This window comes from Mus caroli, unplaced genomic scaffold, assembly GCF_978045245.1.
Source record: "Mus caroli unplaced genomic scaffold, Mus_caroli_1 scaffold_14, whole genome shotgun sequence".
In the NCBI taxonomy this organism is placed as follows: Eukaryota; Metazoa; Chordata; class Mammalia; order Rodentia; family Muridae; genus Mus; species Mus caroli.
The window spans coordinates 69,735,773-69,807,693 of record NW_028227269.1 but is presented as its reverse complement, the minus strand read 5'-3'; the positions used below and the strand labels follow the sequence as shown (position 1 = coordinate 69,807,693).

At 44.4% G+C, this 71,921-nt stretch overlaps 1 protein-coding gene and 1 long non-coding RNA gene across 4 annotated transcripts; both read right to left on the bottom strand.

Moving 5' to 3' along the window:
* Positions 1–32,989: 32,989 nt before the first annotated feature.
* Dact1 (dishevelled binding antagonist of beta catenin 1) lies at positions 32,990–43,170 on the bottom strand. Of its 2 annotated transcripts, none has more exons than XM_021179202.3 (4): positions 42,739–43,170; positions 40,072–40,204; positions 38,949–39,104; positions 32,990–36,037 (listed from the first exon to the last, which is right to left on the bottom strand). In XM_021179202.3, exons 1-4 carry the CDS (start codon positions 43,060–43,062, stop codon positions 34,203–34,205), a joined length of 2,448 nt encoding a protein of 815 aa, XP_021034861.1. In that variant the 5' UTR covers positions 43,063–43,170; the 3' UTR covers positions 32,990–34,202. The 2 variants fall into 2 exon arrangements, with proteins under 2 accessions (XP_021034861.1, XP_021034862.1); XM_021179203.3 differs by having other exon boundaries at positions 32,990–35,926.
* Positions 43,171–57,725: 14,555 nt separating this feature from the next.
* On the bottom strand, positions 57,726–71,617 carry LOC115032808 (uncharacterized). Of its 2 annotated transcripts, none has more exons than XR_003838472.1 (2): positions 69,587–71,617; positions 57,726–59,217 (listed from the first exon to the last, which is right to left on the bottom strand). It is a non-coding gene; the product is annotated as an uncharacterized LOC115032808 (long non-coding RNA). The 2 variants fall into 2 exon arrangements; XR_003838473.1 differs by having other exon boundaries at positions 71,388–71,617.
* Between the last annotated feature and the right edge of the window lie 304 nt (positions 71,618–71,921).

Here is a 71,921-nt window from a genome sequence, read left to right as displayed (position 1 = left end):
AGCACCTGAGCCAAGGCCTTGCTGTCTGCACTCTTGCTGTCTCCATATTAACAGTCACTCAAGTGACACACTAGTGTCTGTAGTAGTTACATAAGAAAAAATGAATCAATGGATGAATACATGGTGAGTTTTCAGAACCAATTAGTAAAGCAAAGAAAGACTCTACACTGGACAGCTGAGGGAAGGAGGAACACTGAAGGGGTTGGCTTCCACTTTGAAGTGAGGCAGTTCTCCCAGGATGACATCTTCATCCATCAACAGCGATGGGGATGGTAGCCAGAGTATCCCACATAATTTGTTTATGCATTATTTTTCTAATCCTGGCTTGTCTCTGGTTCAAGTCTCTTGGACACAAGGGTGACTAGCCTCTGACAATATCATTGAAGACACAATGGAGTTGAGCTATGGCCAGTGTCCAGCAGGAGCCTGAACCTTAACTCAAGCCTGAGACTAAGTTCAGCACTGAGAGCTCCTACTCTTCAAAACAGTTGTAAGATGAGCTGAAGGTTCCAAACACCTTGAGGATGGGGCCAGTATGTTCTAGTCCAGTCGATTCTGCTGTGCACACAGAGGACCTAGTGTGGACCAGGTACTCCACCAACAGCAGGCAACGGACAGCTCATCCCACCATCTTCCCAGTGACTCCTCGTTTCTCTCCAACTCCCCATGAGATCTCAGTTGTACAAAAGAGAGAGTGGATCATGGCTCCTCCTCCCCCACAGCAGCCAGTTTGAAAAAGCAAAAGAAGAAGCTCAAGTTCATTTTCACCCAAGTGATGGATGGAACAGCGCCTCATTCTGTCGGTGTGGAAGGCAGTGTTTCCTCCCTAGAACAGGAGGGAATTAACCTGATTCAGCCTTTATCCCTGGCGCCTATGACTCCAGCTTTTTCTGTAATCCAATGACCTCACGAAGCTTCTTTCACACCGAAAAGAATGCTCAGAGCTTTCCTGTGCACCCTGCTCTGACTGCTTCATGCACTGACCAAACCGCTCAGTCAGTCAACAGGTTCTCCAGCACAGGAGTGAGGATTAAAAAGAAAAAGGACAACTAGACAACATTGTAGCATGACCCCAGTCAATTCTGAGACTGGAGGGAAATTTAATTTTCCCAATCCGCTTTTATACCATTTTAATTACATGCAAGTACTAAGGGCAAGCAGTACAATAAGGTACTAACAGGCAGTAAGCAAAGTCCTGTGATTACTCTCGGGACAGTTGTTTTTAAGGGCTTATCAGAATGACCAAAATACCTGACCCCACTTCCTTGCCCAAACCCAAAATCTTGCCTGAAGCCTACTTCTTTTGTTCTACCCTAAAATCAGATTCTTACTTCCTTGTCCTTGGCCAAAGTCAGGTCCCTGCCTGAACTTACTTCTTTGTCAAGGCCTAATGTCAGATTCCTGCCAAGCAGCACCCCAAAAGTCTCTCCACAATGCACTCAGCCCAAACCTTAAAGCAAAGTTCTCCAACTTCGGGGCTTCTCACCACGCTTGCTTCAGTCTCTCACTGGGTTCAGGTGGGAATGTTTCTTATAGTGTCTGTTTTCAAAAATCTACTAACACCACCACCCTGATCTTTATAAATATTGAGGTTGTGGAACATCAAGGGTCTCAGAAAACTTTCCAAGGAAAGCTTAGCAGTTTTAAAATCAGATGAAACAATAATCTCCGCAGACAGCAGCGTTACTAAAAATGCCTTCTTTACCAGGCAGTGGTGGTGCACACCTTTAAGCCCAGCTCTTGGGAGTTTGTAAAGGCAAGTGAATCTCTGTGAGTTCAAGACTAGCCTGGTCTACAGAGCAAGTTCTAGGAAAACCAGACTACACAGAGAAACTGTGTCTCAAAAAACGAACAAACAAGAATGCCTCCTTTCACCTCTGTCCTAAAGAGTTTTAGTTTAAAGATTTATTTATTTATTATTATATGTAAGTACACTGTAGCTGTCTTCAGACACTCCAGAAGAGGGAGTCAGATCTCGTTACGGATGGTTGTGAGCCACCATGTGGTTGCTGGGACTTGAACTCCTGACCTTCGGAAGAGCAGTCGGGTGTTCTTACCCACTGAGCCATCTCACCAGCCCTGAGTTTTAGTTTAAAAGATACTTAAATGTAAAGTATTAATCCATCTGCCTAGGCATTCGGATCATTTGACGTGGGATGATGTATCTATTCTTTATATGTCTCACAAACATTGTTACAAATAGAGACTTTTTATCTGAGTGGGAGCCAAATGCTCTGCAAATAAGGAACTATCTCTATAATTTGGGGTGTAAATAACAAACATTAGTAATTCCTTGGAGATAAACAGATCTGTGGTGGCAGAGTGCTGCCTACCCAAGCTCTTCTCCCTTTGTTCTGTGTCTTGGAATCTCTCAGACCCTTCAGGTATCTGAACACAACTCCAATCCAGCAGAATGTCATCATAGGACACAGATCAAGTCCAGCGATAGTGTTCTCCTCCCCCTTAAGGAACATTGTACCTGTCCATATTTGGAGTTATTGTGTGATACATGTACCCAGTATGCAAATAATCAGATCATAAATTAGCATGCCCACCATCTGAAAATTTCATTGTTTCATATATTGACAGCATCCAAACCTTCTCTTCTGTTCATTTCCAAACAGAAATAATGTAATGAGTTAGTACTGACTGTAGTCACCCTGCTGTGGTATAGAACTAGTACGCTAGAATTTAGTCCTCCTATCTGTCCATCGTTTTGTATGGGTTAGCTCAGCAGCCTCTGGGAGGAGCTTGGTCCATTTGTTCTACATGAATCATTGAGCAGGTGCTGAATGATGCTTCCCGTTCCCATAGAAACCGCAGGGGCTGAGCTGGGAGTCGCCCCTCAGGGTTGGGCTGTCCACTCCCAGTCTCCCCGTACTTACAGTTAGTAGAGAGGTTCTTGCCAAACCAGCTAATACATTTGAAATGTAAGGAAGGTTCTTTGGTTGTTTGGTTGTTTGAGTTGGTTTGGTTTTTGTTTTTGTTTTTTTCTTTCATAGCTACACAGCCACCAGGAATCCAGCCCTGCAGGGCCAGTGAGGTGAGCAGTTCTGACAGAGTAAAGATGTGGAAATTCTGCTGAGAGGATACATGTGAGAGGAACAAGTGATGTTTCTTGAACCTTAGCCAGGCGTGGTGGCGCACGCCTTTAATCCCAACACTTGGGAGGCAGAGGCAGGCAGATTTCTGAGTTCGAGGCCAGCCTGGTCAGCCTGAATGAGTTCCAGGACAGCCAAGACTACACAGAGAAATCCTGTCTCAGAAAAAGAAAAGAAAAAAGAAAGAAACTATCTCAAAAGTTAGGGTAGGGAATCAAGATGCTCTCTCCCACCAGCCGCAGCGCATAGCTGTTCAAGGCGTGATTTCCCCTCCTTCTCCACAAAAGACTGAAGTCCTAGGTTTGCCCCTCCTGGTGACTTTTCCTTCTGTTCACATGGTCACTTGCAATGGAATGAACCCAAAAAGGCTGCATGAGGGCCAGTCTCAGCATCTCTCCCAGACCGTGATAATGATTCTCTCACACACAAGAAAGGACACCTCTGAAAGAACTCTTCTAAAGGACAAGAAAAACAGGCTTCAAAGTCACTCTGTCTTTGCCCGAATGAGAGGCGGCTGGCAGCTTCCTCTTTATAAAGGAAGAAGGCAAAATGGTAATATTAAAATATCACCCCTTGCCAGAAACCCCTCTGAACGAACAACCCCGTGGAGCCAGGGCTGGCTATGATAATCACATCGATTCTCAGCGACCGCGCCGTTCCTTACAATGTTTTGCTGAACAATATTATTCAAGCTCTCTAGTAATGTTTACGAGAGTTTTGTGGTCCACATCTCTAAGGTCACATTTCCCTGTGCTCTTCAACAACTCGATGTAGCTCACAGCTCAGAGGTGACCATGGACCCACCACTGCTGGGCTTTGTGATTCTAGCAGACAGGAAGACCTTCGAGTTCAACAGTCACCATTCTTTCCCATTCTGTGGGTCTTCTACTGAAAGAAAACTTTGTGCCTTTTCTATCTCAAGGGATTTTCCCTCTGGAGCTCCTGAGAAGTGTTATGAAGATGCACAACTTGAAGAAGCAGAGATGGTATGCCTGCCTCTCTACCCTCACTCTCAGTTTTTAGAACTTCAGAGTAAATGGTCCCCTTTGATGGAAAATTCTTATTCCCAACGGCAATTTTTGCACGTGCAAAAGGCCAATAGAGAAAGTGAAGGCACACCGCTAACTCAGCGCTGCTTGTCCTCTTAATTGTCCTCCCTCTGTCTACAAGCTCCCCTTGGGCCACACCCTTGATGAAGCCTCTGATAGGAAACCTGCCTTTAGGCTGATTTCCCAAAGCGGGACTCACTCCTATTCCTCAGTTGCTTTCAACACAAAACCGAAAATACCTCCTGCTGCCGCTCTTCCTCCCTCAAACAATCCCATAGTGCCCCAGGGTTTTTTCCATTGTGTCAAAGGGAAGCTAAGTGGAAAGTGGGAGTAATGGTGAAAATGTTTTGTACCAGTCAGTGGCGGTTGATTCTTGAAGGGATTGGCTATGGCTTGTAAAATTCAATTATGGCTTCAGACAAATTTACGTAAACTCCTCCCAGACATCAATCTAAGTGGAGGTAATCCAATCTTTAGCAACCTTCGATTGCAGAATAGTTGTAACCCAGCTCGCTTTTGGAATAATCCTTGAAATGATACAGCAATGAGAAAAGATGAACAGATAGAGGGGAATCAGTAAAATATTGTCCTACCTAAAACACAAAGATGTATACTTGGTCAGTGATAGGAATGGGCATGAGTCCAGCACCTCTAGCACTTTCTAGAGCAAGGGAGGTACGTACATATAAGTGAATGACAAAACCAGCCTACTGCTCTGGATCTCCTGCATCAGAACCTACATGGGCAGCACACACAAGTCACAGCTCTTACGTGAGTTATCTAGCACGCTCCAGCCTCCTGCTAGTCTCTCTGCCTTCCATGCCCAATGTATATAGCACAGTGCTTAGGAAACCTTGGAGTGAAACTGACTGACTGCCTGAGTTCAAATCCCAGCTCAACTACATAGGATCTGGTATGTGCCAGGACACTGCTCTCTGTCCTGGTGCTAGACTGTAACTATGACATCGACACACATTGGAACACTTAAAAGTTCTACCACATTCAGCCACTAAAGGATTCTGTCCAGAGTGTAAAGGAATGGGCTGGAGGACATGTTCAGTGGTCAGGAGCACACACTGTCAATCCAAAGGACCCAGTTCCCAGCGTGTCTCGAACTCGAACTCCAGAGAGACCCAACTCGGGCACCGGCACTCACATGCACGTATCCACACACATGCACACTGATGATGATGATGTGATGATGGTGATGATGATGATGATGTGATGATGTGATGAAGACAAGTGTTAATGTGCAGAGGAAGGGTAGACAAGTGTGAGAGGTCTTCTCTCCCTCTTCTTCTTCTGAAAGACTTCTATGCATCAACAGAATCCCTGGCCAAAGATGACTCCATGCAAGAGGCAAGGTTCAATTGGCCTCAGAAGGAATTCTTGCATTCTGACAGCTCCGGTCTCATCCAGTGTGTGAGGATTGACTTGGCCCTAGGTCCCCGATGCCTCCTTGAGACCCACGTTTTGTAAATAATCTCCCAAATGGCCCATTGTTATGTCTCTTCTGCATTCTGCTTGGCCTCTCTGGTAAACAGTTTGAGTCTGGATGGATGGTTTGACCTCTGTCTGCCTCCTCCTCGTGTTAAGTGGAGGTAATGATAGTCATTTTCTTCCGAGACACGGGACGATTAAGTGAGTTATCCTTATGCGTAAAATACTTAGAGCACTGCCCGGCGTGTAATAAGCATAATTCTTTTGTTTTTATTTTTATCGCCATCTCCACCATCATTATCATCAGCGGCAGAGTAAACAGGGCCGGCATGGTCCTCCAGCGGCTAACCATCTGCCTTCAGCTGTAGATTGCAGAAGACTGCTTTGTAAAGTAAGCAAGGGCTGAGAGAAATCAGACAATTACTACATGAAGAAGCCCCACGGGAAAGCTGGGTGATTTAACAACTCTAGGCAGTGGAGGTAGCTGGTCGTTAGGAGAGGACCCAAAGGAGTTTGCTAGATTCGGTTGCTTTTTCTGCTTTTTCCCAAAGCATGTTTGATGTATCTTATCCTAAACTTGCAGGCAAGGTAGGGCCTGAAAGGACTCTGACTAGAAATATAACCCCTTATTTGGCACTTTATTTGGAAAGAAAAACTGATTTTATCAAAATAAACTTTTGTGTCACTTAAATATAGATCTTGTACATGAAAAAAAAAATCAGTAAGGAAAGAATGCTTAGGTCCTTTGGACTTGCTCAAAGGGCTCTCACCTAACCACTTGGAGGGGTCTGTTTTCCACTAAAGGTTCCAAAGTCTAAGAAAAAAAATAGTACTGTGTTTTCTCCCAGAGAGGGAGGGAGGGAAAGACAGACAGAGAGAGAGAGAGAGAGAGAGAGAGAGAGAGAGAGAGAGAGAGAGAGAAACAAAAGTCCCCTATCTTTCCTGCAGACTGATTTATAACGCCCACCAGGTTCAAAGGAATATTAGTTGCTATGTGTTCAAAGCATTTAACCAGTATTTATATAAAATTGCGAAAGTGTTGGCAGTAGGAGGCAGGGATGTCTCAGAAAAGAGAAGGAATTCTAGAAGATTATGTGCTTCTGCCCCGGGTCAGCAGAATCACATTTCCTCCTGAGAGTGAGCGGTGAAGCCCATCCCGTTAAGACTTGGAATCTTGAGAAACTGAAACTAAGTCTCAATGGTGAATGTTTTATTTCATCTCTCTGAGCTTCTATTTCCTGTAAAATGAGAGGGTTGAGCCAGATGGTCCCTGTGGCTCCTTCCAGGTCTTTATATCTAGAAACCAGTGAATTTTAAATTGGATATTACAGATATCAAAGCACCTCCTCCTAGCCTTGGACTCTCAGATTCTATTTCAAAGAAACAGATGAAGGTTACACCTCACTTGTGAAAGGATCAAAGTCCCTTTCTGGTGCCTTTCTTGGGTTTTTTTTTTTTTTGCGCTAGCTCTCTCTCTCTCTCTCTCTCTCTCTCTCTCTCTCTCTCTCTCTCTCTCTCTCCCATTTCTGATTGGATCTCTGAAGCCTAAGTCTAAAACTTCATTTTAAATACATTCAGTTACTTCCAAATCCCCATGAACAAGTTTACTTTAAAACAATTGATTGAAGAGTGGCAAGGCAAACGCTCCTTCACTGGTGTGGCCAATCAGCACCCACTCAGAGAGCTAGCCTGAAACAAGGCTGGAAAGACACTTCAAGGAATGTTAGAAGCCAAGCTGCTCACTGAGAGGCAGTGCTCCCATCAGAGACCCCAAACGATGCTCCAACAGCTGGAATTTATAAAAGCAGCTGTAAAGTCAGAAAAGAACGACATGCTAAGAGAGTGCCGGGCCAGAGTGTGAGTGAGCAGGGCACTGGGGAGAGATGTGCAAAGGGCTACAGGGGTGTTTGGCCTCACTGGGAGTCAAAGCATGTAAATAAAAGAACAGCAAATATCATTTATTTCATTCCTACAAAAACCCATGTATCATTGATGTGAGGGCAGAAGCAACCTCTTAGAAGATGACTTCGGATGAAGATGAAGACAGACATACTGTGACTAAGTAACTACACTTCTGGATACATAACCCGGTGGAACCCTAACATAACAGCTCAGTCAGAAAGTTTACAAGACTGTGTTTATAACAATGAAAACTGGGCATGGTCAAAATGCCTTGAGTCATGAAAGAATAAATAAGCTTGTATAATCCCACAACAGCACATGTTGTAGCACTCAAAATGAATACACTTTTCAGTTATATGAGTCTGTAAACATCTAATTACATGTATGTATAATATTACATCACTTACTTAGTATTGTAAAATACAGAAAAACACCAACCAAAACTCATTTGTTTATAAACATGTAGTTAATGTATGAAACCATGGATGGAAATGTATATAGAGTTAATACATCCCATATTAGGAGAGCAGAAACAACTGATGGGAGAAACTAACAAGTCTGAATTACTGAAGGATGCACAGAGCCAGGTGTCACAGTGCCCACCTGTCATGAACTTGGGTGGTTGAGGCAGGAGGATCATGAGCTTGTGGCCTGCTTGGGCTATATACAGAGGCTCCATCTTGAAAATGAAATTAAAGAAACAAAAAGATTCATTCACGTGGCACAAGAGAATTCTGTGGTACTGTGATAGGTAACTATGAGGGTTTAAAGAAACAGTAGGAACAGTCCAAGGCACCCTGAAGCTGAAAGACTCAAATACTAAAACTAACCAAGCAACCCAAGGATATAGGAAGCACACTACACAAGGGCTACCAATGGCCACAACTGGGACACTTTAAACACCTGGATAGTGATAGTAATATGTTATAGCTTAGGAAGCAAATTTCACAAGTCTCTATTGATATAAAGAAATAAGAGACATAACAAAAATTTAAAAAAAAAAAAAGAAAGAAAGAAACAACAACACTTCTTGGCAAACACCAAAGCTATTTCTTGAGGAGACTTTTTTTTTTTTTTTTTTTTTTGGTTATTTTGAGACAGGGTTTCTCTGTATAGCCCTGGCTGTCCTGGAACTCACTTTGTAGATAGACCAGGCTGGCCTGGAACTCAGAAAGCGGCCTGCCTCTGCCTCCCAAGTGCTGGGATTAAAGGTGTGCACCACCACCGTCCGGCTTGAGGAGACTTTTCTTTTGTTTTTGTTTGTTTGTTTGAGGCAGGGTCTCTCTACCTTTCTACAAAGACTTTTTTGTGGGGGCCAGGGAGAGGGGACAGAGTCTCCTGTATCCTGTATCCCAGACTATGTATCCTAGAATGACCTTGAATTTCTGATTGACAGGGCAATTACTATCGTGGCAGGTGTGAACCAACAATGATGCTAATAGTGGAGATACAACTATACAGCTTACAAATAGAATATCTGCATCCTGGAAAATATTTCCACATGAGCACTCCTTAACAACTACTAATGACAAACAGTAGATTAATAACTTCCTGATAGAAAAACCTGGAAATCATCTCTGTAGCCAAGGAATGAAAGTGATCCAGAATGGACCACCATCTGCCCAGTAAGGTACCAGGTCCACGCTGGGTACCTCCTGAGATGGACACTTGCACACAGAGCACCTCTGTGGTGTTGCTAAAAATGCAAGACCTGCTGGGCGTGGTGGCGCACACCTTTAATCCCAGCACTCGGGAGGCAGAGGCAGGTGGATTTCTGAGTTTGAGGCCAGCCTGGTCTACAGAGTGAGTTCCAGGACAGCCAGGGCTATACAGAGAAACCCTGTCTCAAAAAACAACAAACAAACAAACAAAAAAAACAAAGCAAGACCTGAATTTAAACAAAGAAAAACACCAGGCAAATCCAAACTGAGACACAGTTCATGAAATTAAGTCTCAGTGCTTTTCCCACAAATACCCTGTGATTAAAAATCAATGAAGATTAAGGAACTGTCCCAAAAGCAACATAGGAAGCTGGACCAGGAAAAAAAGAGGACAGTTGGTGGCATTTGTATAAGGCTACTATGTTTTTCGAGAGTATTGCTGGATGTGGTGGTAACACAGGTTCAGTCCCAGCCCTGGGGAGGCTGAGTCAGGAGAGGAATTTCAAGTTAATTTCCTGACTTTGACAGCAGTACTATGGCTATGTAAGATGTTATTATTTGGCTTTCAAGTTGTACTGGCTGGTTTTGTGTGTCAACTTGACACAAGCTGGAGTTATCACAGAGAAAGGAGCTTCAGTTGGGGAAATGCCTCCATGAGATCCAGCTGTGGGGCATTTTCTCAATTAGTGATCAAGGGGGAAAGGACCCTTGTGGGTGGGACCATCTCTGGGCTGGCAGTCTTGGGTTCTATAAGAGAGCAGGCTGAGCAAGCCAGAAGAAGCAAGCCAGTAAAGAACATCCCTCCATGGCCTCTGCATCAGTTCCTGCTTCCTGATCTACTTGAGTTCCAGTCCTGACTTCCTTTGATGATGAACAGCAGTGTGGAAATGTAAGCCGAATAAACCCTTTCCTCCCCAACTTGCTTCTTGGTCATGATGTTTGTGCAGGAATAGAAACCCTGACTAAGACACTAAGGCCTAAAGTCATTTTAGAATGAAATAGTCTACAAACAGCTAAATGTGACAGAAGCACGTGATAACGGGTCCATCATCTCATCGATAACTCTCCATGTGTCTCAAATATGTCATAGTAAGGGAAAAGAAATGAGGGATATGCAGGTTTCAAAGCAAGATCTAATGATCCCATTAAACAGTTTTAAAACAATGAGTCTTAAATCAATGATCCCACTGGTCAGGAACTTAGAAGAAAAGAAAGACACACTGCAGTTTGCCCACAAGTCCTGGTCCCCCGACCCTGCTAACCCGGATAAGCTCTCTCTTCCTGCTCTCACGTGAAGCTGGCTTTCGCCTGTGGTCCACAGTCGGTTCGCTGGGACTGATACGCGACTGTTTCTCCTGCTCTGCTTCCCACTGAGTTCCGCACTAGCCGGACCGTCTGTACTCCAGATTAGTTTTCAGCTTTGGGAGTAATTGTCAATTTCTAGGAAAATGTGAAGAGAAAATCAGATAAATAAATTAGCTGTGAGAAGACAAGTTTGACGAAGAATGCCTCATGCGGCCCGAAGGGCTTAGGGCTGAGCTTCCTGAGACGCGGGAGGGTGGGGGTAGGAAACCCAGTGAAGACGTGGAGAACAGGATCCAGGAACATGGTGACAATCCGTAGAAGATGTGAGAGTCCATGAGGACACCGAGGTTTGGGGACAGAACTTGAAAAACATTTACATCTAAGAAGCAAAATTTTAAAGAAAGAAAGAAAGAAAGAAAGAAAGAAAGAAAGAAAGAAAGAAAGAAAGAAAGAAAAGAAAAGGTGGGAGGGAGGGCTGCAGTCAGGATGTAAAGTGAATAAATAAATGAAAAAAAACAAGAAAATACATACATACATACATACATACATATGCATACATGCTAAGATATGTAAATATCCCAAATCAACTTTAGATAGTAAAACTACTGTCCACCAGTCTTTGGAAATAAATAAAATAAAATAAAAGTCTGAGGCAGGAGAGAAAAAAGGGAAAGCTGAGGAATGGAGGGGAAGGAAAGAGACCCCTTACTCTAGAATATGCTTGAAGTCTTTCACCGGCCAGAGGCAAGAATTCCAACAGACAGCTTGGGGTATAGCTCAGTTGGTAAGGTGCTGGCCTGGAATCACACAGAAGGGCCCAGGTTTGATCCCTGCCTATAATCCCAGGGCTTGGAGGTAGAGGCAGGAGGATGAAAAGTCCAAGGTCATATTCAGCCACATAACAAGTTTGGGCTAGCCTAGGCTACATGAGCCACTGCCTCAAAAACAAAAGGAGTTGACTGAAAGAATCCCTGAACAAGTAGTGACAGTTGCTGTCACAACTGGCTACGCGATACTCCTTTTATATTGAAGTAAGTTCAATAAAAATGTTAAAGTGCCAACAGACTATGCTTAAGACCTTCAAATGTGTGTTCACTCTTTCCCCAAATGTGAACTAGAATTTTCTGGGAAAGTCACAAGCAAGGCATTAAACTGTTTACAATAAAAGACGTGTGTCGGCTCCCTCCTGTTACCCCTGTGTACCCCTGCTTTTACCTTACCAGCTGTAACCCTAGTCAAGAGAACGGAGGAGCCACCATTATGTTCTTCCTTCAGACCCTTAGAAACCCTTCTCAATTTTTAAATTTATTTCATTTAATGTGTATGAGTGCTTTGCGTGGCAGATCCTGTGGAACTGAGGCTCAGATGCTTGTGAGCAACTCTGTAGGTGCTGGAATCAAACTCCCGTGCTCCACAAGAGCAACAGGTGCTGTAAAACTTCTGAGCCATCTCCCCAGCACCCCTACCCCTGAGCTACAACCTCAGAAGCCACTAACAGTGTAGACATGGTATGGTGAGGGCATCTAAGTACAAACTATCTTGAGAAGACCACACTCCGACACGGGTGCATAATGCCCCTTTCCTACGCGCCTTTCTGTTCGCCTGGTGCTTAAATCTACATTAAGATCTATTAATAAAGTCCAACTCTGTTCTAAAAGAGAAAAATCTCGAAGAATTAATACAAACGTTATTTAAAGAATGAGATCAGTCTTTTAGGGGAAAAGTAAAATAAATAAATAAATAAATAAATAAATAAATAAATAAATAATAAGTAAAAAAAGGAAACCAGGATTGTGCTTTATGAACAATAGTGGTAAATGTGACAAAGAATCCAAGAAGGAGCAGAACTGCGTCAACACCGGTGGACTTGGTTATTAGCGTGTGGCTTCCAGGCGGTAGAGTCATCAGAGTGGTGTTGGGGGATGGGACAGCAAGAAGCTAACTAGAAGGGAATGGATTTAGGGGTGGTGAGGAAGCAAGGTAGCCTTGCAAAAATAGCTGCACTTGGGAGAGACTGTTAGAAATTTGAGCCCCTGGCAGGAACTAAGAAAGATTAAAAAAAAAAAAATACAATGTACCCTAGAGAGAGGAAACAAGTCAGCGAGGAGATGCAAGTGTGTCCCTGGATGAAGCAAGGAGGCCATCTTCTCCAGGGCAGACATCTAGAGTCCCTGAGAAGCCAGGTCAAAGTCGAATGCTGAGCGGGGATTGCTAAAGGTGAAGGACCACAGAACAGTTTGGGATAAAGTGTGGCTCGTAATAAGGCCTGTGTGTTCTTCCACTAGCCTCTTTTCTCAACTAATGGTCAACCCCAGTGTTGAACAGAGCCTGTGCTTGTCTCGTTTACTAAGACATTTTCATATGCCTTTTGTAACTCCCTCCTAATAACTTCATGACATAACTGGGACAGAACTCACTGGCCTGTTCTGTAGAGGAGGGAACCAAATCTCAGCAGTTTGATGCTTACCAAGATCATACTCCCATAATGGCAAAACCAAAAACTCTTCTTTTTGGTGCATGGTATTAGGCCCTGCTGGGAAATGAAAAGCTGCAGGTTCGTACGCTGTCAACAGAACCATGCCTAATAATTGTATTCATTGAAGGAGAGTCTTCATTAAATGTTGTTACATCCTTAGGACGGGCTTGGTAGCAGATGGCAGATACTGAGTGGCTCTTTCCAGCTCAAAGCTGTTGGCGAGAGCATTTAGAAAGTACAGTGATGGATGACATAGTATTCAACTTGGGGAAGACAGTTGAGTCTAATAGGATGACCCAAGGGTCAAGCTTGGCTTTTGTCCTCCTTAATGTCCCTAATGATTCTTACAATGGCATAAAAAAAGTGCCAGGGGAATTGGGAGCTAATCATTACTGGTAGGTGAGAGCGATACCAGTGAGACAGAGGAAAGAAAGGAAAAGGAAGTCGAGGAGGTTGAGAGGGAGGGGATGGAGGGAGGAGAGACACATAAGGTTCAGAGTGGCGAGAGGCTGTTTTCATTAAAAAGAAATACACTATCGCAGGGAAGAACTCTGGCCTCCTTGGAACAGGACCAAGAGATAATCAGGAGAGAAGTGGCAAGTGCTGCTGCAGACAGGACAGAGGACTGTCAGCCAAATGATGTGGCCGAGCCACAGAGATAAATTTGCACAGGCATACTATCATTTCCCTAACAGAAAAAAGGAGAGGGGATGCACGCACGTGTTTAACATTCAGACGTCCATACATGCATACAAACATATACACTGGCTATCTCAGTAAATACAGAAGAGAATAGTCACCCCGGTTACCTCCCGAGAAATGTATCTGAAGCCCGTGAGCTGGCTCCAGCCTCCGTTACTCCGTGTGGTCACGCATCACTGCAACTTCAAGTTACCTTAGGCTGAGTATGAACCCTCCAGTTCAGCTTAATCCTTTTCAACCTCCAATTTGCCTTCTATCCAGCTGACTTCACACGTGTATGTTATCTGCCTGGCTCTTGGGAACTGAATTGGTGACATCACACATGCCTACATGCAGATGCAGCTGAAGGCAGAAGGAAATGAATATAAAGAGAGAGTCTATACCGATGACTAAGGATGTATATGGCTTGAAAGGTCACAACAAAAACCTTGGCTACATAGACACTGGGTTACTTATCAGCATACAGTCTGTTCTACCGTAAACACAGACTACATTTGTAAGATGTACTTACATCTTACTTAAATTAATATCATTGTCTTTCTCTAGGCAGGTACAACCACAGAGTTCCTGGTGAGATCTGGTAAGACAGTCTCTCTGATGAATTTTGCTTCTTTTTTTTTAATTTATTTATTTATTATATGTAAGTACACTGTAGCTGTCTTCAGACACTCCAGAAGAGGGCATCAGATTTTGTTATGGATGGTTGTGAGCCACCATGTGGTTGCTGGGATTTGAACTCTGGACCTTCGGAAGAGCAGTCGGCGCTCTTAACCACTGAGCCATCTCGCCAGCCCCGAATTTTGCTTCTTATTAATCCTGTTAATTAAGGGTGGTAAATGGTCACCTTCAACACCGGCTGAGGTTGGAAAATGGATGCAATGAGTTAATTATGCCTATTAACTAAAGAAGCAGAACCACCAGCATGGTGTGTCCTTTGCAAAAAAGAAAAAAAAATAAAATAATTAGACCAAGTGTGACAGTGCATTCCTGTAACCCCAACATTTTCCAGGCTATGGTGGGAGAAGTGCGAGTTTATATTTAATATTAGTAGGCAATATTCTAGTGAATAGTTTAAAAAATATTAATAGCCTACCACAGTCATCCTCCGAGGGAGCCAGGGTTACCAGTCTTTGTGCATTGTTTCAGAGGCAGCCCTTAGATTAAAGTAATTACAGATAGATAAACTTTGGGAAATTTTTCCCAGAGTCTGTCCATTGCTTTGTTCCTGTATATTAATAAAAATAAATTCCAAATATATATACACATGACATATATACATATATACATATTCACATACACATATATACACATACATATATATATATACACATACATATACATCATACACACACACACAATGTAAGCAGGAAGTCACTTCCGGTTTGTTGTCTGCTATGACAAGGGACACATAGGAGTCTGTCTAGTGGTGGCTGTAGATGATGAGCCGCCAACATCCCATCATTCTGCGGCCGCTGCAGGAAATGATGAGCCAAGCAACTTAAACAAACATTCCAGCCCAGCAAATCACCAGCCTCCGTGATTGTAATGACTTTCTCCTAATCTGATCATTATTATCCATTCCTGTTGCTGGCAAGGGGCCTCTGGGGAATAGCTGGTTTTAAAAGCCAGACAGGCTTGGGTATGAAAATGCACAACCTTGTGTTTTAGTGACAATTTATCTTAGTCAGAGCTAACCGAATTCAAAGCCCATCCATCATATATTCACTTCCACACCTTAAATCCTGAAAGGACTTGGTTGTGTCCGCTTCTCCCAAGTCATTTATCATTTTAAAAATGGAAAAAGAAATGATTTTGTACCTAATTAAAATTCAAGGGTGCCCTTCTGTAAACACCAGGTAACAAGAAGACCAGGGCATGATGGGACAGTGGCTCAGGTGACATCACATTCTTAAGGGATTAGGAGACCTTTTTCACCTTAATATCCGGATGTTCCCAGGAGGCTGCTGACCTCGGTGACCTGGTCCTGACCCGGCAAGGGTGGGTTTAGGAAGCAGAGTGAAGCTCTCTCCTCTCTTTCCTCCTCACTCCTTCAACCTAAGGGTGAGACTGCAGCGCTGAAAGGTGAGGCTGTCAGGCACATCTCTCCAGCAGTCTGCCAGGCGCAGAGATGTGACAGAAAAGGTCGTGACTCAAACCCAGAAAGCTCCCTCGTGCTTTCTGGCTATCCCTACTTAGAGGAGGTAAAGCTCTCTACCAGCCCTTCTCTTGGCAAAGTCCCCTGCTCCTCTCAGGAGCCCCTACTGTCAGCCACTTGGGCCTCACTTACTCAGAGCCACCCTGCAAGGTCAGGAGGAGGGTCAGTCTAGCAGCTGAGATCCCCGTGAACCCGCTTTCATTCATGGGCTTTAAACCTGGGCTGGCTGACTCATTCCTCACCCAACCACAGGAGGCCTGAAGACATCACCCCTGACTTCGGGAATAAATCCATGACCCAAAGCCATCTGACCTCATCCTGCCAACACCTCTATCTTTAGCAAATCCAAAAACAGACCTCAAGGAGAGGCAACAGCAATGCATCACCGGATTCAGGATTTTGCGAATCACCTTCACCCACCCACGCCAATACTCTTGCTCTGTGTCCTGTGGGCTCACATTCCCAGAGCTGATAAGGAACGTGAACAAAACAGATGTGGCTCAGAAGTAAGACTTGGGCAATGTGCCACCAGACAATTTGAATGAAGCATATTACCAATCCAGTGGCTGGTAACACCTGTTCCATTTTCACCATTAGAAGAAAGATAACAACTTCTACTTGTTGTTTGTTTTTTTTTTTTAATTACAAAGTAATTCATCTCTAAGTGAGTTCATCTCAAAGAACTCATCTCTAAGTGAGTTCTACTTTTAATCAATAAATGTCATCTAGAGTGTCCTGGAGCAAGCCCCTGCCTTGTGTAAGTGAACCCTAGTGCCTTCCACTCACTGAACGCTAGTGGAAAATACTAACTCTGATGGGACTCAGAGTCACACAGGATCTTATTTACAAGGACAAGACCCTAGGCACTCCAAGACGGACAAGGAAGGAGAACATCTAAGTGGGTCTCAGATTCCAGGTGACAGGCTGGATAAATACTGTAGCCTACCCCTCACACACACACACACACACACACACACACACACACACACACACACACACACCCTGCCCTGGGCTGTTAAAACACCATCGTGCTGGGGCATAGAATCTTATCATTAAAAAAAAAAAAAAAGATAAACCTAATGGTTCCCCAGCTCGGAGCCAGGAGAGTGCGCAGGAATAATCTAATAATAACCTCTATGACAGTAAACACTGGGGATAATCTAAAATACCTTTGAAGCTGTCTAATGAGGATCCCCTTTCACATAAACTTTCCATCTCTATTTTCTACCATCTCTGAAACTATGTGCAACAGAGGGCAGTAAGGCCAGAATGTCCAGGAGATGTTGAGTGAGAGGCCAGAATCTCCAACCCCTCACTCTCTCCTAAAATGGAGTTTCAGTGGGACGTAGTTCAGTCGGTCGTAGATGCTACCCACCCCCTCCCCCCAGCAAATCCTGTCTGCAGGGGGCTTCTTCTGGAACTCTTGGGATTTTCTCAGGCTTCTGACTCCATGACCCCCTCCCTTCTGTTCATCAGCTCCCGTTTGTTGCTGAAGGAACGGACTCGTGAGTGTGGGGAAGACGGCTTGCTAGTTAGTTAGAAGTTGATTGAATAAGGTGCTGTCTGTGCCTCCAAGGCATTCTGGGAGCCACCTGACACCGCTTGCCAGATGTGAGACTAAGAGCCCTACTTGTTTGGTTTTCAATCGTGTGATTGTTCAAATAAAAAAATACTGTCCATCATCCCCTGACTGCGAAAGAAGGAGGAATGAATCTTTCCTAACTGCACCAGCGTTTAATATTTGCCTTGTTTGCTGCCTGTGATTCAAGTGCTAGGAGCGGTTCAGCTCATGGTATGGGAGGGGAGAGGAGGGAGCCATTGCCATGGGGTCCTGAAAGCCAGCTTTATGTTTTTATGAGACTGGGTCCCACGTAGCCCAGGCTAGCCTCAAACTTGCTAAGAAGCTGAAGCTGGCCTTGAACTCCTGGTTTTCCTGCCTCCATCTCCCAAGTGCTGGAATTACATACGTACTTCATAGCACCAGCTTGCTTAAAATGATTTCTAAATGTGGTCTGTCTTAAATGTGTTAACGGAAAACTTTTTGGTGCAGGGAAAAAAAAAAAGAGTTCAAATGTCCTCAGGAAAATATGCTATGCCTCCATCCCAAAATACAATGAAAAAGCAGAAATATTGTTCTAGGTATTTAGGGCCCAGGGAACCATGAGAGTAGAACTCACAGCGTGGCTTTGCTAGCCCTTCCCAGGTGTGAGAGTCTGTCACTTGGAAGTCCCTCTCCATGTCCATTGTGTCCATGAGCAGCTGGAAGTATTTCTAATGCCGAATGGGACTCTTTTCTGATAAAATGAAACTGTCACAAAAAAATAAGTCCTCTGAATAAGAATATACAGTTCCTGTACTGAATAAGTACACACGAAATTTGTGTTCAGCACACATTCTGACACTAATGGACTGTTTTGCTTACAGATGGATGTCGATATGTGTTTCCCAGCAACTGCCTTCTCTCCCAGGTCACCGGCTTCCCAACCGGCTTCCTTCCTGATAGAAACTTCACACCAGATGTTATAAGAATCCCAACTGCTGTATTTAGTGATTTAGCTTTGTTTTTCTATTTTAGGTTTGGGTAAAGTATTAAGACTTTAGGCTCTGCGGTTTATTAGCCTTTCAAATAACCTGTCCTTCAGGTGAGAAATGCCTTTGGAGAGGACGTGTCACCGGATCCCACAGGCCACTAAGTCAGCAGCAGTGAATGGGTGATGGGGGTTATGAGCTGCTGGGAAGGTTAGGCCTGGTCTAGGAGCCTAGATGGGCTGTATAGAGAGTGGAGGAGGGGACAGGGTAGTATCAGGGACTTTTCTCTGAAGGTTAGGCAGACATGGGCAAGGAGCAGTCCATGCTTGGGTGTGACTTTCTGCTGATACACACCCTCGAGGTGGGGGGGGGGTCACCCATCATCCCCTAAGTAGCCACTCACCCAATCTCTGGCAGTGAACCCTCTAAGCTCAGGAGCTTCGCCAGCTAGGCTTTGGTGCAATCGGGTTTTTGGCTTCTTGTGGGGGCCTTACAGGGAGACAGTTGCTTACCTCGCCCAGGGAAGGAATTCTCACACTAGCTAGCTATAATCTCTACTATCCTGACTACCCTTATTTTTGCCAAATTCACATTTCAGCATCCCCCAAGAATCTGACTTCCTTTTTATTTAGTTAAATCGATCCTTAGCACTTTTCTAAAACATTCACTTTTTTCTGTTATTACTTGGTCCTATCAGAGGGAAATTAACTTGACCTTCTCGGCTAGTTCTGTAGCACGGAGCTTATACCTTACTACTGTATTTCAACCTGCCTCTCTGTAGTCTGCTCGCACTTGCTGGAACATCCCACCTAACCCAGCTTTCAGAAAACGGAAATATAATGCTAAGTGCTTTGCTGTCGTCCTGTTTCTTTTATAATGTCATAAAAATTTATAACACTTAAAAGCCAGCGATCCCTGAGGCCATTTATCCTCAAGAAAGAACAAGTTTGTTCTTGCAGAGCAGAATCTATATTGATGTATCTCTCACATTGTAAGATATGTGCCCTTAATGCACGCCATCGGGGCAACCTGCAAGCACCCAGCATCCGTTCCGTGCCCTGATGGTGTAAAGCCCATTAGGAGGAGGCAGGTGGGCTCTTACCATTCAGAGAGAAAGGACCAGTATTTTAGAAACTCATTTCAGCCTAGATGCCAGATGTGGTTTCATAGAGAGATAATGATCCCCTTCAAACAATGGGAAATAACTGAGAAAAGTCATTATGTCACTGTGAAAAAATGTCCTTGATTATCCTGCCCTGGCTGTTACCTAATCTCCATTTTATTTCTGAAGGCTCCTGAGTGGGGATCCTTAAGCACAGCACATACCTAGCTCGTGAAGTAACTGCTTTCCATACCCATCAGATATTGGTAGCAGAATGTGAGGCAATGCTGGGGAGGGAAGGGGTGAGGTAACCAGAATGAGGACGCAGCTAAAGAAGTTTAGAACTACACCCTGTTTGACAGAGCTCCTGCACAGATCGGAGAAAAGGCAAGCGTCCAGCAGATGCGGCTGTTTACAGAGCACCAGCTGGCCTGAGGCGACTTCTCCTGAGCCATCTGCCTCCTAAGAGGCCCTCACCTGGGCTTCCCCAGGAGCCCCTGGCTCTCGGTGACAGCAATCTCTTCTAATGTCACTGACAACCAAGTTTCCAGACAACCTCCTCAGGCGGCTACCAGTTGTCCAGGTATTAGATTTAGCCTCTCAGGCCCGGGGCAGCTGTGCAGCTGACTTCCAATGGCTCTTTCAAGCCTTCTGCTGCCTCCGAGCTCAGTGAGGTAGAAAGAGCCCCTGCATATGCTCTTACCACTAAGAGCTGAGCCTTTACTCTCCCAGTCACACACTTTGAAATGATTATCAGTCAATTATTTTTCTTGACCCAAACAAAGTTCACAAGATTACATTTAAAATACAAACCATACATGTTAATTACATAGTGTTATTAAAAAAAACATTCATTTGTCTATATTTCCAAAAAAGGCTTGAAAGACTTGAAAAGAGCTAACATAAGTGTTTGTTAGCCTTTATTTTCCAATCTTTTGAATCTATGCTGTATGTGTAATTTTCAAAGAAGCAAATCAAAAGTGAAAACAAATTCATTCTCAAAATATATGGGCCAATTTTTCACCCTTTTCTTTTTGATGAACAGGGCTCTACAGTTCCCTGATGCTGGGGGAAACCTCAAGAGGCCATAGGAGTTCCTTGAGTGCTCTGTACCTTGCAAGAGAACAGAAGAGCCTTATGTGAAAAATTGAGGCCTTAGAGAACCATTAATTAAACACAGAAGGACCTCAGAGGGGCTGGACTGGGACATCCAAGCAGTGTGGCTTCAGGGATTTGTTTAAAGGAAGAAAAGGTGCCCTTTCGAGAAAATAGATTGATTTTGAAAGTATTACCATGACCCCTTCTCAATGATCAAAAGCTCGTAGAATTTTATTTATAATATCATGGTATATTTTTGAAATTTTTACCTCCGCCTAATATAAACCATCTGTTGTCTCTGGGCAAGTCTCCCACTTCTCACCACCCTCTACTATCATGTTCTCCCATTCACAGATGACACACTGTTCTTCCTCAGTTAACCATCATTTGAGGTCCTCGGGTCTCTTCTTATTAATCTTCTGGCTTCAGTAATCCCCAGCTTTAGGGATGTCCTAAAGTCACTGGGTAAAGACACATCACCAAACTTGACCTCCTGAGTTCAGTCTGAAGGACCACACAGTAGAAACGGAGAATCAACTTCCCGAGGCTGCCCTCTGACGCGTACATGAGTCATGTGACACGCGCACACCCACGCAAAGTAAATACATCAAATAAAGGGTGTTAGATGCATGTCTGATTATGATGCTCGCTTCTTACATCTTACATCTTACTCTGTGCCAACATGTCTTTCAGTAGTCTGTTCACATTTTCTGGAATATTCCACCTAATCTCTATTATCCAAAAATGAAAATACAGTATTAAGTAGTCTACCAACACCTTGTTTTAAAAAAAATTTTTTAAAGTCTATATCTAGCTTTCTGTGTTTATTTTAATGTTGATGTTTAAAGCTTTACCTCCTAGAAGATCTAAGCTCATTACCAAGAGATCTGCTGAATATCCCCCGTGGTCCATTCTTCCTTCTCCCAGAATAATGGGACTCCTATTATCCTCCACCCACCACACCACACCACACCACACCCACCCACCCCCATAGTCACATGGTGACTTGGTGACTCATAGCAAAATCTACTTCTCTTGCCCTTCAGGCCTCAAGATGTGACAGGGTAACTAAATTCTGACCAGTGTGACCTAAGGAAAAGGATTGTGTGCAATTTCCAAGAAGTACTTTTAAAGAGAAGGAACCTGAGGCCAGTGAGGTGGCTCAGTGGATAAAGGGGCTTGCCACTAAGCCAGAGGACCTGAGTTCCATTCCTGGGAGCCACATAGAGGAAGGAGAGAACTGACTCCACAACGTTGTCCTCTAGCCTCTTCACATGTTTAGTGGTGTACGTGTGCCACATATATACGTGTACACACACACACACACACACACACACACATACACACAGCTAAATAAATAGATGTAGTTTCTAAGAAGAAAAGCAGGGCAGCATGCCTGTCATTTTTATATGGCCAATGGCCTGGAGCTCAGGCAGTGAGGCGGGTCTTGAGGTAAAGGTACGCCAAGGATAAGGGACCAATGAGACAGAAGTGAGCTGAGTGTGTGTCCCCGACGCCCCAGACTGCTTTCTCTAGCCTTCCTGTGACATAGAAAGCAAACATGTTCAGCTTAAGCTGTTGTCATTTGGGGGGTTTCACTCACTCCTCACGTGTGAAAACAGCCTTCACGCTGGTTCACTCTCCCAGTGTCTCCTGAGTCCCTCCCTTCTGCCCGGCGTTGTCCGCACCCTGTAGGAGTGACACACATGGGCGACTTCCTCTTCCCTTCCCAGAGCCAGCACCTTCCTTCAGAATCCATGCTATTCGACCCTCTGCTGCAAGGAGGTGTTTCATAAACATCCAACAAGGAGCCTCCTGCTTAGATCCTGCCGTCAACCTGGCACTGTTGCTTGTAAGTGTGAGAAGCCTTGTGCAATTAAGGCTTCACATTTTTTAAAAGAAAAAATATTTTTTTAACATTTATTCATTTTTATGCGCATTAATGTTTTTTTGACTACGTCTCTGTGAAGATGCCAGAACTGGAGAGCTGCCATGTGGGTGCTAGGAATTGAACCCAGGCCCTCTGGGAAGGGCAGCCAGTGAATGTTCTTAACCACTGAGTCATCTCTCCAGCGCCCCCCCAAAAAGTATTTCAATCAGTCTTTGCTGTTCTGATACCCTGCCCCAAATCACTGGAAAGCACATTAGCAAAGCCTACTGGTGCCTTTTAAATTACACTGGCCAGTGCTTGCAGATGCAATATATTGTATTGCTGCCCATACCCCCGTCCCTCCATTTCCTTATTCATTATGCAAATATGCACACAGCTTGTTGGGAATTAAACAAGAAATGTCTCAGAAATAGTTAATGAATGTTCGCTTTGAAAATAGACTCTCTTTAACTCAATAATTCCAATTCTGGAATTCTAGCTTAAGAAAATAATCCTAAATAGAGGTAAGCAGAGAAAGAGAAAGAGAGGGAGAGGAAGGGGGAAGGAGAGGGGGAGGGGGAGGGGGAGGGGGAGGGGGAGGGGGAGGGGGAGAGAGATTTTCTCCCAGTGTTGTTTATAATAGAAAGTAGAAATTTAGTGACCTTTCCCTGTCACCCTAATGGTGAGCTAAAGCCTCAAACTCTGGCACAAGCTAAAATGCATACATCCAGTACCATCAGGGAGGATGCAGACAGGGTTAGAAGAGTCAGAGAGCAAAGAACTGAACTAAAGTCCAAATTCTTGGCAAACAAAGCAGACACATGGAAGGGAACGTTGGGGTGGGGCAGAACAAGACAGCAAAATGAAACTTGACCTCTGGGATCACACCCATGGAGGGAAAGTTCCAGAAAAAGGAACCTGGAGCAATATTTGAGAATGAGTGGGGAAGGAAAAGAAATATGACTGACAAGCTTTTCAAGTGTGCTATTGGGAAGATGTAAAGGCTCAGGGCTACACAGGAAGACCCTGTCTCAAAAGAAAAAGAGGAAAAAAGAATGAATTCCTATGACAGACAACCTCATGGTTATCAACATGGAGTCCTAAGTTAACATATTTAGAAATGACAAATGCCTCTCAGGGAATCACTGAAGAACATCCTTAGGACGGTCTCAGGTGCGAAGGACAAGTCAAGTTTGAAGAGACCTCAACTGAAAACCTCAGCTACAAGCAATGTGTAGGCCAGAGATGCTAAATCCTGAATAAAAACAAAATTAATTTCATTTGAAAATTATTGCATACCACATAAAATATTATGTAACCACCACAAAATGACAATTGGAAAGACTGAGAAAATCTGTGTCATGGTAAGCATCTATATTTTTGCACATAAGTACATGCAGCATGCTTTATACAGATACCAATATATGTATATATGTACACAAATATACATTTACATGTACACAATAGCAAAACTTTGGTGCATGCATAGAAAAAACAGTTAAAAGAGCCAAAACCCTAGTAGTGGTTTGCTTAGAAAAGTAAAGTAATAGTAAAAATCTTTTCTACTGGTTAAATTTTATTTTATGTGAATGTTTTGGGTTACTTTTATATTTCAAGACTTGGGTACAGAGATAAAATGAGGCCTTAGCACTTTTACTCAAGTGCCATGATACTGTTCCTACCAAGATTTGTGTTTCAGGAATGAAATCTACGTCTCTGGCAGCAAGCCCTATTTTTAGCCTCCTAAATCCTTTCCTCTAAACACCTAGCCACGAGACTCCAGAGGAAGAATGTTCCTCCTGTAGACCAGTTTTCCCTCTTCAAAAATAATCTTAACTCTTACACAATGTGAACTATCATTTTAGGACAAAACTCTCTTGTAGGGTTACACATTAATGGTCAACAGATACCCTTGCTGTTTCCAAAGGTCCTAGGGGGGTGACACTTACTGGTACACTTCTGGAAAGGCACACAAAGCACAAAGCATAGGAAAGAAAGAAAGAAAGAAAGAAAGAAAGAAAGAAAGAAAGAAAGAAAGAAAGAAAGAAAGAAAGAAAGAAAGAAGGGAGGGAGGGAGGGAGGGAGGGAGGGAGGGAGGGAGGGAGGGAGGAAGGAAGGAAGGAAGGAAGGAAGGAAGGAAGGAAGGAAGGAAGGAAGGAAGGAAGGAAGGAAGGAAGGAAGGAAGGGAGAGAGAGAAAGAAAGAAAGAGAGAGAGAGAGAGAACAAGCCAGAAATAGAAGAAATGTTACATTCCTTAAATTCTAGAATTCTTATACCTATATTTTTGATTTCATAAAGCTCTTAGTCTTAATACGTTATACTTTTGTGTTTCCGGGTCCTTACAAAGTACAATGTTCGCTGGAGAGATGGCTCAGCGGTTAAGAGCACTGACTGCTCTTCCAAAGATCCTGAGTTCAAATCTGAGCAACCACATGGTAGCTCACAACCATCTGTACAGCTACATTGTACTCATATATACATAAAATAAATTAATAATTCTTTAAAACAAAAAGAACAAACAACAAAGTATAATGTTGAGAATTAAATGGCAGAATCTACTATAACGGTAGTTTCTCAATCTGTGGGTCACAACCCCTTGGAGGATTGAATGACCCGTTCACAGGGGTTGCCTAAGACCGTCTGAAAACACAGATATTTACATTACAATTCATAACAGTAGCAAGATTACAGTTACAAAGTAACTATGAAAATAATTTTTTGGCTGGGTATCACCACAACATGAGGAACTGTATGAAAGGGTCGCAGCATTAGGAAGGTTGAGAACCACTGCTCTAGAAAGTAAGAAATGTAGGGGTGACTTCTCCCTGCGAAGGGTATGTTTTTAAACATTCATGAGAAAAGGTTGTTCTTGTAAATTTTCTGCTCAAAATAAAAACCTTGAAATAGGTGTTGGAGAGATGGCTCAGTGGTTAAAAGCATTGGGTATTCTTCCACAGGACATGGGTTCAATTCCCAGCACCCACATGGCAGGTCATAATTGTCTGTAACTCTGGCAGACACCCTCACACACATATATATATGAGCAAGCAGAACACCAGTATACATAAAATAGGAAGAAATAAATAATTTTTAAAAATTAACGTTTAAAGAAAAACATAAAATTTCAACAAATAAAAATTTTAGGATGAATTACTGTCACCAAGAACATGTCTGACTATTTTTATGGTTTAGTCATTAATCACTCCTATGAAATTCCCCAGATGCTGGTAATACACATCCTTGTATCTCTTTGTACTGTTCCCTTTAAAATATAACAAGTAGGTAGCTTTGGTAGCCCTGAATTCATGGTGTGTTATAGTAAACTATGAAAGAAAGTCATCCATTTAATGTTTCATCTGTAATGATTCCAAACAGCTGTTATTTACCTGGGCAACAGTCCTCAAATTAAAATAATTCTCTAAGTCAGCTTTGGACTACATGCTGTTAGTCCTTATGTTTAACAGACAGGTTGTAACAGCTCCAAGAACCACTGTGGACCAAGAAGTAAAAAACCCTTTGAAAAGCATAATAATCTAAAGTGTATGTTATAATCAGAGACACAACCATCACATAAAATATTAAAAGTGTCAGATCTAAGACAAACAAAATAGCTTTCAATGAAACCAAGGGTACATTTTACAATGCTGCCTGGAGACTGAACATAGACATAAAACATGCTAACTAGGCAAGCACTCTCCTAACTGAACTCACTGGACAGGCCCGGCATCTGAATTCAGAGAAGAAAAGATCAAGTGAAGATTGATTGATTAAAATTATTCAACTTAAGTGGCTACTCTGGGATAGATGAGATCCTATTTCAAAAAGGAAAGAAAGAAAGAAAAAATATTATATATGTGTGTGAGTGTGTGTATGTGTGTATGTGTGTGTGTGTGTGTGTATGTGTGTCTCGCCAAGCCTCAACACTAGAAACTACAAAACTGCTAAAGAAAATTACTAGATAGTAAAATAAAAGATAAAACTTATGGATCCAGAGACTCAGTAATAAGCCAGGCACAGTGGCGCATGTCTAAATTCCTGACACAAAAGAGAAAGATTGCCACAAGTTTGAGGCCAGCCTGAACTCCATAGTGAATTTGAGGCCAGGTTGGGTTCCCTGACAAGATGTCTCAAATAAAGAAAAGAGGGGTTGGGAAAAGTTAAATAAAGGTGCTAGAGCAGCAGTTCTCAACTTGTGGGTCACAAGCCCGGGGTCAAATCCCTTTCTCAAGGATCCCATATCAGATAGCTGTATATCAAACATTTATATTACACCGGGCGTGGTGGCACACGCCTTTAATCCCAGCACTTGGGAGGCAGAGGCAGACAGATTTCTAAATTCGAGGCCAGCCTGGTCTACCAAGTGAGTTCCAGGACAGCGAAGGCTACACAGAGAAACCCTGTCTCCAAACAAAACAAAACAAACAAAACAAAACAAATTATATTACAATTCATAACGGTAGCAAAATCACAGTTACAAAGTAGCAATGAAAGAAATGTCTTGGTTAAGGGTTAGCGAATGAGGAACTTAATTAAAGAGTCACAGCATTAGGAAGGTTGGAAGCCAGTGCTCCAGACTATTAGATAGCTAGATAGGGACTAACAGCAGTCAGTGCCCGGGAGGCCATTGAGATGCACTCCCTCCCTAATGACTTTAGCCCCCACCTGCTGTTTCCGGGAAATGGCAACATCACACACCTTCTCTGTGGGGGTATAAATCCAGAAAGAAAAAATGGAGAATTGGCTGAGCCCATTAAGGGAAATATTCTCCCTTCTGGCCAAAAGAATGAAACCTGCGCTCTATCTAGCTCTGGCCCAGAGTGGAGACACAACATTCACTTTGCTCTGTAGGCTGGAGCGTTGTGAGATACTGTCTCTGGCTATAGTGTTAATCTACCTGGGGCTGTCAATCACCTAGACAGGAGACCAGTCCTCAAGAAAGCTAAGGACACAGTAGGAAAATGGAATAGTGTTATCCCTGTAATGAGGTGACATACTTGTCCTTCCCACAAGTCCTTCCCATAGTGCAATTCCTTAGCATGTTTACAGTGCAGCTCTTCTAGGCTGGCTTATTTTCCTGACTCAAAAAATTTTACCTTTCTTCCCTTTCTATCTCTTCTTTGGATTCTGTCTGTGGTGGTTTGAATATGCTTGGCCCAGGGAGTGGCACGATTAGGAGGTGTGGCCTTGTTGGAGGAAGTGTGTCACGGTGAGAAGACCCCCTCACAGTCGTCTCCTGTTTGTCTTTGGATGTAAATATAGAACTCTCAGCTCCTCCAGTCCCACATCTGCCTGGTCACTGCCATGCTTCCACCTTGATGGTAATGGGCTGAACCTCTGAACCTGTAAGCCAGCCCCAATTAAATGTTGTCCTTTATAAGAGTTGCCTTGGTCATGGTGCCTGTTCACAGCAATAAGCCCTAACTAAGATACTGTCCAAAAGCCTAAGTATGCTTGCTTTGATACTCTGGGCTTTTTCACTGTTTCTCTGAAGATGTCCTCACCCCGCCCCCACCTCTCCCCCCACCCCCACCTCTCCCCTCACCCCCACCTCTCCCCCCACCCCCACCTCTCCCCCCACCCCCACCTCTCCCCCCACCCCCACCTATACTTTCTTTACAGCTATTTGTCGACAGCTCCCTGCCTGACAGACCTGCCTGTTCATGAGCCCTAACTCATAATAGCATGATTTTCTCTGTCTCCATCTTTCATCTTACAGCAGCTGCTGAAATTCTCAATTGGCCTGCCCTGATGCTTTCGTCTCAAACTCTAATAAAGTTGTCCTTGAACTTCCTTCCGAGTGCAATTCTAAGTTATTTTATGAAAGAGACTAAAAGCCCACAAAGGAGAAGTCCAATTTCCCTGGTAGCACAGACCTTAAAGATGATATATAAAAAAGTAGCATTTACAAAGGAATTACTAGGCCCCACCAATGGTGGTGGTGCAAGCATTTATTCCCAGCACTCAGGAGGCAGAGGCAGGAAGACCTCAGGGAGTTCAAGGCCAGCCTGGTCTACAGAGCAAGTTCCAGAACAGCCAGGGCTACACAGAGAAACCCTAACTCGAAAAATAAAGCAATAAATAAATAAATAAATAAACTATTTAGAAAATATTTTAATTCTATTTGCAATATCAAGACACATCATTAAGCATATATAAAAAGCTAGGGTGAAGCATAGTCAGTAGAGTGCTTGCCTACTGCACACAGATCTCAGTTTGACTCCAGCATGGCATAAAACTAGGTGTGGAGGACAGCCTATGTTCTGAGCTCTCGAGAGGTGGAGACAGGAGGATCAGAAATTCAAGTTCATCCTAGGCTACATAGAAAGTTCTAGGCTAACCTGGAATAGGTGAAACCCTATCTCAAAACATAAAATAAAAGGCAGGGAAGTGGTGGTGCATGCCTTTAATACCAACACTTGGGAGGCAGAGGTAGGCAGATTTCTGAGTTCGAGGCCAGTCTGGTCTACAGAGTGAGTTCCAGGACAGCCAGGGCTATACAGAAAAACCCTGTCTCAGAAAAAAAACAATAACAAAACAAAACAAATTTTAAAAATAAATAAAATAAAAATAAAGTCAAATGATGAAGACTACAAAACACTGCTAATGTGAAGGAGGGGGAGGAGGCAGCATCAGAGGCGGCTGCTTATGAATCCAAAGACTCATTAAGCCAAGTGGAGTGTGCATGTCTATGCTGAGGCAGGATTGCCAGAAGTGTGAAGATAGTGAGTACACAGTGAGTTTTAAGACCAGATTGGGATACACAGTAAGGCCCTGTCTCAAATTAGAAGTAAATAAATAAATAAACAATAAATAAATGATAGTGTTGAGATGAACATGTCTCTACAGTGAGCTATACTTCATGAGCTAGCAATCCCAAACTCAGCAGGCCTCCCGCCCAGTGGAATGACAATGTGAAGGATCTAGAGCAAACAAAGGAATTAAGGAGACAAAGAGAAACCAAAGGCCCAATTTCAAGACAGTTCAAAACTCCAAAATTCAATACAGTGCAGTGCTGATTGGGGAGGGGAAACTAGCCACATGGACAGAACAACGTCCAGAAGCAGACAGACCCCTGCACAGACGACAGACCCATTTGATCTTTGGCTTATATGTAAGGTGAAAATAATAAAATTTCCAGAAAAAATAAAATCTTCACAATAAATTGGTTTAGGCAAAGGCTTCCTAAGTAGGACTTTGAAATCATGAACAAGAAAAGGAGAAATAGAAAACTTGCCATGATGAACATGGAAGACTTTTATTCAGAGACACCACTTAACACTAAAAGGCAGAGGTTGGAAAGATGGACCAGTGGTTAAGAGCACCAACTGCTCTTGCAAAGGATCTATGCTCAGCTCCTAGGGCCCCTGTTGGATGGCTCACAACTAGCTGTAACTGCAATTCCAGAGGGTTCCAACACCTGCAGCTACCTGCCTCCTATGTCCAATATGCTCCACGACAACACATACACACACAAAAAGACATACGTCCTCATATGTCCATATACCCCATGCCAATACACAGACACAGAGAGAGAGACACACACACACACACAAAGAGACCCTCATATGTCCATATACCCCACTTCAACATACACACAGACACTCACACACACTTTTAGAAAACTAAAGGGCAGGCTGCAAATACAGCTCAGCTTTGAAGCATATACGTCTAGCATGCACAGGGTCTGAGTTTGAGTACCAGCATGAAGGTTAAAAGAAAAAAAGAGGAAAGCGAAAGGCAAACCACAGACTAAAAAGAAGAAAAACTAGTCACTGCGTGTATCAAAGGGTAGGAGCCAAGCAACTCAGTTTCTTGAATAGACAAAGGTTATAACATGAAAAAGTCCTCAGCACCGTTAGTCATCAGGGATATGCAACGTAAGATGATAAAAAAAAAATGACACTGCACATTCACTGAATTGGCTAAAATTAAAATGACTGAGCATGCCCTGTTCTGACAAAGACACAAAGCGACTGGAACCACCGCTGGCTGTCAGGTGGCACAATCAGTTTGGAATACATTTCTGCAGTTTCTAAGAACTTCAGCACACACCTGTGACAAGACAAAGCCACCTAGCTCCAGAAAGACCCGTGTGTGCGGAGCCTGCTGGCACAGGTTTACAGTCCTCGCTGAGGCAGGAGGATCACAAGTGCAAGGCATTGGAGCTACGTATGCCTAGCCCCGTGCCCTGCTTTGTCTGTGTGCTCTAAGAATCAACCTCCGATTCCTACGGTTGTTTTAGTGACTAAGCTTTCTCTCCTCAGTCAAGTGTTTTGATTTGGAAGTCATTCAGAATCCAGGACGGAGGTGTCCCCATAGTCCTGAGATCACTAAAGGCTCCTGGTGAAAGGACCAGGATGAACATAGGAAGAGTAACTCAACACTTGCTGGTCCCAGAGGAAACAGAAAGGTTATCTTGGGAAAAGACAATTCTGAGACCACACCGCCACAGCCTAGCCTCCAGTGGATGTAGAATCTGAATTTATCCCTGTTGTCAGAGAACTCCAAAGTAGATAAATTAAGAGAAACATCCCTGAGACTGTTGACCTAAAAAAAAATTTTTTTTTTAAATATATATCTTCGTATGTCAAAAACCTTACCCAAGCCTTATAGAATGCCTTTGGTCACTAAAAACCAGCTAAACACAAAATAACCAACTCCACCAGAGAACCAGAAAGGCCTTGTATGCAAATGAAGAATGCCTGAGTAGCTCTTTGTGGCTAAGTACTAACTTTTTCTAAGCTGGGTAAACCCAAGTAACCCATAAAGTCTGATGCCTTTTTTTTTTCACTGAAAAGGTATTTGAAGTTGGGTGATGGTGGCACACTCCTTTAATCCCAGAGCAGGAAGATCTCTGTGCTAGAGGACAGCCTGGTCTACACAGAGAAACCCTGTCTCAAAAAAAAAAGAATCTCCCATCAGTGCTACTCATATGCAACCCAAGAATACTTTTATAGCAGAAACATCAGTGTGCACCGACTTAGCCTAAGGGTCACTCACTACTCTGCTCAGTAACAAAGGTGTGAGCTGATGTCTCTTGATGTGAGCTGGTTCAAGAACACAGCACCCCTGGTGAAACCTTGCCAAGAAGACTTAAACACGAACGTCGGCTTATTTATGAGAAACACAGGGTCTAGATTCTACACTACAATAGAAGAAAATACCAAATCTAGAGAGCAGGCTCCTTCTTTAAGGCAATAATTCCAACCTTCAGAAGGCTAAGGCCATTTTAAAAAAAAAAATACAGGTGATTCTAAACTAAAAAGACTAGAAACCTATACAGCCTATAACCAAGTGTAATGGGCAGCATCAGTTGACTCCTGGTTGCAATGGAAGAGGTACGAGTCTGCTATTTAAAAGTTCTTGAGACAGGCCAGGCGTTGTGGTACACACGTGTCACCCCAGAAGAGATAGGGCAGAAGCAGAATTGAGTTCAAAGCCAATCTGGGTTGTATTGTTTGAAGCCAGCCCAGGGGTTATCATGTGTTCTCTCAAAATGGGGGAAAAATTTTTGATGAGTTCCTGTGGATTCAAAGTGTGATCACAGTATCATTATGCTAGAAAATCTTCTTGCACTTAGGAAATGCATATTTGAATTTTTAGGAGATAAAAGACCACTCCTAAAATACTTTAAAATAACATAGCAGGCTGGGCATGGTGGCACATGCCTTTGATCCCAGAATTCTGGAGGCAATGGCAGGTGGATTTCTGTGGGTTAAAAGGCCAGGAGTTCCAGGCCAAGCAGAGCTACATACTGAGAGCCTGTCTAATAGGTAAAGCAGCAGTTGCCACTGGGAGATGGCAAAATTGCCGTATGGCTTTGGCCCACAACCGCAGCAATCTGGTCTCACGCACAGAGTTAAAGCAAACAAGGCAAAAATGCTCTAACTTTTGAAGCTGGGTGCTGACTACACATTTGTTTATTGTACGGTCCTTTCAACTTTCCATAGTTTAAAAAATGTAATGAAAGCTTGGGGTGGTTTCTTCCCAAATTACTTGACTAAGTCATCTAAAATGGGGCATGGTGGTGCATATCTGTAATTCTAGCTACTCACTCAAGTGATTAATGAAGCTTGAATGTCAAAATTCAGGGCCAGCCTGTGCTAAATAGTGAATTTCAGACCAGCCTGGGCTACAGCTTAGACCCTGTCTCACAAAACAAATAAGCAAACAAACAAAACAAAGACAGGTAAGAATTACCTGAACTTAAACTACCTGAACTTTTAACTAAGGAAATGTTTTGGGGGGCTGGAGAGATGGCTTACTACCTATGAGCCCTTATTGCTCTTACAAAGGACCTTGGTTCAATTCTCAGTACCGACAGAAGAGTTTACAACCACCAGTAACTCCAGTTAATTCTTGTGACCTCCACAGGCACCAGCCAAACACGTGGTCCGCATCCACGGGTGCAGGCAAAGCACTCACACGCAAAAATAGAACTCATAAACCTAATTTAATTTTTTTTTAAAAAAGGTTTCCGATTCATTATCCTCTCTGAGCTGGGTAAAACCTATTTAATTATTGCAAATAATATTCTACTCTAGAACAAGTCTAATGTAAATCTCAAAAATAACACCAACAGCCGGCACACGATTTATAGGTGTAAACATCTGGTTTTTATAACAAATAACAAAGTTTAACAGCAATAAAACAAATCATTTAGTACAGCATATAATGTGTTATATTAAATTTACACAATGATATATATATAAAACACATACTGTTTATATCATACAGTAATTCAACAACAGGAATATCAAAACAGGAATCCAAGGAACGACTACTCATGCACAAAACATGCATAGATCAGTATTTTAAAAACTCTATTTTACACAATACTGTTTACCAAAAGCTTTTTTAAAAAAATGTAATGCCCTTCCAGATAAGTCAGCGGTCCGGTGAGGGCTGAACTGCACTACTGTTCAGGTCAGTGCTTGGTGAGAGCAATTCTGTTTGGGCTTGGAGTCAAGCCCAGTAAGGGGGAATTTCTTTGCGCCAAGGGACCAACACTTTATCCCAAAGGCAAGCCCTCTAAGGGACAAACAGTTGTATTGGCTACAAATTAGGAGCAGAGAGATAGAAAGGCATCAAAAACTGCTGGATATATGGCCCATGAAAGGACTACTGTAACGAAAGCTGAGGCACTACAGGTGGCAAAGGTTTTTGTGAATCCTTTTAAGGTCCTATCAGTCTCCCTATCCAGTTTACCACCTCCAGATTAAAAGTCTGGTCTACTAAGTTCTAAATCCAGTAAAAAGTGTACTTCTAAGAAGAAAATAGGATGGAGAGACATCGTAGAGTGTTGACTATATAAAAAATTTACAGAAAGCAATGACTGTTTTGCTTGTTTGTTTGTTTGTTTTTTTCTACCTACTCTACACAATTGTATACGATGCCCCTCAACCTGAAAGCCCTTTCAGGGACAAAACCCTAAAGGATCAAGGAGCGAGTTCACGGCTTAAAATTTTTATCCACGGACCTTGGAAACAAAAGGTCTCATCCAAATAAAACTTGAACATCACACACCTGTACTTGGTCAGACACTCGGACGAAACATCTGATAATCAAAATGCATTCACTATCACCACCACTAAGACCTCAATATTCACTTCTAACTAGCGATACATCCTTCACCTTCCATTAAAGGCACTAGCGTCCATACATGACCGCGAGACATAATTTATCTTGGGTTTATCCTAGTGAAAGGAAAGTATTCCACTTAAGTAAGACACAAATATTAAGACAACACCTTTTTCTTTTTTCTTTTTTTCAGAGACTAGGGGGAGGAGAAGACACTCGCTACATCAGCTACTCAAACGGTAGTCATCAGTTTCAAAGAGCCAGAGCGGAAGCGGAGGATCTTCTTCTTGAGGTTGTGCGAGGCCTTGATTTTGACAAAGGTTTTTGTGGGACGGGTGTGGAGGTCTGGGGCTGTGACCGTTTGAATCGGGAGAGTCTGGACAAACTGGGACCAGATTAAACCCCCGCTCTCCTCCGAGTCGCTCGTGGTGGTGCTCTCGCCCACGAAGTCGCCTTCGCTCACGCTGGACTCGCTGTCGCCGAAGCAGTTGGTGGTGTAGTTGCTCTGCTCGTCCTCGCTGGTGTCCACCACCGTGGAGTGGAAGAGCGACTCGCACTCCGCCGAGTACTCGGAGTCGCTGGGCACGTAGGCATAGGGGCTGGCGTACGGCAGGGCCACAGCCACCGGGTAGGCAGCCCCATGCTCCCTGCGAGCCCTCCGGGCCCTCCGCAGGGCTTCTTCGTAGGAGACCTCGGCCGACGACTTCCACCGCCGGTAGTCGGTTCGCTTGTGCTTCGGTTTGGCCACCACCGGCTCCCGGCCATGCGCGTGCGCCCTGCTACCCGCCCGATGGCCGCCGGTGCCCAGGGCCCTGCCGGGAAGGCCAGCGTCCTGCAGCCCGCCACTGCGCCGGCTCTTGGCGGAGGTCTTCCTGAGTTTCTTATTTGTATCCGAGTCGTCTGGGAAACGGCACTTCTTGCCTGCCGCCCGCGGTTTCTCCCTGACGGTGGGCAGGCCGTGTTCCATGGCTGCCTGGCCGCGGGCCTTCAAGGTGGCGCTCCTTGCGACACCCGGGTTCCTGTGTGCACGGTGAGGCCTGGCGGCCGCCTGCTGCCCCGGAATGAACTGAGCTTTCACCAGATGCCCTTCCTCGAGGCTTTGAGACGAGCCCTCGCTTTTGAAGTCCAAGGCCGGCCTGTCCAGTGCGGGCACAGCCTGGAGGCTGTTCTTCTGCGACATCTTTTTCGGGAGCTGCAGGACTTTGCTCTCTGCGGGGGCGACAGGGCCTCTGCCAGGACTTGTTTTAGGAGAAACAGCGGAGGCCTGATTGCTTTCCTTCATGGATTCCCCCAGCCCGGCTTGACACCTTGTGAGCTCTTGAGAGGCTGCCTTGGCGGCTTTGGGCAGATGCTTGCTTTGGGGTTCCATGGCGACGCCTGCCGAGCAGCTCTCCGGCAGAGCCAACCTCTTGCTTTCTAACTGGTCTGTCTTTGAGTCTTTGGACCTCTGCTTAGGAGGGGAGAATGGCCCGTTTTCCAAAGAGGTTATTCCCCCAGCGGGCAAACACATCTGTTTTGTATTCTTGAGGTTCACACTGCTGCCCGGTGGGACGCCACTAGGGGCCCTGACACACACACTTCCATTCCTCAGAAGGCCCTTGGTAGGGTCAGCGTTCACACTGGTTCTAGGTTTATTGGTCCTTACAGGGTGTGTTTTCTTCTGCACGAGGCTCAGAATGTACCCATCCATTTTCTTACTGGATGCAGGATGGGAAGCGGACCACAAACTGCTTGGAGATGTCAGGGAATTGTCTGTTTTGGTGGCGTTCAGTTCAGATCCAATGCAGATGTCGCTGGCATGGTTCCCAAGCCCCTCCTCTTCCCTCAGAGAGTTGCCCGTCAGACAAAGGAGAAACATTGGGCTCTGCACAGCCACAGCATGAAGTGGACTGGGGTAGCGATATACGTCATTCCCGTTTTTAGACACAAGGTCACACTGGTATTTAGGATTCACATCTGCAATGACATCAAGGGAATTAAATTGTGGTGTGGAGGGGGAACTGCACACTGTCCCTGAGGCCTGGTCTTCACAGGGGCCGCCTTTACATTCCAACCATCCTATGAGATCTGAAAAACATGTAAAGACACACTGAAGAAATGAATCGGTAGAGCCACTTCGACTCTGACCAGAGTTACTAAGGTGAACTGGGTGGAGACAGAGTAGCAAAGGATCGAGAACTAGTCCACACTTGTTCCTCTGCAAGCTTACTTGAAGCGCATGGATGACTGAATGACAGCAAGCACTATTCAAGAATTTTGACCAAAAAAAAAAAAAAAAAGATAGCCATTCATAATGCTCTGAAACTACTGAATAATGTAAGGAAATACTTCATGAAGCTTAGTGAAAATCATGATATCAATCAGGATAAAACTTTATGCAAACAAACTCTGACATGAAGCACATCAAAATCCTAACGGTACCTTCCAGTGTGATAAGTGAAAAGCAATATTTACTTTCTGTTTCCAATAACTGCACCTTAGAACTTTTTGTTTTCTTTTTCTGGTCTACTCTCCTTCCTCTGGTTTCTCTTTAAAATATTTAAGACACTTGCTGTGGCCATTTTTGTATTTTTTTAAAAACAAAAAAATACAAAATGGAATCCATTTAAACATAACTATCCTTTGTGGGGAAAAAAATCAATAAAACAGATCAAGGCTTTTTAAAGGAGTGCTCTTATTTTTAACTTTGCTTATGTGTTAGTGCACCTGAGTGTGGTGCCCACAGAGGTGAGAAGAGGACCAGATCCTCTGGAGCTAGAATTACAAGCCGTCGTAAGCCACCTAAGGTGGGTGTTCTACAAAAGCAGTGTGCGCTCTGAATCACCAAGCCTTCTCACCAGCCCCCAGATCGTATTACAATAACAACTAATAAAATTTAACAGTCACCGTATACCTTTAACAGTGACAGAAAAGACAATATTTTAATAGGGTAAGGAATTTTTAAAGTTTGAGCAGTTTTGAAGGATAAATTTGTTGGGGCTAGAGACAAGGTTCAGCAGTTAAGAGCGCCTGCTACTCTCAGGGAGGGCCTGGGTTCAGTTCTCAGCACCACACGGCTGCTCGGAGCCCTGACAGCCCTAGAGGACCCTATGCCTCTTCTGGTCTGTGGACACTGTACACATGTGGTGAACTTACTCAACATTCATACACATAAAATCCTATTTTAAAAGAAGCTTCTTATATTTCAAAACTGTCCATGTCAAAATACAATGAAACAAGAGGGAGGGAGGGAGAGAGGGAGGGAGGGAGGGAGAAGGAGGGAGGGGGGAGGAGGGAAGGGGGGGAATGAGACCTCCCTAGCTAACACCATTTCCCATTATCCTCCCCAGTACCTTAAAACCCCGCTCTTTGCCTTAAAGTCACATTTGCCTATGAGCTGCCATTTATCTCCTGTCTCTACTTAGAGCAGACAAAACTGTCTCCCAAGACCCAGCCCAACTGTCTCAGTTATATAAGGATGTGGCATTTGGAAGCACTAGGGGTCTGTCTTGGAGGAAAACCTGTCCAACGTGCCTCTTAATGGGTTTATAAAGTTTCCCTCTGAAACCAGATCTGCGGGGTGATGGGAAGCAATCAACAGTGAACTTGAGGCCCAGACACGAGACTGACACGAGATAACAGGGTTCTGTGCTCTCCCAAATGGTCGATTGCTGCTGACAACACACACTGTACAAACAGAAAGGCTTGACCAATTAGCAACCTCAGCTGCTCAGTGTGCTGTCTGCTTTGTTGGACTCAATCAGCCTTGTACTTGGATGAAAACCATGAACGTTGTGGCCCATCCTGCTGCCACCCCCAGCTCCAATCCTCTTGCTTTCTCTGCTGTTCTGTTACCAAAATACAACAGGAATAAGGGGGAGCTCTTGAGTTCTGACTTTCAGGGGCAACTCTCAAGTGGAAATGTCTCACAATACCTGTGGCTGCAGGCCACTTAAAAACAAAAACAACAGATGAGATGGCTGAACATAGCCATTTCTGAATTCCCTTGGAGTGGTGGCAGAACATAAGTTAGATCTGAGTTTGAGTCCTGCTATGGCCCAACTATGTAACCTTAAATCGTTTAAATAAGCTCACTAGGCCTCGGGTCTTTTATATTTAATTTTATGTGTATGTGCCTGAGGGTGTGTATATATACCATGTGTGCAGGAACCTGCAAAGGTCAGACCCCTGGACCAAGAGTTACAGATGGTTATACTGAGACCTGAGCCCAAGTTCTCTACAAAAGCAGTAAGTGCTTTTAACTGCTGAGCCATCTCTCCAGCCCCTCATTTTCTTTTCTTAACTGTACCCCAAATGTTAACAATTGCACCCTGAAAACCTGTTGGGAAAATTCAAGGAAGATAAATATATACAGGTCATCATAAGTTCTTCCATACTTGCAATATCATGCCTGTCTGGGGCAGTGGAGAATTATGACATACAGACTATGGGCAGTTTCATTATGTGGAGTATTCTGAGAAGCTATTATGTGGAAGGGCCACCACTCCCAAAGTGTCAGCAGTCCTTGGCTAGACTGATGGACATAAAAAAAAAAGAGACAGAGAGAGAGATAGCCAGGGGTACCCCAGAAACACAAAGAAGAAGATAGAAATGGGGCTGTAGATGAATAGTATGTGTTTAATGAAAAGCCCTGGATTCAATCACCAACATCAGAAAGGGGTGAGAAAAGAAGGAGGGAGAGAGGGAGGGAGGGAGAGGGAGGAAGGGGAGATGTTAAACAGCAAAGAACCAGAGCTCTGTCTCTCTAATACAGGGACAATTCCTCCAAGAGTAAGGTGCCTTTCTAATTCCATAATGTAAAGCCGACTGTCACCAAAGAGCTGGGGAGTGTAGATGTTCCTCTAAGTCAAACTGTGGCATTGAGTACACGCAGCACACTGCCCAAATTATTTCCTATCAAAAGATAGCTGAAGCTACATAGCCATAAAGACCCCTGACCTCTTCCAATTAGAGCTTCAGTCCATGCTAAAATCCTTACCTGCAGATTTGGGGCAACCTTCTGAGATGGTCAAGGCCGCCTCCAAGGGGCTGCAGAAGCAGGTGCTGGAATGGCAACTGGACAAACACTCACTGAACACGGAGTTCGAGGAGTTAGAGAGGGAGCCAGAAGCTCCATCACTCAGCTCATAAAACCCTACAAGGAAAAGGATGGCTGGAATTAGGATCCTATCAAGCAATAACACACCATTATGTTAAAAAGACAAGAGGCAGGCTGGAGAGGTGGCTCAGCGCTTAAGAGCACTGACTGCTCTTCCAGAGGTCCTGAGTTCAAATCCCAGCAACAACATGGTGGCTCCCAACTATCTGTAATGGAATCCAATACATAAAATAAGTAAATCTTTTAAAAAATAATCATTTAAAAAGGCCAGAGGCTGGCACATCAAAGAAAAGGAAAACTCATTTTTGTTCCCAGTTCTTTGTGTGTGCAGGAGGGGGGGGGGTGTATCACACAAATGGTAGATTTTTAAACAAAATTAAGTATATGGTTTTATTTCAAATATTTCTTAGAGAAGGCAAAAATCATGTAACACTAGAGACAGTTCAAAGTTCCTTTCATCCTACTTTCTGTCCCATCTTTAAAGGTGTGAAAAAAAAGGAACCCACATCTGCCAGACCCTCAACTTTACCAGGAATGTTTCAGAAGGAATAACTGGTTTCTCTGGGTATGGCTGGGTACGGTGGCTCGTGCCTATAATCCCAGCATTCAGAAGGCTGAAGCTGGAGGACGGGGGTAGACTCAAGGCCAGCCTGGGCTACAAAAACAAAACCACTCAAGTAAATAGTATAAGAAAAAAGAAACTTAAGGAGCCAAATGGCTTAAAAGAAGGGGAAACTGCAGCCATCTCAGGAAGCTGAAGTGTGACTAATTTTCTAGACCAGATCTGATTTCTCAGGTTTCAAAGGAGGTCTGTTTGCGCTTCCAGAAATCTGAATGGAAGTCTGTCGTTTTAAAACTCAAGGATCACTGGGCAGCTCAACCCCATTATTGAAAATCTTATAGGGTTGAATTTACTTCCCCCTCGAGCAAATGAATGGTGGGCTACTGTTCAGTTGTTTTCACACTGGAAATAAACGCTAGATCCACTCGCTCGCTCACTCACCTGAGCTAGGCCGGCTGTCTGTCTCCAGGTGCTCTTCAGAAGTCTTCTCCACATCCAGTCTCAGGTCACTTATCTGCTTGTCAAGTTCTTGCAACTGATTCAACAAACCCGCGTCTCTTCTCCTCAAACAATTCTGATTAGAGAGAAGCAGGAAAAGAATATAAACAAAGAAGCACATAGTGACAAAACCTGAAAGTCCCCCATGGAAGCCACTCCTCTGAGTGTCCCCAAGCCCTTTTAGATCAAAATGCTACTGCATAATCAGAAGGCGAGGCATGCCCTCTATCTTTAGATCTTTCTCAAAAATTTTTTGGGGAGCTGGTGAGATGGCTCAGTGGGTAAGAGCACCTGACTGCTCTTCTGAAGGTCCAGAGTTCAAATCCCAGCAACCACATGGTGGCTCACAACCATCTGTAATGAGATCTGACTTCCTCTTCGGGAGTGTCTGAAGACAGCTACAATGTACTTACATATAATAAATAAATAAATCTTTAAAAAAAAATTTTTTTGGTAACACAAATTTTGTTCATTAAAAATAATATCAGGGCTATAGCATGGCTCATGGGTAAAGATGCTTGCTGTCCAGGCCTGGTCATCTGAATTCAGTCCCCTGAACCCGGGACAGGAGGGGAGAAACAGCTCCTGGAATTGGTCCTCAGACCTCCACAGGAGGGATATGCCACACCAATGCACTCATTTGCATACACCAATCACACAATAAATTTTGAATATATATGTGGCTGAGTTGTAGTTCCTTGGTAGAGATCTTGGCTATTGTGCCTGTGTTCGATACCTGGTACTGCAAGGTTGGAAAAGAGTTGTTTTTAGCTTTTACGAATCTATGCAAACTGACTTTTTATAGGTCCGGCGGGCAAGGAGTTTGCATAGACTTCGAATCATCTGGTGTGCAGCCAGTTTAAAGAAAATCCTTCACAGTGGGCTCTTGAAGTCAAAGTAACAGATTTTCTACATTACACTCTAATCTTTCTTAGGTGAGGTTTTCTGGCCAAATGTCATGGCCTACAGAATTTTGTTTTCTATTAGTTGCTTAGTGGGGCTTAATCAGTCTTAAGGCCTTTGAAAGTGAGAAATTAATACTAATAGCCAGCGCCAAGTATAATGTGAGCTGGCAGAATCCAAAACCCTCCAGGGAAAGCTCGTCAAGATTTGAACTCAGCTTGGGTTTCCCAAGGTGACAGATTGATTGTGCTAACTCACACTGCCATCTAGTGCTCCCCACTGCTGGAAAAGCAAAAGAACTCAAAAGGCATCTGGTTTAAATCAAGAATGCCAAGTCTACAAATGAAAATAGTACCATAAACATTGACTGGAGTGGAATTCTCCTGACAGACACACTGCCTTGCTCCCCTGAAGCGGACAATAGGAATGCGCTGCTCTCAATCTTGAGATTCGGGGAAAAAAAAAAAAAAAGGTGCTATTGTACAAGACAATACTGAAATGTAAACGACCAGTCACAACCAGAAAGAACTGGCTCAAATTCACGTACATACAATTCTATTCTTCTACCAAAGAAACAGTAAAAATGCCAAAACAGAGCTATTGCACAAACCACAGCACACATCCTTACAAAATAGATACATGGTCCTTGCTCTCGACCTATGACTTCTGAAAGCTTAGAGACGCAAGCCATATGCTTGTGTGCCAAAAATTGAATTTCATCAGAAAAAAAATGAATTAAGTAAAAGCACTTTGATGCTCTGTAACTACACACAAAAAAAAAATCTAGAAAACACGTGACAACCCACAACATCACTTTCAGAGGGCCATTATCTAGCTTAAGTAGTCTAATACAACACGCTGGGATAAGAATCTTTTTGCTGTTTCCAAAACTACATTTTGAGGTCACTGAAACAAAGCTGCCGCCATTATTTGGAGGCAGCATCAAAAGCTGTTCTCAACACATGAAGGTCCAAAGTTCTTTTTCTTCCTTGCTAATGAAGACTGCACAGAACGACTGAGACAGTGACAGAAATCCAATAAGATAAATACTCCCAGCGAGCAGGTTCTCTCTTCTCCCACCTCCACCACCAAGCACAGCTGGCGGACCGGATAAAAGAGGAGGGGGCAGGGTCTCCGGCCAAATTGCCAGTATTTGCATCTAGTTTTAGCTGCCTTATACAAAGGACTTCTATTTAAAACTAAGCACCAGCCCAGGCAAAAGAGACTTGCAGGAGAGAAAGCACCGGGTAGGGCACGGCTCCCAGCAGGAGCTTCGCCGTAACCGTAAAACTCAATGTTGGACAGTTAGGCAAGCAACAAGCCTCTTCCTCGCTTTTGTGCGCACCCCCGCCCCCCTTCCCGGGGTGGGATAACCAGGGAGACCACAAGGTGAAATGGCATTTTAAGTGGGGGTTGCAAACCTCGGAGGAAGGGGGCATGCAGTAGCCTAACTTTCAGACTGGAACCAAGGGACTCCAAGAATTCCAAATGCAGGATAGAAGAACAGCCACCCCTCCCCGCAATCCGCCAGCTCCTCAGGTGACACAAAGCAGGCATCCGCTAGCAACGCGTGGAAGTCACGGGCAGCGGGCATCCGCGACACCACGGGCTCAGGGAAAATCGAGGTGGGGGTCACGTCGCGGCCAGGGATCCCACTGCCAGAAGCCATCAGCCCACCCTCCAGCCAGGCCACCGGCCACCACCTACCAACTGCCTTCGCAGCAGCAAGATGTTCTCTTCCAGGAACTTCTCCTCCAGGCGGCTGCGCTGCGCCGCGTCCCCCCGCAGCTCCCCGGCGCGCGGCGCGACGGTCCCCACGGTCCCGGAGCAGCGCAGCGCACCGCGCACCAGCAGCTCTTGGCGTTGCCGCAGGTATCCCAGCTCCGCCAGCCCCGCCAGCGTGGCCTCCTGGCGCTCGCGGGTGCGCTGCCGCTCCGTGTCCGCCTCGCCCCTCTCGCGCCAGCGCCCCTCGGCCTCCGCGCCCCGGCCGGGGCTCAGCGGCTCGGGCTCGCGCGCTGCGTCCGGCTTCATGACCCCCCGAGGCCCCGCCAGCCCGGGAGCAGCAGTACACGCTAGGGCCCCGGCCGCGAGCTCATGCCTCCCGCACTCGCATCCCGCGCTGCTCCCGTCTGCCGCCCCGCAGCTGATAACGCCCCGGCCACGCTACGTCACTCCCGGCCCCGACACCCCGCCCGCCCGCCCGCCCGCCCGCCCGCCCGCCCGCCCGCCACCGCCTCCGCCGGCTCGCGGCGATCAGCTCCTGTCAGGCGCCCGGGCCGCCTGCGCCCCGCCCCGGCCCCGCCCCGGCTCCGCGCCCCCTTTTTCGGTCCGACGGCACCGCGGTCCCCTCGGCGCCGATTGGCTCGGCTCCATCTCCGGCAGCGGTGGCGGGTGAGGGCCGAGCATCTTGTTACAGCCAGCCCCGAGGGCCGGTCCGCGGGCGCCGTGGCTTTGGGCTCCCGGGACAACTTTCTGAAACTTAACCCCTTCCTCACGTGTCCACGCTCCAAGTCCTCACCCTTGGCTCTGGGTTTCTTCATCCCAAGCTAATGTCCACTCCGTACTCAGAACACCATTTCTTTGGACTTGGGTTTGGAGGTGGCCTTTGTTTTAAACTCTATTTTGTAACTGGAAGGGGAAAAAAAAAAAAAAACAATCAAGGACATTGTTCTAAAACTCTTTTTGTTTGTTTTAGCTTTTAATCGGAGCTTTGCTGAAGAAGGCCTTTCAAGTCTTACAGAAGGATGCTGTTGTGAGGCCAGCGGTCGTATCAATTCCTATAAAAGCCCAGACTTTATGAGGGGTGGCATGTGAGCACCTAGAGTTTGGGGGTTTTGTTTTGTTTTGTTTTATCGTTCCTTAGCTTCTGTTCACTAGAGCCCTGACTCCGAATCCAGACTGTCTGAATCTGATTCCTCTTTCATCCACGAATAGCAAGTTAACTGCCCTCCTTGTGCCTCCGTTTACCCAATAGTAAAATGGAGCTAACAGGCCGGTCTATTCTAAGAATTACAGTGGCAAACGACGTATAATACATATGCGGTGGTCCAACACATAAATCTTAAATAGTTATCGCTCTCCGGGAGGCGGAGGTGGCGCATGGCTTTTAGTCCCAGCACTTAGTAGGCAGAGGCAGGCAGATCCCAGGGTCGAGGACAGAGAGAGAGAACGATATTGTGCTGATGGGGTTTCTTCCCCCCACCCCAGGGGAACTTTTTTTAGAATTCCCCTAAAATACCATTCAGGATTTGACCTTGTGTCCTTGGGATGCCACTCAGTGGGTATTTCATTGGCACGGGGATCTATCTGGAAACGCCACTAGCTGGCTTATGGGAGCTGCACCTCATGCCTTGAATCCAAGAACCTCAGAAATTAAATTTAGGGAGTCACAATTTGAGATCATTAAGACAAAGTGTTCTATGAAGGAACACATTTCAGGTCATGATTTCGGAATTTTACACCTTTGTCCAGCTGCTCACTCCAGCAAGGAATTCTCTCTCTTTTTACTCTCTATGTGGTCTAATCTTCCAAGATCAATTTGTTCATGCCCCATGCCCCATACCCGTCCCCTCCCCCCTCCACCCCCCACTGGTTAACTGCATGAGTGCCTGGTCTTTCTCACACACTATTGTCTGGTTCTCTTTCTGGGCATACACAATCTGTGTGCTTAGGTGTTCCCTGCGTATCTTCTCTCCAGCTAGGCACAAAGCTCCCTGAAGGCAGGAACTGTTTTAATACCCTCATAGTACCAGTGCTCTCGCTAGGTACAAGGCCTAGAAGCATGCCACTAATAATTACCAGAGGACACTCTGGAGGATGCAAGATAGTTAGAAATTGTTCTTCTATTAGCATACTTTTAAACTCAATAGTTCCCACTTAATCTCTACAACAAATAGAATTAAGTTGACCTTTACCAAGAAGACGCAAACAAAAGCAAGCACTTCCATGCCTCACACTCACACCCGTTATCCCACACACACCTACACAAGCACCCCCACCCCCACCCTGCCTCCTACCTCCCACAGACATAAAAGGGAAGACAGCCTTGATTCGTAATTAGCATGATGTAAAAATGGAATCATATTCAGGTGTTCCCAGATGTACAAAGTTTACAGGACACACATTCTTTATGCCTCCTGTGTGTCAAACACTACACAAGAACTAATTTTGCTTCCTAGTTTCAGGAAGACAAATTTAGAATAATGTCCTGCCTTACATGACACAGGCCACTCTCCCAAGTCCTCTGCCATTGTTCCAATCTACTCATTTCTAAACAGACCTCTTGCTTTTCTAGTTCTGAATTAGGTTCCTTCTGGCTGGGTGGACCCTGTTATTGTGGCCTGTGCTATGTCACACATTGACAACTATATTTATATAGTTGAAGGGGTGGGAGAAGCTGAAACGTGTTTTTACACACTGCTAATAAATCTTGTTACAGCTGACAGACACGTCGCTGTGTCTCCAAACTTCTCCTCTACCTTCCCACCTCCCCCCCAACACACACACACACACACACACACACACACACACACACACACACACTGCTCCCCCACCAAATGTCCCTTTAGGCTGGCCTGTTAGTCCAAAGCAAGCCATTTGTCATAGCAGCTTGTTCATCTCCGGGAGAAAGCATTCACAACAAGTTTAAATATTAAAACTAATGTATGCAAAGGGTTCCAAAATGGGGGGCAGGGGTTTATGCTTTCCAAAGTATCCATTACACATTAATAAGTAATGCCGTTCATTCAGATGCCAATTAAAACAAACTTCGGCTTTCAAATGAAGTTCGAAGCAAGGAGCTCAATGCTGTAATTGTTTTTCCAGGAAAATTCCCAATGTCATCAGATTAAGTGTGACTGGCCTGGTTGCCCCTGTTCTCTGCTAAACCCAACAGACAAATACTCTCCTCTCTAGTTGAGCTTGCTGGATTTTCTTGATTCTTGAAGTCTGTTTTTCGTTTGTAGGTAACGAGGAAGCTGTTGCTAGTAGTCACCCACGGTCCCCTTCCATTACGAACAGGGTCTCACTTTGCTCTGTGGTCTTGATTTTTCTCCCTTTCTTTTAAGCAGCCACGGGAGCTTCTTCCTCTAATAGTGCAACTTATTTCTCTCCTTTCGAGTGGTGTTCAGCGCTAGTTTGGTCTTTCCCTCTTACTCTTCTCAGGAACCATGCGAGTGTGGCTTTAAAGACAGAATGGACCTGTTGCCTTGTGAATGCTACAAGCAAGAAAGCATGGGGGTTGAACACACCTCAACTGTGTAACATATGCTTAAAGATAGTTTCTAAGCAGTGCCAGAAAGGGCCCTTGCATCTCAGTATGAAGCTCCACCCTTGGACAGAACAATTCCAAAGAGCATCCCCATCGAAGTCTGAGCATCATTCTGCAAATTCCTTATCCTGCAGTGAATAGTCCATTGCAGACACAGCAAGGAGTATCAGTTCCACAGTTTGCAGTAGAGAAAAGCAACAAATGATGCTTGCAGCTTTTATGGTCAAACAGACAGGACTGCTGTAATTGAGGAAAGCTGTCTCCAGATAGGAGGAGGGGGAAGAAAGTGCAATCCTTTGGATTGGGTGATGACCACCATTTGAGGCTCTGGGATCAAAGCTCTAGCCAGACATCAAAGCCCATTTGAGTCTAGGGCCAAAAGAGCCACAGTGAACTAAACTTCATATACAGACTAATTATAGCTTGACCCCACAATCAGACGTCAGTGAGCACAGAGGAGAAAGAAAGCCGACATTGAAATAAAAGATCATCAAAAAAGAAAGTTGGTAGCAAAACTCGGCAACATCATGGCACTGAACACATGAAAAATCTTTTGAGGACAGAGAGGAATGGGGAAGGGTGTGGCAGACGGCATTCTCTGACAATGCTTGTGTTGTTTGAAAGACTGTGAAATAGTCTCTTCCATCCTCTGGGCTCCATGACCAAATACATCTCATCCCTGGGGGAAAAAAAGTTATCTTTTAGCTGGGTGTTAGTGTTAAAGAGGTGGCATATAACCAAGCTTTTGCTGAAGAGTCTCAGTGTGACTTCTGAAGATATCCATATGTCCAAGACTTACATGCTAATCACTGATGTGCCATCAACCCTGGATTTCAGTGCACTACCTATCATTTCTACCAGCCACCCTTACAGATGGCACACACAGTGTACCAAGCATACACAGTGAGTCCTCGAGAACACACCTTGGCTACTAACACCATGAAACAATGAAGAGTCTCTCATATCTAGCCAAATCCAGGTCACTTTCTTAAACAGTTATACCAGTTTGGTTTGTCCCCATTTCACTCTATTGAAAATGTTTTCCAGGGGCTGGAGTGATGGCTCAGCAGTTAAGGGCACTGGCTGCTCTTCCAGAGGTCCTGAGTTCAACTCCCAGCAACCACATGGTGGCTCATAACCATCTGTAATGGAATCCAATGCCCTCTTCTGGTGTGTCTGAAGACAGCGACAGTGTACTCATATAAATAAAATAAATAAATCTTTTAAAAAAATAGAAAGAAAGAAAGAAAGAAAGAAAGAAAGAAAGAAAGAAAGAAAGAAAGAAAGAAAGAAAGAAAGAAAGAAAGGAAGGAAGGAAGGAAGGAAGGAAGGAAGGAAGGAAGGAAGGAAGGAAGGAAGGAAATGTTCTCCATTTATTTAAAATTATCAACTTCACAAACTGATAAGCTTTTGCTTGCCTGATTTTAAGATCCAAAGACTATTTCTTTGTAAATAATCATGAGTGGTTTCTTTGTAAATAATCATGAGTGGCTTCTTAAAGTGGCGATCTCTAATGTATAACATGAGTACTTTCATAAGAAAGAAAAATACAGAAAGAAAGGTTCTTACAAGATAAAAGCAAACATGGGCCCATCCTCATTAGATTACACTTCTTTGGGTTTTGTGGTTTTGTTTTGTTTAAGACTTATTTGTTTTTATGTTGTGTATATGGGTATATGTTATGTTGTGTATATGCCTGCGTGTATGTCTGAGCACCACATGCACACAATATCTGTAGAAGCCAAGAGATGGTGTTGGATCCTATGGAACTGGAGTTAGAGCTGTTTGTGAAATCCCATGTAAGTACTGGGTCTTGAACCTGGGTCCTCTGGAAGAACAGCTATGTTCTTGATGGTTGAGCCATTTCTCTAGCCCTAGATTACACATTTTTAAATAAGTCTTTGCTTATTCAGTGGATTTTATGACATATATAATACACATTAAACATCAAGGATACAATGGTAATCCAGCAAGACACAGTCTCTTACTTGATGAGCCTTGAGTCTAGAAGGTGAAGCATCCTTGAGTAAATGAAGAGTAAATAAGTACAAAACTCTATGTTCATAGCAGCCCTATTTATAATAGCCAGAAGCTGGAAAGAACCCAGATGTCCCTCAACAGAGGAATGGATACAGAAATTATGGTACATTTACACAATGGAGTACTACTCAGCTATTAAAAAGAATGAATTTATGAAATTCCTAGCCAAATGGATGGACCTGGAGGGCATCATCTTGAGTGAAGTAACACAATCACAAAAGAACTCACACAATATGTATTCACTGATAAGTGGATATTAGCCCAAAACTTAGGATACCCAAGATATAAGATACAATTTGCTAAACGCATGAAACTCAAGAAGAATGAAGACCAAAGTGTGGACACTGTGCCCCTTCATAGAATTGGGAACAAAACACCCAGGGAAGGAGTTACAGAGACAAAGTTCGTAGCTGTGATGAAAGGATGGACCATTTAGAGACTGCCGTATCCAGGGATCCATCCCATAATCAGCTTCTAAACGCTGACACCATTGCATACACTTGCAAGATTTTGCTGAAAGGACCCAAATATAGCTGTCTCTTGTGAGACGATGCCGGGGCCTAGCAAACACAGGAGTGGATGTTCACAGTCAGCTATTGGATGTATCACAGGGCTCCCAATGGAGAAGCTAGAGAAAGTACCCAAGGAGCTAAAGGGATCTGCAACCCTATTGTTGAAACAACATGATGTACTAACCAGAACCCCAGAGCTCTTGTCTCTAGCTGCATATGTATCGAAAGATGGCCTAGTCGGCCATCAATGGAAAGAGAGGCCCATTGGACTTGCAAACTTTATATGCCCCAATATAGGGGAATGCCAGGGCCAAAAGAATGGGAATGGGTGGGTAGGGAAGTGGGGGGCGCTATGGGGGACTTTTGGGATAGCATTGGAAATGTAATTGAGGAAAATATGTAATAAAAATATTAAAAATTTAAAAAAAAAATAAGTACAAAACTACTATTAAAAAGAAACTCTAAAACACAATTGATGAGAATATTAAATTGGTAGAGCTACTGTAGAAAACAGCATTGAAATTCCTCAAAACAACAACAGCAGCAACAAAAAGAAGCCATTCCATTCCTGTATTTAAACCCCGAGGAAAAAATAAAGGTGACATGTCAAGGAGATATTTGCAGTCTCATGTTTAATGGAGCACTATTGACAAAAGCCAAGATTCAGGGTCAACCAAGGCTTTGAACAAACAAATGGATAAAGTGTGGTAGCTATACATGACTGAATATTAGCTGTAAAAATAAAATAAAAAAAGAATAAGATTTTGTCCTTTGTGGAAGCATAGAGGTTATATTAAGTAAATTAGGAATCGATGAATGTCAAATGTTCACACTTATATGTGGAAGTTAAAGAAACAGTTAATCAGGGCTGGAGAGATGGCTTAGAGGTTAAGAGCACTGACTGCTCTTCCAGAGGTCCTGAGTTCAATTCCCACCAACCATATGGTGGCTCACGACCATCTGTAATGGGATCTGATGCCCTCTTCTGGTGTCTCTGAAGACAATGATAGTGTACGAACATAAAATAAATAAAATCTTTTTATAAAAGAAACAGTTAATTACAAAGAAGTGGAAGTCAGAATTTGTAGAGGAGACTTCAAATGTTCACAATACAGGAGGCTGGAGAGATGACTCAGCCTTTAAGAGCACACTGCCCTTGCAGAGGACCTAAGTTCAGATCCCAGCGCCACATCAGGCAGCTTACACCCACCTAGAACTCTAATCGAGGAGATACGATACCCTCTTCTGGCCTCTGTAGACACATGTACTCACATTCACATACACAATATTTAAACATACAATAAATCTTTTTAAAAATCTGTCTTCCCAACATAGCCAAATGATAACTTTGAGGTGACATGTGTATGACAGTTACCACGATCCAATCATTAAACATTATATATAGGTACTGAAATATCCCTTTAACCAATAAAGATAAGCAGTTATTGTGTAACAATTAACTTTTTAATTATCAAAGCAGGTAAAGCCTCAATTATATATCAAACAAGTCACACTCAAGCGAATCAGGAAAAATATATTACTGTGTCTTTTCTTTTCTCCTCTAGGGCAGGGGATCAAACCCTGGACCTTGCACTTATAATGCAGGTACTTTACCACTGGGTGACATCCTCTGCCCACACAATGTATAGCTACCTTTTATAATGCTCAGGCTCCTTTCAAGGAAAAGCTTTTTTCTCAGTACTAGGGTCAGATCCAAGAGCTCATGAGTTTGTTAGGGAAGTGCTCTGTCACTGAATTTCTACAACAGCCTGGGAAGAATGTGATCTGTCGCTCTTTACTTTTTCATTTTAAAATGCAGGGTATGAAACGTAGGCTCAGGTGTCCATGAGTGAATATAGGGACCGAGAACTTGCAAATATTTCCCTTTGTCGCCCGCTGCTCACAACCTTGAGAGAGGGTCTCTTGCTGAATGAGTAGATCTTTAGTTTGTAATTTTGGCTATCTCTGGGGACTTGTCTCTGATCTATCAATATTGGGACAACAAACAGGCAAGGCCATGGGTGTGGGTGCTGGGGATTGGAACTCAGGTCCTCATGTTTGGTAGAGCAGGTGTTCCCCCAAATATTTACTCTTTAAACCCATATTTGGAACTTATAAAGGAAGATCTTTGCTCTATAAGGAAACAGTTCAATAGCCTCATCTAAATACCATTTATTGTTTAAATAAACTGCTGAAGATTAATTATCATATTTGTGTATGCATTACCTTTCCCATGGGACAATTACAGGGTAAAGAAACCGCATCACTCAAGGTGCAAAGGGGTATGTCCACTCATTGCTAAACTAGCACGGAGAATTGGTCAGAGAGGTGCTGTGCTGCTGAGGGCCCCAGTCTTTAACAGTGAAGCAGAAACTCTTGCAGGATCGCTTCTCAGCCTTTTGGCTAAGATCAAGTGTAGAAACTCTTTCAGGAATATACAACCGGCTCCGAAGTTTTCACCTTTTCTTCTCTGCACCCAGGTCTCTGAGACCAGGCAGAAAGGAATCAGAACTCAAAAGAAGTACCCATGCAGAGTTCTCAGACTATGTTTGCCTCCAAGACTCACACATCCACTTTAATTAAGACCCTTTGGGGGCCAAAGGATCCCAGTAGAAAAGCCCAGAGTGCATTATCACCTGAGAGAGGCTGAACGCTCACATTGCTGGCGGAGGCTTAGGCCGGGTCTGCCCCATGGAGGGCAGCTTCCTAATCCCTAGCACCTCAGACAGCACGTGTGAAGAGGAGCCGCTCCACTTCAAACCGGAGCTAGGCCTTGAGCCTGTTTGGACTGACAGGAAGGACCGAGCGGGGGGTGTGGGGGCTGTGAAAAGCCTTAGATTCAAAGCGACGTCAGCTGGCAGGGGGACAGTCACTTGCAGCACGGTGCTCCTGGAAGCTTAAACCTCAGCCTCCATCTCTTCACCCACCCCCATCCCGGAGCTGGCCTTCCTCCGCTGGGATTCTTTGAAGTCCATGAGGATGGTTTTGACAGCAGATGGGACAATTCACCACTGTTCAATTTGGTCCAGGAAGATGCAAATCAGGGAGACCCTGTTGCCTAGTGATAAAGAGCACTGTCCGGTTTGGTTTGGTTTGGTTTGGTTTGGTTTTGGCCATGGTGGTGGTGGGTGGTGGTGTTGGTGGTGGTGTTTGTTTGTCTGTTTGTTTTTGTTTTTAAACACCGAACTCTTCTTCTAGACTTCTAGAGGAGTCTGGCCGAGCCACACTTGGCTTTAAGAAGAAGCCGTTCTTGTAAACCAAAGACCCAGGTTCTGTCGTGGCACTCATGAAATAAATGGTGAACCGGTACAGGGTTTGGAACTCGGGTGGAAGGGGTTTGAATTCCAGCCACACTGCACTCATTTGGCTTTGACCTTCTCAGGCTTTTTTTTTTTTTTTCATGTGTAAAATGAAGTTTGTGAGTAACCTTTCCGTGGAAGTTATGAAAAATAAGTTTATCCATGGGCTTTGTACACACAGAGAGAATGTACAGTTAAGGATGAGAATTATCACTAAGTGTTTTGAAAGTCTTCATAAAGTATCATTTTTATTTTATTTATTTATTTATCTATTTATTTATTGTTTAATCTATGTATTTACCTATTTGAGTCAGGATATTTCTATGTAGCTTATACTCAATATATAAACAGGTGGTGGTTGTGCCTTCAATCTTAACACTTGAGGCTGAGGCAGAGGGATCTCTTGAGTTCAGGGCTAGCCTGGTTGACAAAGTGAGTTCCAGAACAACAGAGGCTACACAGAGAAACCCTACCTCAAAAAAAAAAAAAAAAAAAAACCAGCTATAAAAAAAGAATCCACTATGTAAGCTAGGGTTGCTCAAAGCCAAAGAGATTTGCCAGCTTCTGCCTTCTGAAGGAGGGAATTAAAGGCATGTGCCACTGCGCCTTGGAGTTTTCAGATATTTTGTTTAATTTTTGAGCTACAAGTAGATTCACTTACTCAAGGATACAAAGTTGTCAGAGACACTAGGGCCAAGCTCTGAGATCTGGTTTTTAGAACCTATTGGACCAATGGAGCTGGGTTTGGAGAGAGAAATAATATATATATATAAAATACACACACACACACACACACACACACACACACACACGGAAACTGGAAACTCTCCAAGTCCTCAGTTGCCCTATTTTGTAAAACAGGAATGTATTTCACTCACAAATAGCCATGATGATCTGTTTAGCATGTAGGCCATGGTGGAAAAGGATAACTCCCTAACTTCGTTTTTTAATCCCTTATCTGAGGTATCCTTTAGGTTAGTGAAGCTTTGTGCAGGCTCTCCTTTTTTGCATAACCTCTCATGGAAGTTGTAACAGTGGCAAAGTGGAAAAGATTTATCTCCATCATTAGTTTAGTGCCAGGCAGACAATAAACATTTAATAGATACTACATTGTCGTCGTCATCATCATCATCATGATTGTTCCCTAGAATCATATCGAAACCCTCTATATGTCTATTTATAGTTTGCTTTTCACCCAAAGAGCACAAAGCATTCTCCCACACTCCCTCCACTATGTCATGGTGTGTGCTGGAGTGGGGGAGGGTAGGCAAAGATAACCTGGCACAGTGAAGTGTCTTTGTCATCCCACTTAAGAGCTTGATAGAATTCCCTCTGCTCTCCTTGTCCTTGCTCCCAGTGGTTCTCACCCATAAGCTCCTTCCCTCTGTGAGCTCTCTGGTTTTCTCCTCTGTACTGCTGGATCCCACTCCAACCTCCCCCAAAGAGTGGCAGGGTGGGGTGCGGGCTTTAAGGTTCCAAGTCACAGGTCTGGGATGCAGGGCTGTGAGGACAAGAGCCAAGCACACCAAACTAGCTTGAAAATTAGTTCTAGATTGAATTTCCTTTATTTGAGTTTCAGAGATTTTTTTTCCATGAACAAGTAAATTTACTGTTTCACATAATTAAAACTAAAGGATATACAGAGAAACACTGAAGCCAAAGTTATGACCTCAAGAACTCAGAAGTGAATTCTTGGCTTATTTAGAGTTACCTCCCTTGCTCAATTAGATTTTAAACTCCTCAAGGGCAGGACTGAAGCCTGTCTCATCTCCAACTCTCTCACAACAAAGCCAGGAAGGTCCCCCAAAAGCCAGGAATCCCATCTGTACAATCCCAAAAGAAATGACCAGAAAATTCTATAAATAGATATTTAGAAACAAACCAAAATGGGGTGCTTTTCCTGTCCTCGCCCCACTTTGAGAACCATCTCATCAGTTCATGTGACCTTTAGAAAAATATGAGGAAACAGGAGAAAGAGAAACAGTTCCGTTTCTGAGAAGGTAAGACTGACATCTGGGCTGATAAAGACAAAAGGCATTTGGGGGTCAGTAGAGTTAAAACAAACCCGGACCACTCGGCCTGTTTGATGATGACAAGAAACAGAAAATGGCCCAAGGCCCAAGGGGAGCGGCGGGCAGCTTAGTCAGCAGTACATCAATGGAGGATGCCCAATGGGACAGGGCCAGACCACCAGGCTCTATGGGAAAAGCCCTGCTAGTGTTACCTACTGAGTATTTCTAGCGCTCAGCCTCTCTCTCTCTCTCTCTCTCTCTCTCTCTCTCTCTCTCTCTCTCTCTCTCTCTCTCTGTCTCTCTCTCTCTCTCTGTCTCTCTCTCTGTCTCTCTCTGTCTCTGTGTGTGTGTGTGTGTGTGTGTGAAGAATGACAGCAGAGAGGATCATTGATTTGATGTGCATATTTTCTCATTACATTAATGAGATGAAATCCTAAGACCTTCAACAGTGGCTTATGTTGTGTCGTCATTAGCTCTTGTTTACTTCCTTTCTTAAGCTCTAACACTCATTGCCTACTAAGAATTTAATCACTGGTTGGATTGGACAGGGCAAGAAGAAAACACAAGTGTGTCAGAAACATGCTTCATTTCTAGGAAGGATATTTATTACCTTGGTGGGAGTCTTTTCATTGAAAATGGTTCCTTCACAAAGACCAGGGCTCACAACACCATCCTCTCTAAACTCAGAAATATTTACATAAAACACTTCAAGCCTTAAGCCAGGGATGGAGTTCCCACCAGTCCCCTCTCTTCCCAGGTCTTTCCAGGAAGCTAAGATCCTACCTTGCCTGCAGCCAGCTGCTGTGACTGCAGCTGCTTCAGTGAACATTAAAACAAGGAAATGTGTCCATTACTGCATCCTGCTCTGCTAGCACCTGGGGGATTCACTGGCTTAAAAAACAAAACAAAACAGTGCAGAGAATGTCCCCAGAACTCACACCTCACCTTTCCCCTGCTCCTTTGGCTCATTTCCACACCAAAACATGAATTTTGTTTGTTTTCAGTAGAGCCAAGCCCACTTTAAGAAAACATCGAACACCCATATCATATCCAGTTAAGTTTTCTGATATGGTACAAATCCTACCACCCCTTTCCTTTCTGAAGAGCCTCTCTCTTCTGGGGACCCTAAATAAGCACTAGTCAATGGAACGCCATGGAAACTGAGTGTATCTTTGGCATACCAGATCCTGTCACAAAAGCATAGAAAATGGACAGTTAGATAACACGACACCCAGACATGCAATGTATGAATTGCCCAAACTCTTGCTTTTATCAAAACTCATCCCATTCTTGATATATCTTCCAAGAAACAAACATTTCCCGTTATCCTTTCTTCACATCATCACAAAGACCCAGTTTGGCTCTTCTGTCGCTTTTTGTGTGTGTGCGTGTGCTGTTTTTGTTTGGTTTTGAGACAGAATCTCTTTATGTCTCCCTGGCTGTACTGGAACTTGCTATGTAGACCAGGCTGTCCCTGAACAGAGATCTGCCTGCCTCTGCCTCCTGAGCGCTGGGATCACAGATGTTGAGCCACCATACCAATTTGTTTGTCCCCTTTACCCTCAGGTCTGACTGCTAGCCTATAAATTCAGAGCCCACTTCCTGCTGGCCAGGCTGTTTGTAAACAAGGTTCTCCCTCCTAGGAAAAGCAACAACATTGAAATTGCTGTAAATTATCACCCTCAGCTCATCAGAATTTCACCTCTGCACCTCTCATTCAGGAAACCTTGGAGGAGGTTCTCCCAGCCCTCCACGCCCATGCCCACCCCTCCCCCATCCACTCCCACTCCCGGCTTTCTTTTTGGTAAATTGTTTCCAGATGTGGTATGCAGAACACTCTTTATTAAAAAATATCACACAGTAGCCCATGCTCCATAATTTCTTCTTCTGTCACCTTGTTCCAAAGATGAGACATCAAACCGGCAATCTTGGGAAAACAGAAGACACAAAGCTCTGTTGGCAATCGTTTGACGACTGCAGTGGCCTCACCTTCTCCGGCGGCGTTGCTGGTGGCCACCTTCCCCTGTCTTTTCCCAATGCACTTTACCGCACTGGGTCTGCCCATCTCCCTCACTGCATGCAAGCACCACAAAAGCAGGGGTCTTGGTTCTGTTCACAGAAGCACCTAAGGCTCTAGAACGTTTGTTAAGCGAAAGAATGAAACAATGTGTCTGTGTGTCAACTCCCACCTAATCCTGACCTCAGCTTTTCCGATAATGTTATACAGGTGGTTTTGTTACACGCAGATCCCATGCGAATCCACATTCTCTAGGCACCTTTCACCTCCTCTAACCCTTTTTTTATCTGCTACTATGCCCAAAGTTTATCTCTAATAACAAAGGCCTGCTGGTGGCTTTGCTGCAATTTCTGTTTGTTTTGTGTGTGTGTGTGTGTGTGTGTGTGTGTGTGTGTGTGTGTGTGTGTTCGTTAATCGATCACATTCCTAAAGATATTTCAGGTATGTCTCCAAGTTGTCCCTTCCCTTCTATTTTCCTGACCCTAGTCTACACAATTAGCACCTCAAATGGACTGCTAATTGGCTTCCCCACCAGGGGCTCTTTGGCTCTTCTTCCTCGCGGTTTTGATCTCAGCAGCCCTCTTCCAAATCACTCAGTGATCTCTTATAGCTCAGCCTTCTGACCAGTCAAACGGTCAGGGGTCAGGATTTGAAGAAATAGAAAGTGTTGCCTTGGCAAATAAGTGGCTGTTTGCAGGGTTGGAGGGAGGAGCTAGGGAGATCAGAACTGGCAGTCCACAATGGTAGAAATCCCTGCCAGGAAGACGTGAGGGCAGGTAGTCCTTGGGGGGGGGGGGGGTGGTACTCAAGGAAAACAACATTCCAGGAAATAGTTTGGTGACTCGGTAGAGGTTGCCATCCGAGGGGAGAGTGTAAAAAAGAGTGAAAAAAGAGTGTAGGGAAAAGTCGTAAGCTGTTGGCCAATTAATAACTGCCTAGTGGGTGCCCATTGTATTTCAGGAAGTTTGGAGATATTGAGGAGACAGCAGAAAACTTTGAGAATCTGGGAAAGCCCTGAAGACTAGTACAAGTTATGTCTAACCTCTGGTCACTTCTCCTAGTCCCACATTATCTCTCAGACTAAAAATATGAATCAATATAATGTCTTTTTAAGTGTATTCTTTGAGACTTTCATACAGATTTCAAACTTTTCATTAATTTTACTTTGTGTGTGTGTGTGTGTGTGTGTGTGTGTGTGTACATGCGTGCCACAGTGTGCGTGTGCAATAAGTCCAACGCTGACTTTTAACGGTCAGGTCTCTTCGAGGGAATCCATCTTGGGCTCAGTGTTAAGTAAGAGCCTCCTCCCACTCACCCGGCTTGCCAACTCCATCTCTAGGCTTTAAAACTAGCACTGTTGGCCAGATCAGTCAGCTCTGCATCAGCTCTCTCAAGTTAGGAAAAATCAAGGGAATGTTTCCTCTAAGCCAGGAATCAAAAAACTCAGTACATGTCTTAGAGAGCAAATATTTTAGCCTCGGATACTCTGCCACTGTCACTATAGCTCAAAAGCAGCCCGATGATAAGTGAACAAAGCAAAGCATGTCTGTGTGCCAATAAAACTTTATTTATAAAAGCAGGTAACAACAGACTTGGATGAAAGACTATAATTCACTGACCTTTTCTGTAGCCAATGTTTAGTTTTAATTGGGAGAGATAGTGCCAGAAACTATAAAGAAAATGGAATTCTTCTGTTGTGGAACAGCGCACTCAGGACGAGGTCCAGTTTTGGTTCCCACTCCTAAAGCACCCCCCACCCCCAAAGAGAGCATTTTAACTTTACAACAAGCTGTAGTGCATTAAAAAATCAAGCCAGAGTTCCTTGGTGCCTAAGATGAGAATCAGACCACTGGGCTCAGATTTCAGCTCTGAGGCAGGGGATTTAGCTCAGTTGGGAGAACATTTGCCTACCAAGCACAAGGGTGGATCTCCAAACCAAAAAAAAAAAAAAACTCCCACCAAGCTGACCAGTCACCTCTTCCTACCTCTGAGAAGTTGGGCAGGATTCTTCTCTCTGCGAACTTTTGTCTCTTCAAACTATGTTTTGAGAAGATAAAAATTATCTTCGTTATTGACCCAGTGAGATTCTGCCTACCAAGGATCCAGCACTAAGTAAGCACTCTCTAACTCTCAGTGGTCATGGCTGTATTACTATGACGTTTCCCAACAGGAGGCTATTCAGACAAGTTGTGAGAGCACCCCTTTCCTTATTTCACAGATTGAAAGCCAAGTGTTGCTCAAGTTAACCCTGTACTGGATAGACATTTTTTCCATGCCATTGCAGGAAGCCACAGTCACCCCGTAACCCAGCCTCTGTGCTTCCGGATGACTGCTGGTGAGTGGCTTTCTGAAGACTGTCATGCATAATGCATTATGTTTATGTCAGGTTGAAATTTTCCCATTGATTGGCCTCGAGCCTCCATCAAGGGCTTTGTCTCTAGAGGAAGTTGCTCTTACTTTCTCAGGATCCTGAACACAAAGCCGCATTCAGGGATGGCCTCTTCAAATCAGCCGCAGTGCGTTTTGTCTCCAATTACAACCAAGTTAAAATTCTGCTATACCCCTTAGACTTCCTGAGGTAGAGCTCGAGCGGCCTTATATGTTCAACACCAGCCTGCCTGGGGGATCTGAGGGCTGGGTCATGAGTAGCTCCTCCCACTTTTGGGGAGTTGGCACAGAGACTGGAGGAAAAGGATACTGGAACATTTGGGGACTTCAGTAACAGGATACTGTGACCAGAGTTAACTCAGTAACCTTTCAAAACGAAATATGTAATTCCATTAATCTCACTGTCTTGCATGTGATAAGAACACTACGGCTGAATCTCCCAACTGGAAGAGCTCCTCCAGACCTATCGTTCTGTATTAAAATGCATAGCAGAAACTTTGACTCTGTCAGGCAATGACCTCCTGAACCAGGGCGGGACTGTGTCTGCAGGTCAAGTCATTCTTCGACAGCACAGTAGCCTTTCTTGCCAGTTCAAAGAGTGATGAGTAGCACTTCAGGTCGTCTCCCGTCTATCAGACAATCCAGGCTGCTGTAAGTGTCAAGATCTTTGTTAGAAGTAATCAGCCACGGGGGCAAAGGCGGTAAACAGTAATTAATATGCAAATTTGCAAGGAAGTTGCCTCTAGGTTTGGAGGCTTCTTTGTTTGTTTGCTAGTTGTGGACAAACTGGGGTTTGCTGTAACCATAATTAGCAGGATAAATATAAAATTATGATGTTAATAGTTAGCTGGCATTTTAAAGACAGTAGTGTACCCCTGCTGGGTCTGAGACGTTGCAACTCCATGGGTGGGTGTCTTTAAAAATGATTTTGAAAAGCTGAAATGCCCATTTTAATTAAAAGGCAAACATTGAAATGGGATTTTTTTCACTTCAAAACTCAAACTCATAGTTACTGGGCAACAGATCATTCATGCATATATTAAAAAATTTTTGTTTTTATATCAGTCGGCCTTATTCTAATGGGAAAAAAGGGTTTTTTTTTTCCAATAGTGATAATGAAAAGTAGTATTTATTAAGCCCTCGGCACCTGTTATCACACTGATAACTGGCTCCTCAGTGCACATCTGAGACAGAGCAGCCCAAGCTGGCCTGCAGTTACTATGTTGTCCACGCTGGCCTTGAACTCTTGATCCTCTTGCCTTAGACCCTCAAGTGCTAATATTACAGGTCCACCTGGCTGCATTATGCCAGCAAGGAGACTACACAAGGCTATGGATACCTTGGCATCTTGAGATATACATACAATTCTGGATCTCCCCTTTAGCTGTCATTATCCTCCGAGCTCATATTTTGAAGACCCCATTTCTCTGTGTTTTTGGTTCGACCCTCTCTGACAAGCTACCAGTTAGCTGCTTTCAGTGAATGAAATACTAAGCCAGTGCCAGCTAAACCATGCCACTAGTTCTGAGAGCTGTCACGTCAATTGAAGGGCACAGAAGATTCAAAGTTCTGCTTCTCAGCTTAGCCTCGAGGTCTTAGTCTGGCAATGAAGATCTCAGACGGAGACCATCTATCTACTTTCACATTTTAATTTCTCATTCTACTCTCTTGCTATTCATCTCCCGTTACCGATGGCCAGGTGGGCAGTATTTGTTCTTTGGGGTGAAACGGAATAGGAAAAAAAGAAAAGTAAGGTTGGGGTGTTTCTTTTGGTTGGTTGGTTGGTTGGTTGGTTGGGTTGGGTTGGGTTGCATTGGTGGGGTTGGGTCTAATTCTCAGGTTGAGGCAGGAGGATCCTTTGAAGTCAGGACTCCAAAACCAGTCTGGGCAACACAATGACACCCTGTCTCCCCTATCCCTGAGGAAAAGCCCTGCTGGAAGTGGTGGTATACCGTTCACTGGGACAGTGCTTGCCTAGCATGAGTAAGACTGTAGAGTTTAACTCTATTAGCAAGCTTGTCGCTTTTAACTTCAGTCCTTGTCCCCACCCCCACCCCACCTCTGACACAATCTGGTATTTCCAAAATCTTGATAAGGTTTCTTCTGTCCTGCCCTGTGTCTCTTAGAAATCCTTTCCTTGTGAGGCCTAGAAGCTTCCCTTGGCCTCCCCAGCAGATGCTGGCCCGCCTGGACCCGCTGCTTCCCTGACACTTGCCTCATGCTATCAGACTGCAGAGTTGCTGTGGTTGTTGAGCATCTTCCCTTAGACTCGGCACTCTGAGGCTAGGAAAAGCCTTTCCCTTTATGCGGCTGTGTGCAGCACACCTACTTGACACTCGGGAGTTAGAGCTCCTTACAAGTGACCCGTGTCAGAGTTGCTGACAAAGTTAGGGGAGCTTTCAGCGACCAAATTAACAAGTCAGAGTGAAGGCCTGTGAATGAGAACATGGAAAAACTGAAGGAAAGTTATCCCAGGCTGGCCTTGAACTAGAAACTTCCACCTCCTCACAGCTCCAGGCTGGGAATAGCAGTAGTTGGGAGATTTAAGGTGAGGGCAGAGCTAGCTACACCCTCGGCCTTTGGGCAGACATTTTTGGGAGAAGGAAGTTGGTATCTATCTTATTCTTTTAGGAAACAATGAAATCATGGTGGCCCAAGAAGGCAATTTTCCCAGTGCTGCCACACCAGTCATTACAGGTCTTTAGGATCTTAACCCCAAGGGAGACTCATACATACAGAAGCCAAGCTAAGAGCTGTGAGCTCTCTTCTGATGTTGTCTAGAGCTCCAAGGTAGGAATGGGACAATGACCTGGAGACAGGGCAAGCCATCCTCATGGTTTTAGCAAGCCTTCAACATTCCCTCCTCTATCTGTAAGACCATGTCCCGTCAGTCACAGGAGATTGCCACAGCATCGTTGGCTTTCAAAGGACAGCAGACAGCCCTCAAACAGACTAAGCCTTCCTCTTCCCTCAGCAATGCCCCAGGTTGGCCATAAATTTGCTATTGCCAAGGAAGATGATCTTAGACTTCTGATTCTCCTCTACCAGCCTCCCGAGTGCTGGGATTACAGGCTTGCATTGCCTTACACAGTATTATCAGGGGCTGATGCTAGAATCCAGGGCTTTGTCCATACTAGCTAGGCAAGCACTCAGCCACCTGAGTGACAACACATACACACACACACACACAGAGCTCAACTTAGACGCTTTGTTTTCCAACTTTCTGTGCTTCTCTGTAGCCTTGGTGCAGAACCCTGAGCACAGCAGGGAAGGGGTGAAAGAGGGGAGTGAGATGGTCTTCGGTAACAGACATCTGCTTTTAAACTGCAGCCTGAGCTCTCTGTTATTTCACTACCCCATCCCTGTCCTTGTCCTGAAGCACAGGATTATTCTCATAAAGATATGGGATGCCAGATGGGTGGGGTGGGGCAGAGCAAGGATTGCAAGATCAAGGCCAGCCTGGGCTACACAGAGAGCCCCTTCTTCACTAAACAAACAAGACAAGCCCAACTAAAGACTATAGTGAATTTAGTCAGTCTACTTGGCAATAAATAAATAAACAAACATACTCACAGAATTATGCTCCTGAGAAATAACTGCTCATCCAGAAAAGTGCCCCCAACGTGCTATCAAAAATTACTGTAAAATCTGAAATTCTGCTCTCAATTAGTTTCCCTCTTCTCTATTACAGCTGATTAAATGGTTTGTAATAATCGCCACTTAATGTTCCATGAAGGGAAGGAAGGCAACCTGAGGATCAAGGGCTTTTACAAAGAGAGCTTCCACTGCCGCTCTAAGAACTCCCAGGTCCTCAGACTCCATGTGGTCCCAAGACAAGATGCCTGGGAATGCTATCTGCCCCAACCCCTCCCTCCGAGAGAGAGAGAGAGAGAGAGAGAGAGAGAGAGAGAGAGAGAGAGAGAGAGACTGGCACACACTCTGCATGCATTACTGTCAGCTCAGCTACAATGGCAGGGACTTGCATTAGAAGAGAAGGCAGCTGACATACTCCTGTGGGGCTGACACCTTGGGGACAGGAGAAGCACACAGTGCACTGAGTCTACATGTGTCTTGTACCTGAACATCCATGAAGACTGAGCAGGAGCCCAGGGGACTGGGGGACTATCAGTGATAGGGTGGGCTGTGGTAAACAGAGTAAAGAAGACCCCTGCTGCCCAGTCTCAGGTAGGTCAGAGAGGCTCCACAAAGAATCCAACCTCCATGCTTCCCAGTCACACCCCACCTTTAGGAGCTGGTGATTGGCCCTAAGATGCTCTCAACTGGATCAGAAGCGGGAGGGCGCTCGCAGGTGAGATTGGAAAGGACACAACTGAGCTTTGGGATATCCTGCTTCTGGACACATCTTTTGGTGACATTCAAGTGGATCAATTTATACTCTGTACCAGACTGGAGAGCAATCAGAGGTCATCAGGTTAGGATCATCTCCATTTGGTAAACACATGTTAAAGCTCTGTGGTGGCAGACATGGCGGTACATGCTATTAATCCCAGCACTCGGGATACAAGAGGGGATGGGGCAGGCGTACTGACAGGAGGATCTCTGAGTCTGGGGCCAGCTCAATCTGCATACTGAGATCCTGCCTCAAAGGTGGAGCAAGTTGTCATGGAGACAAGTTTATCCAATGAATTTTTTTAAAATTAAAAAAATCACTTATTGAAATTCTATAAATAGAGACAAAAATACAATCCTGGTGAAAACGAATTGATCCAAAACATTCTACATTCACTGAAAAGTGAATTATTTGTGAAAATTTCAAGTAAAAATCAAATTGATAAATGTTTTATTCAGCTAAATTTTCTTGCAGTAAATACTAAAATTGTAACTGAGTCTAGGCCGGATGGCACACACGTGTAAAACCAGCACTCAGGAGGTGGAGGTGGGAAGATCAGCTAAAGTCCAGCTTCAGCTAATTAGCAGGTTTGAGGCCAGCCTAGGCTACATGAGAATTTTTCTCAGAAAAAAATCTTTTTAATTCAATAGAATTATATTGAAAAATATATTCACAAGAAAAAGACCAAGTGACATATTAAACAGAGTATTAAATCACATTATTATATCAAGAATAATTAAAAAGAAAAAATGTCAGACATAATGACACATGTTCTTAATCCCAGAACTTAGGAGGTAGAGGCAGGTGGATATCTGTGAGTTCAAGGACAGCTTGGTATATAGGGTAAATTCGAGGACAACCAGACCTACATAGTGAGACCCTGTCTCAAACTGCCCCCACCCCACCCCCAAAAAATGTGATGATGTTGTTTTCCATTTTATATTATACGTATATTACATTTGTTTTGTATTTTTGAGACAGGGTGCAACATTGCACCAGCCATATATTACATATTTATGTGCGTATTTATCTATTGAGATAGGTTCTTGCTTTGCTGCCTAGGTTGGCTTTGAGCTCCTCTGAGTTCCAGCAACTTTCCTGCCTTCGCCACTGAGTACTGACATCATTACACCCTGCAACAGGGATTAACCCCAGGCTTTGCTCATAGATGAAGTCCTAACATTGAGTTCTACCGCTAGCCATATGATACATGATACATAACTATGTACTGTGGCATGTACACACACAGTCAAGTTACACAGAACAGCGGATGCATCAGCTAGCTTTGATAAGGTTATGGGGTGGGTAATAAGCATCCCCCACGCTGGACAAACTGTCTCTGGGCATGTCTATCAAATATAGAGCAGGGCTGGAGAAGTGGCTCAGTGGTTAGGAGCACAGGTTATTCTTGCAGAGGACAGGGTTCAATTCCCAGCACCACACAGTGGTTCACAACCATAAATAACTCCAGTTCCAGAAGATCTAACCCCTGAGGGCACCCAGCATGTACATAGTTCGTATAAATACATACAGGCAAGATACAAACACATTAAATTGAATACTTTTCTAATGATAATTGTAAAAGCATCATAGAGCTCCCATGCCTTGTGGAGAAGGAAGAAGAATGAGGGGTCCATGGCTCTGTCACTCCTGAGAGGATGGCTGCTTCCCACTGTCAGTACAGAATAAAGAAATTCATAGAACTCTCCCGTTCTTTAAAGACTTGAATGAAGCACCCTAAGTCCACCATTGTCCTGACAGGGGAAAACCCAGTCACAACTCCCTTCCATGATACCCTTTTTAGCCCGGCCTGCTTCGCATGATAATCTGCCCTCAACAGTTCAGACGGCTGAGCGCTGTTACACTCATTGAAATTTGTATACCAGGTGCCATACCACAGACAGAGCCTTAGCATGTTCTGGGGCTAATTCCTTAGGTTTTTGTTTTGTGATTTCTGGGAATCAAATGCACACAAGCCAAGTGTTCTACCTCTGCTACACCCCTGAAAAAACCTCCTGTGACTTCAGCCTCACATAAACCTGTCCAGACTTAGTGACCAGCGTAGCAGAAAGAACGTAAATGTTGAAACTGAACACCATCTCGGCTATGTTCGCTTGAAGATCAGAACTCCTCTGGTAGATGAGAATTGGCAGTAGACTGGATAATTGTTCTTTAAAATACAGTGGATAATGTCTGTTCCCATCTATAAGGAAGGAAACAATTTCCTTCAGGAACTAATTTTCCCCAGTGAAATGTTTTGATTGGCAACTTATACTCAAACCCTGAGCTTGGAAAGATATCAGGGGAGGAAAACTTGGAATCATAGCTAAATTTGAGATAATATGAATAGAAACATGAAGGGCTATTTAACGTGAGGCTGTCCACGACAAGCAACCGGTAACCCCAGGCTCCTTCTCTGCTGTGGCTATCCCAGGCACTTTAACAAAAGGAAACTCAGGCCACCCGATTGCCACCTTAGGAGTGAGACTTTGGAAAAGCCCTAGGTGGAGCATGAAACTCATGCAGACACACAGGTCCCCAACTTCAAAAGGCCCATACTTGATTTGATACCTTCCCTTGGCCATCTTGAACTTTACCAATGGGCTCCTTATTTTCATCTTGCACACCAGCCCTGCTTCTGGACCAGGATTGGTATTCTCTATGGCTGTCCATGGGTATGTTGGACAGACAAAGGGGAGAGACCCAAAGGGTCAGATGTATCAGGTGTAAGAATCCAGAGGGAATGCTTAACAAAAACTCACAGTGACTACAAAGGGCCTACCTCAATCTTCATGACAACACAGGATTTCCACACTCAAATCAATTGTATGCAACATTTAAGGTCAACCCAAACTTGTCTACACTAAACTAAAATAGAGCATAGATGATAGACAGATTAAAAAGAAGACAGACAAGTAGCAAAAGTCTGTGTAACTTGTCACACACAGCTGTGCTCAGTAAGTGGTGGGCCCTCTTCTGTCAGGACCATGCTTGGAGCAGCAATGAGAGAGTGCACGAGGATGATGCAGATGCTGAATGGATGCATACACAGGACTTTGGTTCTCCTTCCGTTCTTTCTTCCCAGGAGCACATCTCAGGATGTGCAGATTCTGAACCTCAGGATTGATTAGCTCTGATTTATAGATGTATTGCTCCTGCTGTGAGGACTATTGGAGCTTTCCCACCACTGCTAGAGCCAGACCAACAACAGAGTGCTCGCCGGAAAGTAGGTGGGGCACCTGTAACACAGGCAATCCCACTCTGAAGTCTTTATGGAGAAATGATTGTAACACAAATAGTAGCTGGGGCCTGTCTCTCTCTGAGCACCATCAGGATCATTTTCCCTTTGAGAATATCAAAGAGGAGAAAGAACTCCTTTCATTCCAAACATAAGGGAGGCCAAATACCCAGGTGTCTGGGACCCTAGGTCTAGCTATATCCATATGGTTATTGTGAAACCCATGTGCTTTCCCATCTGAGAGTGAACAGTCTTCCTCATAGACCATGCTTTCATGGCTCCCTGATACTTCTAGTGCAGTGGCTCTCAACCTTCCTCTGTGTGGCTCCCCCACCCTCCCAAAAGGGGTCATGGCTCACAGGTTGAAAACTGATGCTCTAGTGTATCAGCAAGGATAGACCTGACTGGAGCAGCAAGGTAATGAAGAAAATACAGACACGTAAAAAGGTTGGGATAGGATAGACCAGGCTCTCCGATGGAGAGAGCCCCACAAGCTATGTCTGAAAAGAGAGGCATGGCATTGCATACAGCTGAACAAGGAGGCCATTTAATCTCCATATGAGCATCTCTGTATAGGAGAGTCTTCAGGCTGCAAATATCTGTGGAGAGAAAGCTGTGGTGGATATTATCTGCACACCCTGCTGGCTTCTCCATCATTCCTCAGGGAAGGCTTTGCCATTTTCCCTTGGCTCTGAGACTATGGTCCCAGACTTGACCGTGCCCATGTCAAATAATACATATCCACTCAAAAGTTCATTCAGGGTGTACTCGAGTCCTCTCCTTCCCCTTCCCATGGCCTGGAAAGGAATAATGGGACATTCACACTTTTCTCTCTTTATGAGTTTTTATTTATTTGGTTGGTTGGATGGTTAGTTGTTTACTGTGTGTGTGTGTGTGTGTGTGTGTGTGTGTGTGTGTGTGTGTATGTGTGTAAATGTGGGAGTCAGAGGACCATCTGCTGGAGTCATGGGTTCTGGGCTCTTAATCAGGCTAAGTGTCACTGCCTTTACTCACTGAGTAATCTCCCTGGCCCACACATGCTTTCTAATGTCACTTCTAAAGTCACCTTGACATCATATTATCCAAGATAGGAAATGCTTAAGATAGGGACACTTGCCTTTGAGCCTTGATTTGGTGATATAAATAGACAAAGCAGGACATTTCTTGGACATTAGCCCCATGTTACAGTCTGGAAAACCTGAGAGAGGCTCACCAGCCTTGTTTTTTAGTTCTTATCCAGAGAGAAAATGTGGAAGGCAGAATTCTTTTTTGTGTGTTTGCGTTAGGGGTGGGTGGGTTGTGTTCTGGTTTTGAGACAAGGTCTCAGGCTGGATCCCAAACTAGCCTTGGAGTTTCTAGACAAGGGTGATCTTTAGCTCCTGCCCCTCCACTCCACACCTCCCAAGAGCTGGGATTACAGGTGCATGCCATCATGCTTGGCTCAAGGATTCTAAAATGACTCAGTGAGCCATACCTGTGAGGTGCTTCTAGCCAGCAGGATGTGGAAAATATGACATCACCCTTATGATTTAATGACATCACATGGGACTTTTCAGATGTACATAAGATTCCAAATCAGCTGATTAGAATGAAACACCCCCGCACCCCCCCCACACACACACACACACGAGGCTCATATATTTGAATACTTGGTCCCTAATTGGTGGAACTGTTTGGGAAGGATTAGGGGTGTGGCTTTGTTAGAGGAGGTGTGTCACTGGGAGTGGGCTTTGGGTTTCAAAAGCCCAGGAAAAAAGGATGATGTGATGGAGCACACCTTTAATCCCAGCACTTGGGAGGCAGGCACGGCGGGGGTGGGGGGTGGGGTAATCTCTGTGAGTTCAAGATCAGCTTGCTCCAAAGAGAGAGCTCCAGGACAGCTAGGGGGTGGGAGTGGGGGTGGAGGAGTACACAAAGAGAACCCTGTTAAAAACAACAAAACATAAAAACCCAACCTCACACCTGGTCCAGTCTTCCTCTCTCTGCCTCCAGCTTATGGATAAGGATATAAATTTATAGAGAGAAGCTCTCAGCTACTGCTCTAGCAACATGTCTCCCTGCCTGCTGCCGTGCTCCCTACCTTGATCACTCACCGTCTGAAACTGTCCCCTAGTGCTGTCTTTTATAAGTGGCCTTGGTCATGGTGTCTCTTCCCAGCAATCAATGACTATGACAGTTGACTTTAAATTAATCAAGAAAGATTATATGGGTAGTCTTGATCCAATCAGAACCCTTCAAAGGGACCATTGAGGATCAGGAATAATGAGGGGGGCAGGCCTGTTTTTTGTTTTGTTTTGTTTTGTTTTTTTGTTTGTTTGTTTGTTTGTTTGGTTGGTTGGTTAGTTGGTGTACTAGCTGGTTTTGTGTGTCAACTTGACACAAACTGGAGTTATCACAGAGAAAGGAGCCTCCCTTGAGGAAATGTTTCCATGAGATCCACCTGTAAGGCATTTTCTCAATTAGTGATGAAGTGGGGAGGGCCCATTGTGGGTGGTGCTATCCCAGGGCTAGTAGTCTTGGGTTCTACAAAAAAGCAAGCTGAGCAAGCCAGGGAAAGCAAGCCAGTAAGTAACATCCCTCCATAGCCTCTGCATCAGCTCCTGCTTCCTGACCTGCTTGAGTTCCAGTCCTGACTTCCTTTGGTGATGAACAGCAGTGTGGAAGTGTAAGCTGAATAAACCCTTTCCTCCCCAACTTGCTTCTTGGTCATGATGTTTTGTGCAGGAATAGAAACCCTGACTAAGACAGTTAGTTTGGTTTTTCCAACAGAGTTTCTTTGTGTAGCCTTGGCTGTACTGGAACTCATTCTGTAGACCAGGCTGGCCTCAAACTCAGATCCACTTGTCTTTGCTCCTGAGTGCATTAGAGGTGTGCACCACCACCACCTGTCAAAGTGATGTTTTTGAAGCAGCATGCTACCATAAATTCTACAGCTACAAGACAATGTGACTTTGAAGGAGGACTTGAGTCTCCAAGGAGACCCTGGCTGCTGACACCTTGGTTTCAGCTTAGTAGTGCTGCTTGCTACCTTCCAGGACTGATGTTCAGGTCATCTGCTGTTCAATGACAGAAAACTTAATAGAACCAATGCCTGCCTGCCATGGTGAACTGCCTGTAATCCCATAACTCAGAGGCTAAAGAAGAATGGCAATTTTGAAACCAGTATGGCCTACTGGAAAAGACCCTGTCTCAAAAAACCACCCCCACCCCCAAAAAGAGCTAAACAGGAAAGCTATACATAGTAAGAGCTAAACAAAAATGCCTACCAATCTGCCAGCGAAGGGGTGGGCTGGATAACATTTAAGTTATAGGTAACTGGAAATACACAGGTGGGAGGAGTCACAGCCTGGGCTTCTCTCCCTCCCAACAGGGAAACAGATGTGAGATGGGCAATAAAGGAAGCCTTTTCATGTGGGAAATGCAGCTTACCTCGCATGTAATCATCATCTCACGCACGTTCACAGCCCTCCTAGCTGCTTTGCCACTTAAGTCGGGCTTGTTATTGCAGAACAAAGAGAAAACAAACACAATTGGGAATCTGTTATCTTCCAGCATGTCTGTGTACAAGGGCCAGCCGCTCTGGCTCTCTTGCAGCATCTTCAATGGATAATCCTACTTAGTCTCTACTGCACCTTTCCTATCCAATGTGCCAACAGTCAACACATATGATAATCTTTCAGATAATTACAGCCAGCAGTCCTGGGCTCGCTGCAGAGCACTGCTGTGTCTACTCCGACATGTGGAAGCTTCGAAAACTCCTCAGTCATTTTTAGTATCTTATAAGATTACGTCGGCATGTAATTGAAAGAATTGACTTAAAGCAAGCTGTTGTTGATGCTTTAGTTCTTAGAAGGCTATGAGTCAACTTTGTCATCAACTGAACCTCATCCTCAATGCACTGGGGAGCTTGGCATTTGAAGGTATTCTGCTGTAAAACAAACTAGCTTTGAGTGGGATGTGTAGTTAGGCAACCCAGGACTTCTGTTTTGCTAATGTAGACTTTTATACATTAGGATTTCCCGAAAGGGAGAACAGCCAAGGACCAGCCTCGGCTTGGAGAGGGGTTCTGAGAGAAGGGGTGTCTGGGAGTGGTGAAACAAATAACTCGAAGTCAAATCCCGGTTCCAAGCTGATGTTCTGCTCTTGACATCTTTCCAGGTTGCGCTCCCCCCCCTTTCTGTTTGTGTGTGTGTGTGTTCTGCTCAAGACAACTTTTCAGACTGCTTTCTCTGTTCTGCTCTGCTCAGTCAGCTTTCTCTTGCTATTCTAATAACTCTCTGGATAGCTCCTCTCTTGCAGACCAAAAGCCCAGTTTTTTACTTACATATCGATCCAGTCATTACTCCAGATTCCCTTTTGATTATCCCATGAATCAGTATTCCATGACCCCATCCCCTTGATCTTAGAAAGAGACAGCAAGCACAAACAGACAATAAGATAGCTGGATAGAACACTGCCATGAAATTACCAATCCTATCACACCCGAGCCTGGACCTAAACTCCCTCTGTCCAAGGCTGACCTTGAACTCAGGAATCTATCTATCTTTGTATCTTTGACATGCTGACTCATAGTGAACCTATCTCTGTCCCTTTAGATCTATGAAGCTCCTTATACAATTCATATTACATCCTTATATTTTGTATAGTTGGGAAATTGTATCTTTTTGGACTCATGTTTTCATCATTCTTTCCCACAGCCTTAAGGCTGTCCTGAAGGTCACAGCGTTTTACTATTCTGATGAGACAAAGACATGTTCCGGCCTCCTGGCCTCAGGCTGTCTCAGATTATCATGAAGGCATTAACCTTGGCAGAGGGGACATATGTACACTACTATACAAACGTGCCTTACACACACAGCAACCATCAACACTCATGGAGGCTCACACCTTGCCAGTTGTTTCAGGAGCAGGAAATATCATACTGTCCCTTACACAGTCACCCAGACTAGGCAGAGAACTAGTCAAACTATACTCAGTTTATTTTCATAAAGTGACCACAATAACCCTGTCTGGTGTGTGTGTGTGTGTGTGTGTGTGTGTGTGTGTGATGGGGGGTCCCAGATGGGAAATGATGGAAAGCAGCCATATGAACACAGACACTGAAGGGGACCAGAGGGAAGGTGTGTCTACCAGGAAGGCTATGACTGCAAAGGATCCTGGGTAGGACATGGACAGAACTTTAAACCAGGGTGTTAAAGATAGAAATCTCAAATATTAGGAAAAATCTTACCTGTGGTGGGGAGTGGTGCTAGGAATTAAACCCAGGACCCCATACATGCTAAATCACACTCTTCCACAGACCTGTATCCCCAAGACCTGGGTCAAACTCCTATCCGCTCTTTGCTGGCAGGTCCAGGTGAGAGGAGAGAACCTGGTCCAGCCAGGTCTGTCCGGGGCTGAGCAGGATGGCAAGTGTCAGCGACCCAAAAGAAACACACCACACACTGGGCCAGGAGTCTTGTCAAAGCAGAAACTCACTTTATTAAACTAGGCACTTGGTTATATAGAGACAGCAAGGAGGTGGGGACAGGGGTAGGGGGTGAGATGCCTAGGGGTGTGGGGTGATCTCACTCGGCCTACAAGAAATTGACACATCAGCAATAGCTAGGCAGAGGCAGTCTCATTTAGGTCGGTAGGTCGTGCTGAGTCATTCTGAAGCAAATAACAGGTCTCGAAAATCGAGCCAAGCTCCTGTTTGTCCTCAAGGGCCAAATAGGACCCAACAGACTCCCACTGATAAAGTTCTTGGCATCCTATCTGTATC

Coding starts and splice junctions, on each gene's coding strand:
- Dact1 (XM_021179202.3), bottom strand. CDS start 43,062: ATGAAGCCGGACGCAGCGCGCGAGCCCGAGCCGCTGAGCCCCGGCCGG. Junction 40,205..42,738: donor TGCTGCTGCGAAGGCAGTTG/GTAGGTGGTGGC, acceptor CTCTCTAATCAG/AATTGTTTGAGGAGAAGAGA. Junction 36,038..38,948: donor AGGTTGCCCCAAATCTGCAG/GTAAGGATTTTA, acceptor CATGTTTTTCAG/ATCTCATAGGATGGTTGGAA.